This window comes from Pinus tabuliformis, chromosome 6 (genome assembly GCF_031772625.1).
Source record: "Pinus tabuliformis cultivar Carrire ecotype Pingquan chromosome 6, CPIR1, whole genome shotgun sequence".
NCBI lineage: Eukaryota > Viridiplantae > Streptophyta > Pinopsida > Pinales > Pinaceae > Pinus > Pinus tabuliformis.
The window spans coordinates 2,035,277,772-2,035,349,860 of record NC_142292.1 but is presented as its reverse complement, the minus strand read 5'-3'; positions in this window follow the sequence as shown (position 1 = coordinate 2,035,349,860).

Here is a 72,089-nt window from a genome sequence, read left to right as displayed (position 1 = left end):
GTTCATTAAATACCTGATGGCTACATGATTAGTATGCACAAAAGTAGGATACCCAGTAATGTAGTGCTGGAATTTGTTGATGGCATAAATGACAGCAAGGAACTCTTTCTCAGTCACCGTGTAGTTTAATTCAGCAGGAGCCAAATTCTTACTAACATAATAGATTGCGTAAGGTACTTTATCCTCTTTTTGTCCCAATATTGCACCAATTGTTGTTTGAGAGACATCCGAATGAATGTGGAAAGGTAATGCCCAATCTGGTCCTCTAAGGATCAGAGCACTACAGACCAATTATTTAATTTTTGTAAAGGTTGCATCACAGTCATCTGAACACACAAATTCTGAATCTTTTGTTATTAATTGAAACAGTGGGTGTGCTACTTTTGCAAAATTTTCTATGAAACACCTATAATAACCAGCACAACCAATGGAACTGTGTACCTGTGTGGGCATTTTAGGTGTTGGGAAGTGCAGAATTACCTTTATCTTTGCTAGGTCCATCCTGATTCCTTCAGCTGAGAGCAAATGTCCCATAACGATTCCCTCCTCCATCATCATATGGAATTTTACTATACTTAGAGAGACACGTGCTTATATACACCTTTCAAGAACCTTTTCTAGATTCTTCAACGCTTCTAAAAATGAGTCCCCATATGGAGTAAAGTCATCCACATAAATTTCAACACTATCATCTATCAAGTCAAAGAAGACTCCCAGAATTTCCCTTTGGAATGTTGCAGGAGCATTACACAGGCCAAAAGGAAGCACTCGGTATGCAAATGTTACCCAGGGGCATGTGAAAGTGGTCTTGTCCTAGTCCTCAGGAGCAATCTGGATCTGGTTATGTAGAAATTTCACCTGTAGATCAAACTCGTAATGCAATGTACTAAAACAAAACACATGAGCTACTTCTACAAAACATTAAGCGGAAGCAAAATCAATTTCATGAGAAACATCAACCATAAACACATATAACTGATCAAGAGAAATAATCACACATAACACAGATATATCACTGGGGAAAGCACCAACATAAAACCCCCAACATTGTATTATCAATCAAGTGGAAATCCTCGTTTGTTTACAAAAAATATCAGCTCAAGAGCTATCATGTACTTTCTGCAATCAAAAGAAGAAGATCATAGACTCACTATGCCTCAATATGTAGGCCTCAAGTCCTCCAATCCCCTATTTCCTTGCACAATTTTGATTGGGGTCCAATTCATAACATATGAGCATTGGCCCCAAATCATACTTACTATCAACCATAGGTCCAACTACACAATCCTTGAGGACACTAGTTCCTCTTGCATGCAAGGAATATTCCATGGGAAGATCCAAGCATCAGATAGTACACTGTCCCTCATCTGATCTCAACTAGGTCTCTGACAGAAATGACATGCAACAATTATCCATGAGTGAATCCTCTGTTATCTAAAATAATAGTTGTCACATGCATGCAAGCATTAACAAACTATATTTTATTATTTTAACAACTTGTTAAAATAATCTAACTCGACTTGACTAGTTAGAACTAAGTCAACTAATTCTCTCATTATAGAACTCATACTTAATCCCTCAATCAGTGGAGAGAATAAAGGATAAATTCCTCAATCAGTGGGACAACTAATTTGCATGTTCTCACACAGACTTCAAGTTTAATTTTTCCAACTACTTAACTCATGGAGATTAATCAGTTAATATTTTAAATAGCTGTTAAGACCAAATTCGATTTTACATCCTATAGATAGACCAGGGACTGTTATAAATAAGAAGGGACCCAGAAATGCTATTTCTATAACTTTCTATTTTTAGCAGTTTCACCTCTCCCACAAGGTGGCCAATGACCTCACTGGCCAAACTGCTATTTTTAGACATTATATTTTTAGCACATTCTAAATTTAGCATTTCTTGTTGCCCACTTTTCAACAGGTTATATCCACTAAACCCATCCAGAAAAGAGAAAAACCTCTTGCCGGCCAATATGTCTAAAACTTGATCAATAAATGGCAAGGGAAAATGATCTTTCTGCGTCGCCTTATTTAACTCTCGATAATCTACACAGATCCGCCATTTACCATTCTTCTTGGGGACCATTACTAATGGTGAGACCCATTGGCTATCTGAGATAGGGTAGATAAAACCTACATCTAGTAATTTCTGAAGCTCTTCTTTCACAACATTTTTCAATGTAGGGTTCATTCTTCTCTGAGGTTGTCTTATAAGACGACAATCTTCCTTGATATATATGTGATGGGTGCATAAGTTGGCAGGGATCCCCTTCATATCTGCATAATCCCAGGTGAAGGCTTCTTTATGTTTCCGCAGAACGTCTACAAGTTGCTTCTTCTGAGATTCTGATAGGTTTGGATTAATATTCAGGGTTTTCCCGGGTTCTAATTCCACTTGAACACTTTCATGGGGTGCATCAACAGGTGGCTCCTCTAATCCTTTTGTTGTTTCCATAGTTTCTTGAGTCTCACAGCTTAGGATAGATTCTAGGATCTACTGGTTTGGCTCTGAAACAGAGCAAGGATCATCCATGAAGGAAGTGATTACGTCATCTTTTGATTCCATTTTCAACTGAAGGGCCTGTCCAATAGTGAGGACTGGTCTCACTTGTTCATTTTCTGCTTTGTCCTCTACTTTAGATACAAATTTCTTGCCACCTACTAGTTCATTGGGTGAATTTGGTTCTGCAGGTGGATATAACACTAAATTATTAGTGTTATGTCCATTAGAAATAACCATATTTCCCGAACGGCACCTCCTGTAAGCATCTGCAGTAGCCAGCCATGGTCTACCCAAAATCAAAGGATGACCACCAATTGAAGAATGTGTATGTAACACCAGGAAATATATGGGGTAGTGCCATGAATCCACTGAAATGGTTACATCTTCCAACTTCCCTACAGGTTTTACTGTAGATCGATCTGCCAATTCCAATATTGTAGGTGTATGCTTCAAATTGTGAAGGCCTAACGCATGCATGGTTTCAGTGGTGATGACATTAATGGAACCACCTAGGTATACCAGCACATTTGGAATCTCTACCCCATTAATCTGTACTGTCAAAATCGGGCTCCCTGGATCTCCATATTTCACTGGCATTGATTTTCCCATCATGAAATTTGATAGTTTTCCCATAACATGTATAGTGAGGGGATATTTAGTTTTCTTTGCGGGTTTCTTTGAAAGATATTACCTAAGAGTCTTTGCATATATTGGCACATCCTTCATAGCTTGTAACAAGGGAATTTTAACAAATAAGTTCTGCAATTCTCCTAATAAATCAAATTTAGCTTGAGGGCTTGGTTTACTCATAATTAGTCTCTCTGGGTAAGGTGGTTCAGATTGACAATGTTTAACAGGAGGTGCCTGGTTTCTATCAGTTTCTTTTGGCTCTTTACTAATCAGTTTTTCCTCCTTACCTTCACTATCAAATTGTTCAATGATAACTGGAGGAGGTTGGACATTAACCGTCCACCCTGATCGTAGATTAATTTCATACAACTCTGCAGTGGAGATACTATATGAAGGCAGGTTAAGAACGTCAGCTTGGTGAGCTCCCTTATTGTCAGGGTTAGGGTTAGGTTGCATTGGAAGCTGAGGATGGGCAGGCTGATTACCAGGAGGCACATTGGAGGGCAGTTGGAGTTGTTGTTGTGGCATCTGCTGTGGTATATGCGGGGGAAAATGACCAGGAGAGGATCCTCGCCAAGTTGGAGCCCATGGAGAGCTCATACTGGCTTGAGGGTTCCCCTACTGCCAAGGTGGGAACTGATATTGTGGCCACATGGGGGGAATAAGGCATGGTCTGAGGATTCATGTTACAATTATTAAAATATTGAGATGGATCTGGGTACATACCTTGATTTCCCATCGGTGGTCGAGGCTACCATGGCTTCCTAGATCCCATGAGGTATAGCTGCTCTGTGTTCTCCCTTGTTCCTTCAAATACTGCTTTCAGGCCTGGGAAGTAGGGGCATGAGCTTTTGGCATGGTTGAGCTCACAGATTGCACATTCTACTATGGAGTTTAGTGGACATTCCCTTTTCGGGTGCTTCTTTCTACACTTCAGGAAAAATATTTCCATGGTCCTATCCAGTTCCAACTGCTTCTATTTTACTTGTAGAGTTTCCATCTGTGTTGACAGGGTACTGAGGATATCTACCCTTAAGTTGTCTAGTAGGTTTCTGATTTCTACTTTTGTAACTCCCCCGCTAGACCCCTTCACTGAATGGATCCCTAGCCTGTTTCTTGCAAGCCCCCTTGAGCACTAAATACATAAATTTCCAATATCTTCAAATGTCTCCTTGGAGATGTCTCCCTTTCCCACAATGTTTAATAGTTCCATCGGGTCCTCTCGAAAAGATCGAAGGAGGATAATCTTTAAAATTTCCTTATCTAGGTCAGAATGACCTAACCTTTTTAAGGTGTACTTGAACCTTTCCACACAATCTTCCAAGCTTTCATCTTCTTTTTGTGTGAACTTGAAAAGCTCCTCCTTGATGTTCCATGATTTACAACAATCTTGGTATTTCTCCAGAAACATTGTCTACATATCATCCCATGTGGAAATGAACTTTCCTCCAAGGCCCATGAACCATCGTAGAGTCGTTCCATTTAATGTAGAAGTTAAAATCTTTAACTTCTAGGCATCTGTTGTGTAATCGTACCCCTGACACACTATGTCGAACTCGAATAGAAATGTGTCAGGGTCTTCTGAAACCATCCCATGAAAGTTTGGTAAGGTTGCCAATGGAATAGGCTTTGTAGGCATGCTAGCTCCCATATCCCCGATTGGAAAATCGATGGTAGAGGTTGTGGGAGCCATAAATATCTTCCAATAGTCACTGGGGATTTCCACAAGCTCTGTGGAGGATCGCTGAGGGTTCCTCACTACTGGAACTCTAGTTTCTTTAGCAGCACTTCCCCGGTCCCTCGGTGATGCAAGTACCTCCTCGTTCCCTTCTCCTATGTCCTGATAGCTTGACCCCTCGGATACAACCTACTTTCCCTTATTGGAGTAGTCTGACCCTGTCGATGTTCTGCTTGCGATTGCTTCCTCTGCTATCACCAACACAAGGTTCTCCTAGTCAGGTCTACTACTGGATGTTTCCTCCACTGCTAAAGGAACATGTTGTGTCAAATCACCAAAGAATCCGGTAGACAACACTGGTTGCTCTACTGACTATCCCTCATATTTCACTCTCCTTGCCCCCAGTCTCACAGTCGCATGAGAGGATGCTTCTGATTCAACCTTTGCTATGATCTACTGGATATAGGTTTTTCTTCCCAGATCTGGTCCTCCCCTCTTTGGGGCTCTCTCTCTGTCCCTCTTATTTGGTTCTTTGTTCATACAAAAGTTGGTATGATGGAGGGTCTTGGTATGAACCTACAATGTTTCAATCTTGGACTAAGGTGTCAAAGGACCATTCCTTCCCTAATATTAAAGAACTCACAAAAGGAAAGGCAGCTTAAAAAACAAAAATCTAGGGTTTTAGGCCTGGAGTAGGACGTCAAAGGACTCCTCCCTCCCTAGGAAAAGAACCAGAAATAACACAAACCACGGGAAGACCTAATACTTCAAGATTTGAAGTAAGGCATCAAAAGGCTCCTCCCTCCCTAGGGTAAATGCTAGGGTTTTCCCGAAAAGAAAACACACAAGGGTTAAAAAGAAACAAATCTAACTCAGTGCCTGGAGCAGGCGTCAAAAGACTCCTCCCTCCCTAGGACAAGAGAATGGCCCAAAATCAAACAGAAAAGCAAAAAATAAACAAGCAGAAAGAACACCTACGCTCAGGACCTGAAGCAGAGTGAAAAAACTCGTTCTCTCCCCAGGACGAGAGATTGACCCTCTAGTTGGTTTGGATCATTATTTGCACCTTATTAGCCTCCCCAAGAATGGCACCAAAATCTTGATGTCCAGGTATGAATGATTTATTCACCCTAATCTGACATTAATTTATCAATATGGGTGTGTATCCTTTCAAGGCAATGTGCAAGGTACATGCAGGGGCAAACATGTAATTCGTTCTGACCAAGGGTTCATGGTTAAGATTCAAAACATGGTTGTAAAATTAAATTAACCACAGAACTACAAAAATAATCATAACCAGTAAAGAACTATAAAAGCAAGCACAAACTAATAATTAACACACACAAAGATGCAACACCTGATTAGAAGAGCGGGCCCAGCTCTCTGATCAGGGCTGCATTAGTCACGAAGAATATTAGAACAGAAAAACATGTGATACTTTATTTATATGTAACAGGTGATTACAATGGCTATGGGAGAACCCCCATTTACAGGAACAATCCTTCTTTTATACACAACACAAGAGAATAACATATCTCCCTGAAACATGGTAACCACATATGCAAAATATACATCAGTTGGAACAACACCAACACCAGATAACCGAGATAGCAAAAATGCCCAAGAATAGTTCCAGGGAATTGTGACTCTAGCTCTGCGACCTCCTGAAGGCTGGCCGTTACCAGATCTGTTGCGAAATGCTAAAGCGAGGGTTCCTGTTCTCCAAGCTACGGTCAAACATTCAATTCAGTGCTACGAATAGATAAGACTCCGTGAATTTACTTCATTAATTAAAATATTCCAATTGGAGAAGTTATGGGTATTTACCTTATAGGTTTAGAATGACAACATGGGTAAATAAGTACAAAAAGGGTAAAAAAGGATGATAAGAATGAGAAGAAAGATAGCAAGATTCGGTGCTCAACGCACTGGTGTATTCTAGTTGCGTAAGTGTCACTTAATGAGGTTGAAACTTTTCACGTATTACAAAAATATGTCAATATATGGTAAGAACTTATGTGTGCCAGGTGGTAGAGGGAGTAAAAATCCATTAGGATCAGAAGACACACAGTACAGTAGATAATGAAGATGACTAGTTTTTCTATCTTATTGATGCAGAGACCCAGTTGTTGCCATAGAAGTTTAACAACTAAATTTAGATTCATGATTATAATAACGCTTTCATCATGATATCTATAAGTTGGTACCTAATCATCCTTTCCATCTATAAGTGAGGAAGAAAGAGAGCACAAGTCTTAAAGTACCTTGAGAAATGTAGCACTAGAAATTTGACTTGAAAGAAGCATGGCTTCTACCTCAGCAAAAATAATGGAGTTCATTCACTGCAACCTTGCTCAACCTTTTTTTATAGCATTTGGCATTTTGGTTATGAAAATATGTCAACAGGGAGGTGCCAATTTCACTAACTTAATCAATACATATACATCATGCCAACAAGGATTATATCAATATAAACTCTATTCAAGGAACACTGAGCAAAATTGTTCATAAAATTCCATTTCTCACCTCAGCACAAGCACAAAACTGAATCATCTCTATGGTGTATGCTTGTGCTGAAGAAGCCACAAATGCACATAAAGATGCACCCTAAATAGATGTGCTAATACCTTTTGTTCATCCAATGAAGGTGGGTTGGCCCTCAAAGTTGTTTTGAGATTGCATGAAGAGAAGGCTGGTACTTTGCCTCTGAATTTAGGATCATTCAGCCTATTTGGAAAGGAGAAAAATTAAAGAGGTATAGGAATGAGTTTGGCTATTGGGTTTTGTTGTTTAGAACGATCAGGTGATATGTGTTCTCCAAAACATAAGTAGAAGAAGGCCTGTCTGGGAGACTGATTTTAATAAATTCACAAGGTATTATTTCTATCTATTAGGAATCACATCCTCAGGTGCTTGAGAATAAATAATAGGATAGTCAGATGGATAAGAAGGTCTAATTTATAGAACCTCACCTAGAATCTCACTCAAATCTCACACAAGGTATAGTAGACAATGAAGATGACCAATTTTTCTATCTTACTGATGTAGAGACCCAGTTGTTGCCATAGAAGTTCAACAGCTAAATTTAGACTCATGATTATAATAAAACTTTCATCATTATATATATAAGTTCGTATCTTATGGTTTGTGATGCTGCACTCATGGCCTAGGGCAACCTCTCCTTCCAAACCTGGTCCTAAAATTTAAAAAACAGTGTTTTATCCCTTATACACGAGATTGCCCTGAGTTAAACGCGTGTATACGTGGGTCTGTGTATACCCAACCCGCGTATATGTATTAAGACACTTAAAAAAATATAAAACTCCTTATTTTTGGGCAGAGATCGCGGGTTTTACCTGTTGATCATCGGTTAGTGCCCGTGGCCCAACTGTTCCCAACCAACTCCCAACTAAAAAACTACTTTGGGAGAGGTATAAAAAGACCTCAAAGGGAAGGCCTAAGGGAGGAGAGAAGAGAGAGAAAGGTTGTTATGCTGAGATTTTTCCCCTGACCAGGTCTGAAGTCCCTTGTGCCTTCTGCACTTCCCCCATTTGTATAGGAAATCCTTGTTTCCTTGTGTGTTGATGTTCATCCACCATTTATGACATCATGGAGTGAGTCATGGAAGGAGTTTGTTAGAGGCTTGAGGCTGGAACGGATCCGGAAGGAAGCTTTGCTTGGAGCCTGCTGAAGGTGACTCAGGCAAAATTATTCCTTTTTATGTACTTTATTTGTCTATAATAAAATAAACACATGTCTTGGTTCCTGATATAAATCTTCTTTATGTTCATGATATTCATGTTTAGAATTCATATGTAAATGGTTGTTTGGATTTTATAACTAACTACCTTTATTTATAACATGCAGATGGTTTCTTTATAAGGTTTTGTCCATATACTGCTATGTTCTTTGAATTGGTTGTTTTGCAGGAAAAAAGAGAAGAAGGAAACTCCAAGAAGGGTTTGGACCCTAAGGGCCTTCTCAAACGTAGGACCTAAGGGACGTACCCTTTACAATAGAATTTGCTTATAATAGCATAATGGCTGTGTGAATGGGTGTTTCTTTGAATAGATAACTTTCAGTCTGCTAGGGTTTCAACCCAAAAAGCCCTATGGGAGCAATTCCCTCCAACACTTTCCCTCGCTAAGTGAGGAAGAAGGAGAGCACAAGACCTGAAGTACCTTGAGAAATGTAGCACTAAAAATTTGACTTGAAAGAAGCATGGATTCTGCCTTAGAAAAAACATTGGAGTTCACTCACTGAAACCTGCTCAACCTTTTTTTTGTAGCACTTGGAAACTTGGTAATGAAAATATGTCAACAGGGAGGTGCCAGTTTCACTAACTTAATCAATACATCTACATCATGAGAATATACAAGGTCTGACAAACCTTCACATGCCAACAAGGATTATAACAATCTAAACTCTGTTCAAGGAACACTGAGTAACATTGTTCATAAAATTCCATTTCTCACCTCAGCACAAGCACAAAATCGGATCATCACTATGGTGTATGCTTGTGCTAAAGAAGCCACAAATGCACATAAAGATGCACGCTAAATAGATGTGCTAATACCTTCCATTCATCCAATGAAGGTGGGTTGGCCCTTAGAGTTGTTTTGAGATTGCATGAAGAGAAGGCTGGTACTTTGCCTCTGAATTTAGGATCACTCAGTCTATTAGGAAAGGAGAAACATTAAAGAGGTATAGGAATGAGTTTGGCTATTGGGTTTTTATTTTTAGAACGATCAGGTGTTATGTGTTCTCCAAAACATAAGTAGAAGAAGGCCTGTATGGGAGACTAATTTTAATAAATTCACAAGGTATTATTTCCATCCATTAGGAATCACATCCTCAGGTGCTTGAGAATAAATAATAGCACAGTTAGCTAGATAAGCAGGTCTAATTTACATAAGCTCACCCAGAATCTCACCCAAATCTACTAGTATCATTTCCATGATTTAAATAATGAATGGAGGAGTCTTAATACTCCAATTCACTTAACATAAAAGCGACTAAGATGGTCAGAGGATAATACCACATGACTCTCAAGCCATATGTGTCCTATTGATAAAATTTGTATACCCCTATCAAGGTCTTGCAATGCAAGGGAATCGATTGAGAAGAGTCTATATACTCCACACAAAATATTCCATGTTCTCAGAGTTGCAGTTGAGCCTCAACAACTGTACATTTGTGAGGCATTTAAACTTGTATTCTTGTAACTCTGTTTTTTCTTCATATGATTAGATAATAAGCAACTATACAAAGTCAAACAACCTTTGCATTCCAATAATAAGACTCTATTTCCCCCTCTCCAAGTCTTTCAAGGAAAGGACATACATTTATAATAGTTTATATACTCTCAAAAACTTCCAAGATCACATAATCACAATTGAGACTCAACAGCTATACAGTTATGAGGAAGACTAACCCATATTCTTGTACTCTATTTTCCTACATGACAAAGTGATAAACAGAGGAAATGAAGATTTTTTGAATATTTCCACCATTGATACAACCTATATGCAGTTCTAGGTAGGTAGAAACCATGTTTCTACCCCAAAAGATAAACCATATGAAAAATATGATGAATATCATGCTTTTCTTGCTGATAATTTAAATCCTTAAGGAATTTAGACTTCTGTGATCCATAACATTGTTTAGAAAATCTTCGGCAAAATCACATAATCAATTTAAATCCTGAATACACTTTTGAGGTCACAGAAATACAGTTCAATAAACTAATCCTATTTTCATAGGCACTAAAAGTAAGGGAGCTGTAGACTTTCATGGTAATACACTTGGCACCTCAACATTTCATTGTGAGTTTGAGTACGAGTAATGTAACCCCCATGTTTCACTTTGATGTTGATCATGATTGTGTAAGAAATAAATGGAAGTAATCATGGTTTCCTAGAGTTTGAGGTCAATAGACATTTTCAAAGCCAACATAGCAATAATGTGACCATTATGATTATATGAGTGAAGAAACAATTAATTTTATAGTTCAATCCTAAAAGATCCCATATCATGGAATCCGACAGTCCTACTATTTTTATGCCTACGATCTGAATTTATTCCTCAAGCCAGATGGGATAGGGATGTCTCTTCCTTTTACTGTCAATACTCATCTGGAAGAAAAAATTATTGACATATGTGATGGATATTCCTTGGTATAAAAACAAAGGGTATGTTATAAACACACAATTATTGAAGCTTTCGGTCATACAAATCCATTTCTACATATAGATAGCTCTATTGTTGGCAATAACAATGTTGGACAACCCCAAAAGATTGGTTTAACCTGTAATGAAACCCTCGATGACATATGCAACTACAGTGCTGGGAATGAAAATGATGTCCATAAAATCATTGATGAAGAATACAGGCTTGGCCAAATAAAAAATTTCTCTCTGGAACACATCAAATGCAAATATGTTCTCTTCTCCATGAACATGTGGACAATCATTCATGCACTATATTTTTGAAAGGAAATGTAGACAACAAATTTCTAACAAATCCACATGAAATCAATGTGGAGAGACAATTTTGGGGCCTGGAAAAGGTGGAACTTGGAATGATCAATGATATAGGTCAAAATGATCTTGAAACCAGTAACAAGACATTTTCTCAATGTAGTCATAGTCAAGATCTGGCTGCTCTGACCACTTAGCTTATGGGGTTTAGGGTTTGATGGTGAAAAAAACACCATTATGAAGTGTTGTGTTGTTTCTGTGTATCAATTTCTAGGAATTATATTTAATAAACATACTCTAAGATGTTACTTATAGTGGACAACTATAAAACAATCACATTCCATCTTTCTAATTCCCTTCACTGTGTGTTCAATTTTTGAATGAGAAACGACTTTTTGTGGGTATTATTAGTCTTCTAGATCAACAGAAATCACATTGGATATTCTATCAAGTTCGAAGAGATTTTTTGGAATCATTCTCATTGCAGATGATAGAATAAAGCTTTATGGACCAGACTACCATCTAGTACTTATTTTGCTTACCCCTAGGATCTATAATTGCAATGTATATCTACCATGCATTTTGGGTATTCTCTACTTTATAATAGTGATTTCGATACTATGATTTGTCATCCCTGCATGTGACATTATTTTATGTATGGATTCTCCATATCCACTGTCTGGTTTCTTCTGAATATTTTTGTCACCGTATATGTTGGTGTTGCTTTCTATTCAGGATAGTGGCATCATTGTAATCCCAAACTAAAGTATTCATATCCATACTTCAACACATTGGCATCTCAGTGAATCAGTTATCACGATGGTATGGAAACTCAGAGACCTTGTTGAAGGTGTCATCACTGTTAGGTTTAGTCTCTGATTAGTTACCATTGCGTATAGTCTCACCACACTTGTATTTATGTATAGATAAGTTTGGATACTTGTCAAATATATATAGTTAAAATCCTGAACCAGTGATGATAGCTATGTTACAGCTCATTTGACCAAGACAGTGTTATTGTGTAGTCTTTTTCATAAACGACGTTGTGAACAAGCCTGATTCACATCTAGGAAGCTTGATTCATGAGATTTTGTACTTTTTATCTTTTTGATAAACTTTTGATAACAACTAATCGAAGAAGAGCAAGGATCGAGTGCAAGAAGGACCATTTGAAGCTAATCTCTATTCTTTGTGGGTTCTTCTCTCAATATAATTCTGCTTAGCATATATATCTTCAGTAGACCAACCAATATTGGCATTAACAGTCAACACCAAAATAATAATTCATTTTTCTCTCTGAAATCAGGTATGGCCTTAAGGAACTTTGAAAGATTTGGCAAGAAGACAAACTTTGAAAGGGCTTATGGGCTTATAGCTTATTTTATTCTTTTAATGGTTGAGCTCATTTGCAGGTGTTCCTCCATATGTCATAAATGCTGGACTCTAAAGTAGTCAAGGGTTATACTCCATCTATAAAATTTAAACCCCCTAAGAGAGTCCAAAATTCTTGGTAATGCATCAAGATTAAAAGAGAAGGCCCAACCCTCCACTCACTGTGATTTAACTATGTTTTCGACATTACTTGCTAATGTGGCACATTGCTCAACTGACTTATATTTAAGGTAGAAGGGAAAATAGATCTATTTTCAACCTCTGGTGAAATCCAAGCTTAAAATACAGTGGATTCAACACTTGTTGAATTTTGGGTTTAAAAAGGGAGTCTCTGACTCTGATTTGTGATCACAAACTCAATATTTGGCACCATTTTAGTTTATGCCCACCCATTCAATATTTGATGCCACTTATGGGTTTGGAGTTTGCAATGGAAGATCCTCAATACGACTAGTGATAGCAGTTTGCAATTGAAGATCCTTCACACTAAGGGCTTGTAAAATTATACATTTTTGTCGACCTTACAGTTACTTCAAATTTTGGAAAGACACGTAAAGCCATTGTCTCTCTAGGTGTGATAAAGAGGTGTGTCATTTCTGATTCCTAAGGTATATTTTTAGACATACATTATTGGTTCTTGGTCCAAAAAATTGTAAGCCAAGATAAATGGAGAAATCAACAACTTAACTAAAACCTTTAAAGCTGAAAATGAGATTCCATCTTGTTATTGTCTCAATCACGTTGGTATTCAAGACCATAACCTTGATTTTCTTGTGATCCAACTAGGAGTATGCTTAGTGAATGTGAAATCACAACAAGAAATCACAGAGTTTAATTAATTGTGGACACTTGTAATATTATGGCAAGACATATAAGATCAACAAATCAAAAAATCCACACACAATGCAGGTCATCAAGGAAATGGCTGACTCTTCAAAGAAAGCAAGGAACCCTAGGTATGAAGAATCAAATGTTGTTTTTGATAAGATAAAGAAGTGTTATTTTGTATTGGCCCGCTCCTTCAGATTCTTTGGGAATCTGGCTTATTCGTTGTAGTGATTCAAGGCACTCCATCGGATAAAAAGGTGCACTCTCTAATTTGGTAGAGATGGAAACAATCATGGGATTATAATTGGAGTCGATGCCACCTATCCTAGAAAGGGTGTAGGGAATCTTACCCCTTAATTGAATGACGGTAACTCGATTCATTTACAGAATCTCTTTTATGTACCTAATCACAAGAAGAACCTGGTGTCCATTTCGACAATGGAAGTCATAGGTTATAGGGTAGCACTCATATATGGAAAGGTGCGTGTTTGAAAATAGAATTTTCAAAGATGTTTTTGAGTTCAAGGTTGTATAGTGTTGTAGGAAGTCCACTGGGGACCATGTCCATTGACACATAACATCGGAGGTCTGTGAGTTAGATGGTGACAGGGATGCCTAAATTCAAAAAGAGCATGAAAGTACATGTTTGAGATGTACCAAAGGAAAATCTTACAAGAGGACCATTCCCCTCATGTAGGAGGTCTACAGGTTTGGAACAACCCAAGGGGTTTGAGATTCATGATTAAGAATCTCACGTATGCAGGTGGAAGAAAGCCCTATATGGCTTGAAGCAAAACTCCCCCGGTGTAGTATGAGAGGACAGATAACTGTCAGATGAAGTTGAGATTCACTAAGAGTGAAGTCGTTCCAAACCATTGTTTGAAGGTTGTGGATGATAGACCTCTCATACCAGCACCTTCTGAGGATGACCTATTTCAAATAGGTGCAGACCCTCCCACTTGCAAAAGTAAGAGGGAGTTGGATTGTATATTTGGAATCATAAACTGCAAGTCTGTGACTACCTCGAGGATCTTAACTTTCATAAGTTATATGGTGATGATGCCAGACCAGATTTGGGAAATGCCTCTTAGTTTCATAAACTCATTTGCATTGATGTTCTTGGTGAAATTTGTCTCGACATATGTTTTGCAATTAGCATGGTGAGCTCATATTTGGTTGAGTCTCACTGGATTGGTTCCAAGAATCTTATAAGATATCCTTGAGGCACAATCTCTCATGGATTGAGATACACTACCAGAAATATGAAGCTGCATGATTATTTGAATCCTGATTGGGCAGGCGGTGTGGAAGATCACTAGAGCACTTCTCAGTGTTGGTTCTCTTTGGGTTCTGCTTCGATATCATGGATGAGCAGGAAGCAGAATTCGGTTGCTCTAAGCATCACCGAGACCGAATACATAGCTACGAGTATGATCTCGTATGAATTTACCTAGTTGTGGAAGCTCTTCAGTGAGCTATTTGTACATATGATGAATACCACCATGATCCTTTGTGACAACCAGGGGGGATTCGATTATTGAGGAATCCCATATTCGATGATTTCTCTAGCAGATAGACATTAGATACTACCTTACAGTAAGTTGATGAGCGAGGATTCTCCATCGCATTGAGACTAATGTATAGGTCGCAGACATTTTTTCAAAGCCCTAGGGAAAGGTCAAATTCTTTAATTTCTGAGAATGAGTTGGTGTCATTCAAAGACCCTCTTATGAGGGTCATTTATGATGCACAAATTGAGCTCTGGGAGCTCCAGGGGGGCGTAGGGTACTTCTTGGAGCAACATAAGACCACAGTGCGATTCACACTCCCCTGGTGGTGCATTATGTACTGGGTGAAAAGTTCAACCTTCCCCTGTGATACCTCGTGGCGACTGTGGAATAGGATGATTAGTTCTCCTGTGGGCTGGGATGATTAGTTCTCCCATGGAAACTGTGGAATAGGATGATTAGTTCTCCTGTGGGGTGGGATGATTAGTTCTCCCGTTGCAACTGTGGGACAGGATGATTCGTTCTCCTGTGGACAGGATGATTAGTTCTCCTATCAAGGAATCCTATGTTAGGCCCCTATACTACTAGTGTAACCCCTTATTGTTATTAGTACAACCCCCTTATTATATTGGTGTACCCATTTAGTCCCCATATTGTTATTATTGTGCCCCATAGAAGCCCACTATTGTTATTATTATTCCCTTACATTATTATTGTTATGTCAGCTTTGATTATATTATCACACCTTAGACTCTTATATATAGAAAGGAGGCCTTGCCATTTGTATCATCCAAGAATTGTTCATTTGTGTAATGTAAAGGAGGTTTCCCCCTCGAAGAGGCTGAATTTTAAGGCATTGATCTATCCTTTCTATCTTTTTATGAGCTGGTTTCATAACATTTGGTATCAGAGCTTTGGATTCTAGGGTTTCGCTGCTCCAAACAAGACATATCAAGAAGAAAAAGGTTTAAGAAGTGAAAGATCACATCAAGAAAGAAGAAATGAATCTAACCATATCTTGTAAAGAATTGGCAAGAATTACCACTCCTCAAACTCTCAAGATAGAAGGACATATCAAGAAAGGATGAGGATTTAAAAGCATTGTTTTGTGCTAATTCGTTTATCCAACCAGATTGGATAAACGAAGAAAGGTATGAATTGAAGAAGGACAAAAAAGTGTGGCCACTCATTCAAAAGTTACAAAATATCCCAATTTAAACAATATTGTTAGAACTTGAAGAGGAAGGAAAAATTATATTGGAACCTGGAGCAGTCACAAAAACAAGAACCCGATAGCTAGGAAATCAATCAATTTAAAGTAACTCATCAAGTGGAAGAACTTACCTACTAAATATTCCACATGGGAGGACAAGAATTTTATATAGAAGCATCAATAACTACTCAAGCGTTAAGGAAACACTTTTTGAAGGAGAGGGCCATGTTAATCCCCTATACTACTAGTGTAACCCCTTATTGTTATTAGTAAAACCCCCTTATTATATTGTCGTACCCATGTAGTCCCCATATTGTTATGATTATGCCTCATAGAAGCCCACTATTTTTATTATTGTGCCCTTACATTATTATTTTTATGTCAGCTCTGATTATATTATCACCCCTTAGACTCCTATATAGAGAAAGGAGGTCTTGTCATTTGTATCATCCAAGAATTGTTCATTTGTGTAATGTAAAGGAGGTTGCCCCCTCGAAGAGGCTAAATTCTAAGTCATTGATCTATATTTTCTATCTTTTTGTGAGCTGGTTTCATAACATCCTACCCATGCAGTTTGGGACTCATGGGAAGTACCTCTCATGTGATCAATGAGCAGGGAAATGGAGTTAGGGACCATAGTAGTACTATCAATGGACACTTCATTATATCTACCGTACTCCCTATGCTAGGATGACCTCCATTGATCTGAGATCAATGAAATTGATCTGGGATAAGTATGAGTGGTTTGAGACACTCTCTTGTGATATTGATCTGGGATCAACAACATTGACTTCAGGTCAGTAAGAGTGATATGACACACTCTCTTAAGATGAAACTAACTTTGGGTCAGGAGAGAATGTTATGAGACATTCTCGATCATTTCTCCTTCTTCATGGTTCAGTAGAGCAAAGCTAAGCAAAGCAAAGCAAATAAAATCTCAACAGAGCAGAGGAGAGCCCAACAAAGCAGATTAGAGTAGTACAGGGCACTAATGGCAAAGATAGTACAGTCGGACATATGGATCAGCAAATGGAGTTCTCAATAGTTGAGAGGGAGTGTTAAAATTGGAAACTAGGGCCTAACTCCATGTGGGTCATATTATTAATGGAAGCTAATATTTTATTGGATCCCTCCCATCTAGAGCTATAGGATTAATCTAAAGATCATCCAATTCTGATAAGTATTCATGGAGATATGAATTTATTTGTGTTATGGGACAATTCTTCATGGTTGGTGGTGAGTGCCAGTATTGCAGCAAGAATGCTGCAACTCCTGGGCTACCAACTTTACTTTTATCAACCTGGTAGTTCGTAACAAACCTAGAAGTATCAGTGCTATATGCACAAGTACTAGTTCTCACTGCAGGTTGTCACTTGGTCAGTCGGCACGAGATCACTAGGTGCTCAAACCAGCTTCTATAGATTTCAGAAGAAGCTCTAGTAGTGATGAAAGGAAAGAAAGATTACTCTACAGATGTTATTTTGACCGTAGAAAGGAGAAAGACTCGAATGTAAAGAAAAACCTAGTAAACCCTAATCAACAAGCTAAGTCTACTTTTGCCAAAAACAGTATGAAAACCATGAAATAAATGTCATTACCTACTCAAGGAAGTAAACAACATCTAACCATGCTATTTCTGGAAGTAAATAAGCAAAAAAATTATTTTTGGATTTTTATGTGTTTTTATGTGAATTCAACATGATCTAATTTATTGTGTGTGAGTGTGGCAGTGAACAACTGGCGTTAGAGGGAGGTTTTGGAGCTTTAGAGGATGTAGGATGGTGTGGATGGGTCCTAGGAGGTCTTAGGTGGCCTTTTTTGGGCCTTAGTTCTGGTCTTATTTTTGCTCTAAGAAAATTACTAATCCATCTATTTGCCATCCATTTTCCCTTCATTCATCCCATTTTGATGCATATTTGATATCCATTCAGGTATTTAATTTTAATTTTTCAATTTCTAAAGTTTTTATGAAAGTTTGGTTTTAAGTGCAAAATTGGCAGATTCAGAAATTCCCGTAATAGCTCTATGGTTGATGTGGATGGACAGCTTGGGAACTAGGACTAAGCCAGCTATGCTTAGCTCGAACAGAACAAGCTTTATTAGGCCCATTTGGTGCTAGTCAATCATGACTAGTCATTCAGAAATCCCATAAAAATAGGGCAGTTTTGAGATTCTATGGGATTGGTCATATTTCTTGGTATAGGAGTAATGAATTCGACTTAGATAGATGGATAAGAGTAGATGGGTTTTTTTGAGCGAATATAGATCAGTTTGTTTCATGAGACTTCTTATTTAAGAGCTGGAAGACTTTGATGGCTTATGTATTGACTTATTATACTTTTATGCTGAGACACTTTTGGATTAGAGAGTTAATTTGAAGACTTGTGCTCTTATTATTTTGTTGTTCAATGCTATGGATGTGTGACTGAATTTGAGCTTCTGATATCACTTCTCAAGTGTGCAAGGCAAGGGTGGAGGGCCCCCATTCCAAGCTAAGTACACTTCCTTGTTAACTAGTTTTGTTTCTTGTAATCTGGTTATTGTAGAATTGGTTTTTCAAAGCTTTATTTCAGATTTCTTTATGGTTAATGTATGGTGATTGATTTCATTAGTTCTTAGCTTATTCATCACTTTATTAAGTTAGAAAAACAAGTGTTCAAGTTGAGCACCCCTTCTACTAAAATGATGAATTGAAACTAGTTTCCTTTGATTGCATGCAAGTAGTTTCTTTATTTGATTTTGGTATTGAGATGAATGAATTATGATGAAATACCTTATGTGTCTCTTAAGTTATGAGCTTCTTTCATTAATAATTTATCCATCTTAAGTTCTTGATTTTAATCTCTGATTCATTAAGTGGTAATTGAGGCAAAAGTGGACTTCTTGAGTCAAGAACCATTTCAATATTTTTCCTCTTTTTAAACTAATTGAATTAGAGTTGTAGGATGTATTGCTTTAAGCTTTTGAATAACTTATCTTTCAAGGTTTGATTACATCTGATCTTCACATATAGTGAACTTGCCTCAAAGCATAAACAACACGGATTGATAAGAAATATTTGTGTTAATTTCGATAAACAAATTAGCTCAACATTTTTGCGCCGTTGCTGGGGAGGAAAATGTCGGCATAGTCAATAGAAAGATAAATTAAAAAAAAAAAAAACAAAAACAAAACATTAGTTACATTCCCTTTTAGTTATGTTTCTCTATGCCTAGATATAGAGATCCTCAAGGTAGATTTATTAAAAACCCCCCACAAATAGAGATAGGATCATCAAACACCCCAGTTACTGGTAATCCAATAATTGAGGAATTGGCAGAAAAACAAAGAACTGGACAAAGATTAACTCTGATTGAGAGGCAAACTTTGTTAGCTTGGGAAGCAAAACAAAAACAACATTCAATTTCAGGAAAACAAAAAGAAATTATCAAAGAAAAACAACCTGTCTTTCCATCCATAAATCCACCTGTCCTTCAACAACCTGAATCCCACTCAAAATTGAAACAAATAAACCAATGGTAGGAGAGGGACATGGATCTGCTATTTTCACTCCTGAACAACGAATTGAGTATGAAAGACAACAAAGAGAATGGAGAAGAAAGAGAGAGGAGGAGGCAAAACAAGAAAATGATAGGAAGATAGAAAATGATCGGAAAAGACAAGAAGATGGTAATGATCAAGAGGCTACCTTTGGCTTTCCAATAGTAGACACAAGTGCAATATTAGGAGAAGAAGTGAAAATGAAAAATATTCCACCTTCTGTATTGCCAAATTTGTATGGAATGTCAACAGAAGATCCTGATGCTGCTATGTTTGAATTTGATATTCTATGTAGAACATATGGATACACTGATGACATTCATAAACTTCGTCTTTCCCCTGCTACATTAAAAGCAGCAGCTTTAAATGGTTCATGGGTTTAGGAGAACAAACAATAGCTTCTTGGGATGATATGAGATCGGCCTTCCTTAAAAAATATCAAGCTTATTGTAGATCTAGAGATTCAAAGGAAGATGTTTTTAGAATGACACAACAAGAAGATGAAAGTTTAGAAGAATATTTGGAAAGATTTGCATATAATCTACAAAAATCTAAACAACACTCTCTAAATCAAGAAACCATTCGAACAATCTTTCTCAAGGGTGTAAGGGATGAATACCTTGACATTTTGAATGTGATGGGTAAAGGAGACATTTCAAACCTACCATTCGAAGAAATTGTTGAGTTATGTCAAAAATATTCTAGAGGAAGATCAAAAACCGGAAAGAGAGAAGCAAGTTCAAAAGCAGCAAAGTCAGCTGCAGGAGGGATAACAAGAGCTTAAATAGGAATCTTATTGGAAAACTTCAAAACAAACCTCTTAAGTACATTAGGAACACAAGTAGATGTTCTAAAGGCAAACAAGAAGAAAGAAGAACAAGAACAAGCTCTAGCAATCTTTTGTTCCAAATGTAGAAAAAAACATCCATTGAGAGAATGTCCTTTGGATAGTATTCAGGTGTGTGGTCTTTGTACAGAAAATCATTCCATAGAAAACTGTCATAGATTGAAAGAATTACAAATGAACTTAATGGAAGAAGTGCCAGGAATAAAAGGTTTTTATTATCTAGCACCACGAAGACCATGGCAACCTAGGATGCCTCAACAAAATCAACAAAAATTCCCTCCACAAAATTACCTCTATCCACCTCAAAATCCTTGGACCCCTCCAATGCCATGGCAAGCTTGGCCTCCACAACAATATCCACAACAACCTACAAAAGGTTGGAGAGGATATGGTTATGGAAACCAGCCACCTCAACAGTATCAACAACAATACCAACAACAATACCAACAGCCATTTGCATATCCACAATATTCATAGTCCATACCATTTCAACAACAACATTTTGCATATCCACAATCCATGTCATTTCCACAGTAGAATCCACCACCGTCGTTGACCCAACCACAACAGTTACAGCTACCCACAAATCAACCTAGACCAACTCAATTACCAGCACAACCAATGGGAAATCCGAATAATAAGGTGGAAAAATCTGCATACACTGTAGAGTAAGTAGCATGTTTTCCCACATATTCGATTCTTCCTCTTAATGATGTCCATCTAAGGTCTGGAAAAGTGCTTAAAAAGGATTCTCCTCCAATCATAGAAGAACCAACTGAACAAGGAGAATCACCTGAAACATCACAAACTGAGATACAAATTCAGAAGGGAAAAACCATTACAACTCAAACACCACCTTATCCTGAAAGGTTAGTGGAACAACAAAAAGAAATGACCCTTCTTGAATTTGATATTTTAGATGAGTTAAAAAATGCTTATGTAAAAATTCCTTTGTTGAAGGCAATTAAAGAAATACCAATATATGCTAAAACAATAAAGGAATTGTGCATTAAGAAAACAGGAAAAAAGAAGAAGGATCCTACTACAATCCAAGTCATTGGCAAATTAGCAAGCCTCATGTCTACACAAACCATTGTACATAAATATATTGATCCTGGTATCCCTATGGTTACTATATCAATAAATAATTTCTCGGTACCAAACACATTAATAGACTTGGGAGAAACTATAAATGTAATGACAATGGAGACAATGAAAACTATGCATTTAAACAACATTAGATCAACTTCTACAATTTTAGAACTAGCAGACAGTTCTAAAGTTGTTCCGGAAGGAATATTAGAAGATATCATAGTCTCTTTGGATTCATGGGAGTATCCTGTTGACTTCCTTATCTTGCAACCAAAAACAAATTTGGGAGGACATCCTCTAATCTTAGGCAGACCATGGTTAGCTACCGCTGATGCCTTTATAGGATGCAGATCAGGAAGCATGATTATTTCACATGGAGATGAAAGGAAACACATTGCTCTTTATTCACCTGCACAATCAACTTCTTTAGAATCAGTACTTGAAACTCAAGAAAAACAGCAAACTAAATCAATTTTAAGTATAAATCAATTCTTTGACTTTAGAGAAGAAGAAGAGAATGAAGACTTAATGGATCTTTTCATTTCTGAACCAAGTATTTTAGAGTAGCTTAGAGAAGTCTAATATGAAGCTGCAAGTAATCTTTTGAATCAATGCTTTCAGGAAACTTGTACTGTTCAAACTTTGCGGAATTCTTTTATAGACATCTTTCCTGTAAACACAATATCAAATCCAATAATAAAAACAATTGAGGTATATCCTGGAAAACATTTAAACATTGGAAACCAGTTGCAATCAGCATTACTTTTTGACTAAGGCATTTCACAAGGGAGACTGGACATTACTTTTTGACTCCAAATTCAAAGACTTCAAAGCAAAGTTCACAACACACTGGGTAGGCGCATATGAAATTGAAGAAATATTTGACAATGGAGTAGTAAAGATCAGGAAAATCGACCAGGACTCCACCTCATTTGTAGTAAATGGACATAGGCTCAAAGTTTATAATAGTCCTATCAGCAAGGAAGCATTTATGAAACAACTGGTAGAGGATACAGAACTGGAAATCATGGCACACTAGGCTCAGCCATCTTCTAGTCTCTTAGCTGAATAATAATAAAAATAATAATAAATAAATAAATAAAAAACAAAATAAAAAAAACAAAATAAAAGACATAAAAAATATATAAATAAATAAATAAATTGTTTGCTAGTGAAAATCAGGAAACTGGCACCAAGAAAACACGAATTCATAGGGGAAAACCAGGGCAACTTGGACTCTATGAATTCCTTATTCTTGTTCTACTGTTCTCACATAATTTCAATGCAGGAAATTCTCCACAGATAACTGACTTGAGGACAAGTCAAATCTTAAGCAAGGGGGAGAATTGCACAAGAACTTTAGCTGGAAAGCTGAAGTATAGATGGAACTTGTATTGTCAACAGAGGGACCTGAAAGACCTGCAAATGTCAAAACAACATGTACATATTCCATAAGCATTGCAGAGGGACCTGAATCAAGAAATCATTACAGAGGGACCTGAACAACAATTCAAGAACCAGAGCATGAAGAACAAGGAGCAGCAATAAAGTTTACTTTTCAATCCATCTACAACATTTGATCAACTGATTTCATCCCACTTGTACAGACATCATCCAGGGGAGTATATGTATAGTCATTTCGTGCTTGAAAATTTAAATTTTTCTTAGAAACTTTTAGTCTTTTTTAAGTTGGAATTAGTACCTAAGGATATTCATTATCATTCCATACCCTATATTCCCTATACATACCCTATACCCTTATACATCATATTCCATTTCATATCCATTTCATATCCTATATCTATTTCATGATCATTAACCCCTAAGTATTTTTCTTTAGAAGCATAAAAAGACCAAACTGGGACAACTTTTCACCCTGCACATACAACTCAAGGATTAGTAATGGTGATAATTTTAAATATGACCCAAGATGGTCATTTTAAAATTATAAAGATGTGCATATAACCAAATAAGTCATGTGCTATATGAAAATCTATATATGCCATATGCAAAACAAACAAATGCAATATATGCGCTATAGTCCAAATGGTTATAATATGCATATATCAATATATGCGCTATAGTCAAAATGGTGGAGTAAGATAATATGCATATATCATAAACTTTGATATAAGGTAAGGTGCATATAGCGCATAAAATAAAGAGAAGACCGCGTGCAATACATGTGGCAAGACCGCGTACAAAGTCAAAACTATGATTGAATATGTGGCAGCGGGGTATTGCATATGGACTAAAGGTTAGTTGCGCATCGCCCAAACTCATTGCATAAGAGCGCATCGTTTAAAATCATTGCATATGAGAATGAGTGCCAAGCAAGGTTATAAGCACACGACAGTTTATATGATGTGCGGAAATCATATTGCATGCAGCCAAGGTAGAGCATCCAAATCAAACAACATTACACAATGAGTGAAATGACAATCCAAATCAATGCATTACATAACGCAGGCCAGCACACAGGTACGGGGTAAACACCGTGGCATGGCGACCATTTCCCATTGGACTGTGCGCTGTGGAGGGAGTTATGCGCATACGTTCAAATTGAAAATATAATTCGGCCATCCTCATGACACAGTCGGGCGACTGGTCAACAGGACAACCATATCAACCATACGTTGAAGCACCAATAAACATAGTGCACAGTACACCCATGAAACGGTCATGAACTGACCGATGGTTCTTGCACTGTTCAAAACAAATTCTTCATCACCGAATAGCTCAGAACGATTGTGTTTGGAGCTGCAAGCTAGTAAAAAGGAAACTGAAGCGGGTTTGAGAGGATATAAGAAGGAAATTGTCCCGAACATAACGCCGAGTGATCGCTGAACTTTCAGGATCTATTCAGGTAACAGTATGGTTTGTTTAGTTCGGAAACTATGGGATGTGATTGTATACTGCCTGTGATTAATGATTAATGATCCTGCTCTTGCCACCAGTCAGCTGAACGAAGCAACAGGGATTCAGAGCGCCATTTAACACTCCTCAGCGCTCGTTGACAGCCAGGTAAAATGCCGAAACCACGCATTAACTTCAGCAGTAACAACCTTAAGGTCGGTTGACAACAGTTAATAAACATGAAGCTTGGCGATAAGATTCACTGCGTATATCATGGCATAAAACACTAGCAAATAGCGCAGCAATTTAAGTTCAAACTTGTTGCATGTATAACACGTTAGTGGTATGGGGCTCGCATGTGAAGTTTTGTAAACCAAAACGGAGTGCAGTATTGCAAACCAAAACAAAGTCTATAAAACAGAGGAGGCAGAGTCTAGCTCATAGCGCCGAAGATGTGATTTTTATGATGATATGCTTGTTTTGTTGCGCGCTGTTGGTTGATGTCATTATTTATATGATTGATATATCGCATGCCTGTGAATGGAAACGGCCTGTATGGCAAACAAACATGAAGGATGTGTCTCTGTTCTGGAACCTTTTGCCAATATGTGTCTTTGTTTTGGTTAAAACAATGGGTTGAAGTCTGTGTAGGCCGAGAGCCATTTAAAGAGCTGTGTAATGTTTAAGTTTTTAGGAGGCCGAGCGCTGTTGATTGCCAAAGAGAGTAAAGGCCGAGCCATTTAAAATCCATTTTAAATGTGCTATTTGGTTTTTCAAATTTTTTGAGGCCGAGCGCTGTTGATTTTCAAATTTTTATGTTGGAGGCCAAGAGCCATTTGAATGCACTGCTAGTTTTAAGAGCTTGTATGTACACAGTAAAAACACTGTTTGTTTTTAATGACTGTATATACACAGTAAATATACTGCTTGATTTTGGTGACATTATACATAGTGTAGGGTGATAGGCATATATGGAACAGTATGAGAATAATTCCTAAACAAATACATTAGAAAACTAAGGACCCTTTATGGAAAAGTTGTTTTCATGTGTATTTTGTTTACCAGAACAGAGTTTAGCATATTGACAAGGATATACAGGTGATTGATTGCTTGAACAGGGATTTAAAACAGTGCTGCTGCAGAGAAAGGGTAAACAGAGGCTGAGGAAATCAAAGTTAAATTGTTGTGAAGAAACAGGTAAGCTTTTCTGCTTTCAGAATTTCATTTTGAAAAGAGCAATAGTCATAAATTTTTATTGTCAAGATGAAATTAGTAATAGCAGAAGCATACATTCACTAGTTTTCAGAAACAATGTCAGCCAGAGTAGAGCCAAAATTTCAGATAGAGAGCTGGAGGAAGGAAACTATAGAAAAACTTTACCAAGCAGGACTGATAGGCTTTTTACAAAAATTTGATGGCCACTCTGAAGAGATAACCAGGGACTTTATAAACAATTTCAGTCAGGACCAGACATGGGTAGGAGATGTTATTATTCCTGTGACTCAGGAATACCTTTCCCAAGCTTTAGATCTACCAATGATAGGTGAGAAATATTACAAAGGCCTGCACTTCAAGGAGAAAGCATGGACTTTCTTTCTTGAGAAGAACCAGAAAAGGGACTTTTGATAGAACAAAGGGGATACCAAGGGAATGGTTCAATGAACCATGGGATGAGTTGGTTCTAGTCATCCACAAGTTTTTGACTTGTGATAGAGGATATAGTGTTGCCCACCTATATCATGTCAGGCTTCTACAACATATTAAGGGAGAGGATAGGATTAACTTGCCATATTTCCTATATAGTAGCCTCTTGAGAATGATTGAAACAGTGAGACATGAACACAGGCCTAAAGCAGGACAGATTTACCACCAAGGAGATCAAAATCCTAGTTGAGTATCAAGTGAGGTCACAAGGCATAGTATGGAGAGAGTTCATGTCTAAAAATCAGTTTATTGAACAGATTAATGAAGTATAGGATAAAATAGAGCAGGAAAACATAGGATTGATGAGTTCACCCTTGTATCCCAGAACAAGAGCTAAACAACAAAATAACATGGCCGTGCAAGAAAATGAAACATCTATTATGTCTATTCCTAGAAGATTTAGGAATAAAAGTCCCATTGACTTAGACAAGGAAGTAGATACATATTCTCCAAGAAAACAAGAAGAAAATGACATTGCACAAGAAGTATTTGAGAGGGATTCTTCATATGATGATGCAGCAGCAGCATCACTAATGAAAACAACACAAGATTTTGAAAAATAAATCAATTTGGGAAGAATCATGGACTTAACTGACCAATTAGAAATTAGTAAAATCCTGGAAAAACAATTAAAAGAGGAAAACAAGGCAAGTAAGAAGGATAATACTAAGTTGGTCAAGGCAAATGAAAAGCTAAATGAAGAGCTAGGGAGACTGAAATGGAAAAATGTTCTACTTTCTAAGCAAGCATTTAAATGGTTAAAGGAAAAGAATATGTGGCAGGAAAAGTATGAAAAACAAAAGGTAAAAGCAGCTTTGTTCAGGGAAAGACATGAATCAGGTTTGGATTGTTTGGTCAGGGAAGCACAACAGGAAGCATCTACAGGTACAACATCTACTATAGAGAGAAGAAGATCAAAGAGGAGTAAGCAAGCATGGGGACATGCTTGATGATAAGCAAGGGAGAGATGTTGGGCCTTAGTTTTGGTCTTATTTTTGCTCTAAGAAACTTACTAATCCATCTATTTGCCATCCATTTTCCCTTCCTTCATCCCATTTTGATGCATATTTGATATCCATTCAGGTATTTAATTTTAATTTTTCAATCTCTAAAGTTTTTATGAAAGTTTGGTTTTAAGTGCAAAATTGGCAGATTTAGAAATTCCCGTAATAGCTCTATGGTTGATGTGGTTGCAGGACACTTGGGCACGAATTGAATGCATGGATGGAAAAATTGGAAACTAGGACTAAGCCAACTATGCTTAGCTTGAAGAGAACAAGCTTTATTATCCCCATTTGGTGCTAGTCAATCATGACTAGTCATTCAGAAATCCCATAAAAATAGGGCAGTTTTGAGATTCTATGGGATTGGTCATATTTCTTGGGATGGGAGTAATGAATTCGACTTAGATAGATGGATAAGAGTAGATGGGTTTTTTTGAGTGAATATAGATCAGTTTGTTTTATGAGACTTCTTATTTAGAGCCAAGACTTTGATGGCTTATGTATTGACTTATTATACTTTTATGCTGAGACACTTTTGGATTGGAGAGTTAATTTGAAGACTTGTGCTATTATTATTTTGCTATTCAATGCTATGGATGTGTGACTAAATTTGAGCTTTTGATATCACTTTTCAAGTGTGCAAGGTAAGGGTGGAGGGCCCCCATTCCAAGCTAAGTACACTTCCTTGTTAACTAGTTTTGTTTCTTGTAATCTAGTTATTGTAGAACTAGTTTTCAAAGCTTTATTTCAGATTGCTTTATTGTTAATGTATGGTGATTTATTTCATTATTTCTTAGCTTATTCATCACTTTATTAAGTTGGAAAAACAAGTGTTCAAGTTGAGCATCCCTTCTACTAAAATGATGAATTGAAACTAGTTTCCTTTGATTGCATGCAAGTAGTTTCTTTATGTGATTTTGGTATTGAGTTGAATGAATTATGATGAAATACCTTATGTGTCTCTTAAGTTAGGAGCTTCTTTCATTAATAATTTATCCATTTTAAGTTCTTGATTTTAATCTCTGATTCATTAAGTGGTAATTGAGGCAAAAGTGGACTTCTTGAGTCAAGAACCATTTCAATATTTTTCCTCTTTCTAAACTAATTGAATTAGAGTTGTAGGATGTATTGCTTTAAGCTTTTGAATAACTTATCTTTCAAGGTTTGATTACATCTGATCTTCACATATAGTGAACTTGCCTCAAAGCATAAACAACTCGGATTGATAAGAAATATTTGTGTTAATTTCGGTAAACAAATTAGCTCAACAAATTTCTGGAGGCTTTTCCCACACTCAACCTTCAAAAGAAATCCTACAAGAAAAACTACAGGAGGACACATGAAAACTATAGGAGGAAAATAGGGAAACTACAGGAGGCCTACAGGAGGAGATTGAGAGAAATTTTCGTTGTTTTGAGGGTGTGCGAGTGGGTGGAAAAGGTGGATGAAGGTTGGAATGAGGTGTTATGGCACCTAAGGTCTATCATGAATCACCAGGAGAGAGAAAGATGATTGGGTTTGCTCAAGGAGAGAGGAAGGAGTTCTATGAAAAATGAAGGAAACTAGGGTAGACTTGAGGTGAGGTTTGCGAGACCTATAGGGCATGGATTAGATGGAGGGTGTGATTGCTGGTAAGCTAGCCTACTGCTGGAAGAGATATGATGCATATAGACTAACATTCAACCAAGAAAATCAAACAAGCAATGAAATGATTGTATCCTAGGAAAAACAGAGTTTTGCATTAAAATGGCCTAACCTCTTATGTATAGAAGGAAATGTTGGGAAATGTTGTAAGAAAGGAAAGAATGCAAAAGGAGTATTATAAATAAGGAAGTGAACATGATCAAGAATATCTAAAGCAAAGCAAAACTGGACTATCAACCTACTAGAGAGCTGCAAACACTAGAAGTCCTAGGAATGAGGAAAATCTGTGTTTTTGGGGTAGCAAGAGTGTCTTTGCCTCAAATCATGGTCCTAGAGGGAGGAAGAGAGGCCAAGGCACTATTGCTATCCTTTTGAATCTTCTCTGATTAGTGCTTAACCTACTACAAAAAGCACAAATGGAAGCAAGCTAATAAATCATCAAAAGCAACCTATTCTTAACCATAAGAGAAATACATCTAACAACAAACTAATCTACAAACTGAAGTAAAGAATACAAATACAAGTAAAGAGAAGCTTGGCTGCTCCAATTAGGCCCTAAATCAAGAGCTTCAGCCCTCTGAGGCAACTTAGTGCTATCTTAAAAAGGATTCCATCTTCATTATCAAAAAGTAGCAAGATTACATAAAACTGTCAGAAAATAGTAAGCTCGAAATTTGAGCAGAGTTTACACAAGCGAAAAATTTGACCCTAGTGAGGCCCTAGGCCTCTCTACTTATATACATCTGAAGCTACCTATAGCTTCCCTAAAATCATGGAGGCTTGGCCCCAAAAACTCGAGATAACTATCAATCATTGTGCACTTTATCGGCTACCTTCTAGTGCATGATTCAACTACTTGTACTCTGAGCTGAATGAAGGGGAATTCGAAGTGAGGAGCAATAAATGAGGGGGATTCCATCCTATAAGTCCTCTCCTCTATCTACTTCAAGTTATTGCTACAGCTTGACCACTATATCCTTGACTTTGACCTCGAAATCGATCAATAATCTGTATTAAATACATGTTAGAACACATGGCATAATAATTAACTCAACTCACCATATAAGCATAAATATAATTAGAAAATCATACAATAAGATAAGAGAATGTTTGGTTTGAATAGTTTAGGAGGTAAAATGAGCCCATATAATTACCCATTTATGAGGCTCATCATCACCCCCTCCTGATGGTGTTGCTCATCCTCTGAGCAACCTATTCAATCTCTTGGTCTTTCATGGCCCTGGTGTCCTCCCTAGCATTCTAGGCTTCTAATGTGGTCTACTCATATTCTCCATAAAATCCTGCCTTTCTATCTATGTCCTTCCACTGCTCCTTCTCTTCTTCTTCTCTTCTACCTTCCAACATGCCTAATATGAGTGGAGGACTCAGTTTGAGGCCAATCTAGTTGACCTTCAGCCTTTGCATGGAGTGATTATACATTGGCACTCTTTTCAATGCCTCCTTCAGCCTCATGGGGGAATGATATTCTTTGATCCGCAAGCTGTGGGGTAGGGTCTTCCATCTTCTCATGCATGCATGCACACAGTCATCCCCAAGTAGCCTAAGCATATCTTCAAATTGTGCAATGGCTTGTTCCTGATTGGCTAGATATTTAGGGGTAGTTTGAGGGTCATTGGCAAGCAGGTTGTGTGTGCTAATGAGTGCCATAGGATCTGATGGCTCAGTGCTTATCATCAATGGTTCATTCTGATATTTATTAACAATCTTTTCATTTTTTTTTCCCTCAATTCTTCATGGTTCATCCAGGATGCCATGGAAATTAATTGTAGATCCCCTAGCTTGGCATTGGGGTCCCACACATTTAGGTCCGTGAGGGACATGTTGTGTAGATAGAACCTTGCCATCTTTTCTTTTCCCTTGGAGGTGCTTTGGTCACAAAAATCCCTAAACTTCCTGTAGTCTTGGAAATGCATTATGCCTCTTTGTGCCAAATTTTTTATTTGGAATTGAAGCCATTGATCCTTCAGAGAGAGGCCATAAGATTTGGCATGTGTTGTACATTCTAATGCTTATATGGATAAGCTGGCCATGTATGCCAAATTAGTCTCTTTCTCCTGCAGATGCCTCCTTAGTAATTCATTCTCATTCTCAAGGTGGCTTCTTGTAATGGATTCTTTGTCTTTGAGAGCACTCAATTCCCTGCCCATTTCCCTGAGTTTGTCTTCCATGTGGCCAATATGCTCAACTCCTTTGGACTTGGATATCTTCATCACTTATGCATTCTCTCTCTCTCTTTTTCCAATTCGAAAAACAGTGGAATTGCAAATTTCTGTGGGATAATCTTGCCTCCCTCGAGTAGTCTGTAATAGGAGTCAAGATTAGGCTGGAGGTCAGGTTCTTATAGCTCTTGTGCTTCCTCTTTCACCTCTGAATGTCCTCCTATCATTTCCTCAAGTTTTTGTGTCTCCTATAGTTTAGATAGGGTCTCCTGTAGGACTGTTTTAGCCTCCCCTAGGTCTGGTTTGGGGTCCTGTAGAATTTCCTTTCCCTTCCATGTAGAAGATCTTGTAGTCCTCCTTTCATAGGTTATGGGTGTCTTGGAAGGAGATTCTTTCACCTTGGCAGATGGTGAATCTTCAATGTTAATGGGAGTCTTTGAGGAGGGCTGAGGTTTTCCTGTTTTAATTATGGTACTCTTCCTTGCCTTGAAATACATGGAGGTTTTTCTTTTCCTCTTCTGCTTTTGCTTGACTGGTGTACTGAGGGTAGTGAGGGTAGCTGCTGCTTCTCTTTCCAAAGTTTCATGGGACTCTTCTCTTTGCTCAGCCCTCTATACCTCCTTTTCTCCCTCTTCTGTTTTTTTTTTCCTCCTCTTGCTCTGTCTCTTTTTCTACCTCCTATTCTATCTCTTCAACTCTCCCCTCCTCTATTTCTTTTCTTTCCTCCTTCCTCTGTTAATCTACTATGTCACCACTGGCTTCATCCTCTCCTCCTTGCTATTATCCCTCCTCACTGACAGCAAGACTGACATCATAGGTTAATGCCTTGATGTCATCCACAACTATCATATTTCTGAAAAAATCCATGCTATAGGGATTGTAAGGGTATGGAGGGCTTCTTCTAATAGGATATTTATTAAGCCATGGTGAGCTAGCTGCTGTGAATTTCCTTGTTGTACCTTGGTGCTGGAGTCAATGAGGGATTGAAGGAGAAGATAAGGGATACTGAGCTTTTGATGTGCTGGGGTATCCATGCCATATCTCAATTCTTGGAGGATTCTAAAATGATATCCATAAACAATGTTGTGCCTTCCCTCAAAAGAAATGTATTTGATCACTTGGTATCTAACCTCATCCCAGGGATATGGTACACTAACCCTCCTAATTCCATTTTTGTCTTCAACAGGGGTTTCATTATCTTGGAAAAATTTCCTCTTAGCAACTTGGCCAATTATTTTCTCATCTTTACTCCAGGGCAGCCCAAGAGGAAGGATAATGACTCTACTGATGAATTCAAGGGTTATTTCAATGGAGAGGTCTCTAATGGTTACAATAGCATGAGTTCTTATGTGAGGGACTAGAGAGAGATAAAATTCATGGGCAATTTTATCATCAAACCCTTTAAACTTCTCAAAGAAATTCATCCAGTTTGCCCTTGTAAATATTTCCACCACTTGAGGATGTGCATGGAGTCTAGTGGAGTTAGTGGGATCTTTTCGCATAAATCACCTTGTCATACTTCCTATACTTCTTTTGAAAAACTAGATATGGAGGTGGAGACAAAGAATTTTGAGTGAAATAGAAAAACAGAGGGGACTGCGTTTTTTTTTAAACATAATTTTTTAATGTATTTCTACCCTTTTAAAGACTCATTTTATCTTCAATTTGAAACCAAATATTTGACATTTTGATATTAAACAGAGGGAATTCATGAACCCTACCTCTTCAAACTGAAATTCATGCCAAAAATCACATTTCCTCCCTTCAAAATGACTCACTACCCCTCCTGTAGAAGCCCGCTGTCCCTCCTGTAGATTTCCTATAGGTGCTCCTGTAGAAAACATGTAGGGCTCCTGTAGAAGATTCCGAGAGCAAAAATATGGAGCCAATCGATGGAGGATTATGGATACAAGGCTGTGGGGGCACAAGAAGACTGCTGTGTGGATAAGTTATGAGGAGAAACTGAAGAAAAGGTGGTGAGAATGCATGAGGAGGAGTGATCATTACCTTTTATGGTTGTTTTCGGTTACGAGCGTTGAGATGGCAAAGGTGTACATTGCCCATATTATGACTATTGGTCCCCACCTACTTGATCATCATGATCCTCCTCGTAATCATCCCCTCATTACTGCATCGGAGTTAACTCTTCCTCCCACTACCTGTCCTTCGCATCTTTTTCTTGAGTTGACTATGCGCACGTGTGGGCGATATCTCGGTTAAGTGGAGTCAAATAAATGAAGGTGGCCAAGTTAACTGGCCACCTTTCCCTCTTTCGATTTCAACCATATCGTTGCCTTCATATGATTCCTAATTACACAAATGCAGATAGAGAAGTGACTTAGCTACTTACCTGTAATTCGAGTGTATTTGCTACCATCGACTATGAGGTGTTGTGGCTTTCTCTACTGCATGCCTTCATTTTCCTTCGTGCATGTTGTCTCTGCTTGCTGATGTGTTATTGTGTGCTTTTGCAGGTTCTTGTTTTTTCGGAGCTGAGCTACATGTGCCTTATCAACCTTCAGATGTGTCATCCCTTGTTGTTGGTGCTGGACTTCAATGGGATCGACTGCTACAAGAATTCCTATAGGAGCTCTTGTAGCTGCTTCTCCCCTTGAAACTTCAACTATTTCCTTGTGCTTGGAGCTCAAGAATGATGCCAGAGGTGGAGATGAATGATGGAGGGATAGTAGGTAAGATTTAGGTAAAGTTAATGGTGCCTTTTCCTCCTTTTATTTTTGTTTTTTTTTCAAAACTGAAAAACGGTTTTTCTGTGTTTTTTCTTGGAAAGGAAAAAAAATAATAATGATGCTTGGAGTGTGATGCAAGATTGGAAATGATGGCAAGGAGGTTTGAAGATGGTAAGAGAGATTATAGGTTCCTCATGCAACTTTTCTTGTCCCTCAAACTGCCTCTTGTAGACACTTTTGGCTCTCTGTAATTCCTACAGGAGCCTCCTGTAGAAAAAACAAAGCCTCTTGTAGAAAACATAGTTTTGGAAGAAGAGGTACAATGGGGTGAAAGAGATGCCAAAAATGATGGATGAAGGTGTGGAGAAGATGAGATGGATACTGGTATGAATGTCAAGGTCCCCTTGGAACCTTCTTCTGCTCCCTGTAGTCCTCCAGCAAACCTACAATGCAATAAAAATTCATTTTTTCTTTATCTTTTTTTTTTGAAAACAACTAGGGCACTTTAGAGAGGTTTTCACCTTAATTTCTTTCCCTAGGTGACTCCAAGGGGGGTTTCACCCAAGGATCTTATTCTTTTCCATTTATTTTTAACATCACTGGGCCTCCTCAGAAGAGGTTTTCAACCCAATGATGGGACTCAAGCGCCTCATGGAGGTTTTCACTTGAGTCGTTATTTTTTCTTTTTTCTTCAGTGAGTGGGTGAAGTGGAAGCTATGACATGCTACACTACCATCAATGTTTTATTCAAATCTTCAATAAACTCTCGCTTGGAGAGGGGTTTCTTGTAGACTTTCAATCGATGTCCATTGACAAGCATGGGGATGGCTTCATCATCAATGGTTCTGATCAGAACTAAACCATTGTCATTGCATTTCTCCACAATGTAGTGTCCCATCCATCTTGTCCTCAGCTTTCCTTTGAAATCCTTGTATCTTGAATCACAGAGTAGTGCCTAATTTCCCTCTTGGAATTGATTCTCCCTGATATTTCTGTCATGCCATATCTTTCTCTGAAGCTGAACAACCTCTATATGGAGAAGGGCCTGCAATCTGTATTCATCCAATCCATTGAGCTAAAGTAATTTCTCCTTTTATGCATGGTTGAGGTCTAGGTCCAGCTGAGTTGCCATCCTTAAGGTATTGAATTCAAACTCTATTTACAACAAAGCCTTATTACCATAGACCAGTTCATAGGGTGTGAACCCAGTCGTGGTCTTCCATGTTGTCTTGTAGGCCCAAGTGGCCTCAACTAATCTGTCCGCCCAGTATTTTCTGTTGCTACTCACTAAGTTAGTTAGGATCCCTTCCAATGCTCTATTAGTGACCTCCACTTGCCCATTGGCCTGTGGATGGTAATGGGTGGAAGTCCTATGCTTGACCTTATGATGTGTGAGCAAGTCTTCAATCAGGATGGAAGTGAACTGACTTCCTTGGTCTGTGACCAACTCTCTTGGATACCCGAACTTGTAGAATATCTTTTCCCTAAAAAACTCAGATACTTTTTCCTCTATTATTGCTTTGATTTCTTTTGTCTCTGCCCACTTTGTCAGGTAGTTGGTGCACACAATGATGTATTGCTTCTTCTTTGAAGGGGGGTTGATAGACCCCATAAAGTCCATGCCTGACTTCTCAAATGGCTCAAAGGTCACTTGAGGTTTCTTGGGCATTTCATCCTTTGGAGTGGGTTTCCCCATCCTCTGACACCGATCACACTATCTCGTGTATCTCCACACATCCTGATGAAGAGTGGGCCAATAATAGCCTGCCTAAAATATCTTGAAGGCAGTCCTTTCTGCTGCAAAATGACCTTCACAAGGCCCGTCATGACAGGTCAGGAGGATGTCAAAGACTTCCTTCTCCCTGACACATCTTCTCAAGATTTGATCTGGGCCAAGTTTGAAGAGATTGCCTCCAATCCAGGTGAAAGGGGAGATTTTCTTTACTATCTTTCTCTTCTCTTTTGAGGATAGGTATGGTGGGAACTGTGTTGAAACCAAGTAGTTTGCTATATCAGCAAACCATGGAGAGAGTACTGATATATCAAATATGTGTTCATCTGGCATTTGGTCATCCACCATTCCTTCTTAACCTGCAGGCAAATTTACTCTAGACAAAAAGTCAACAATGACATTCTCTTTACCAGGCTTATCAATAATGGTCACGTCAAACTACTGCAATGAATGCAACCATCTAATAATGTCAGAATTTACATATGTTTTGTTCATTAAATATCTAATTGCAGTATGATTAGTGTGCACAAAGGTTTGATAGCCTATGATATAATGTCTGAATTTGTTTAAGGAATGCACGATGGCTAGGAGTTCCTTCTCGGTCAGTGTATAGTCAGAAGTTCGACAGATGACAGAAAACTCGAACAAGAAGGTGTCAAGATCTTCTGTATTCAGACCATGGAAGTGAGGTAGGGATGAAGGACTTATATTCTTCATTTTGGTGTCCCCATTGGTCTCCCGAAGGGGGAAGGTACCCTCTATTCTCCCTCCATTTCCCCTAGAATTTCTATTTTCAGCCATTTGGCTCCAGAGGAATGTTTTCTTATTCTTCTTCACCTATAGGTTCCTCAAATACGTCTGGATCTTCACCTAAGGTTCTTCTTGATGGTAGCCATCGAAGAAGAGAGAAGGTTGGCTATGTCAAGCAATGGGGTTGTTGGGAAGTTTTTTTCCTAAGTTATCTCTACTCCTACGAGGCATGAAAGGAAATATTGTTGGTTGGTTTTTTATTCTTTTTCCCCACACTGAAAGTACCTACAAAAACTGAAATTGTGATTGAACAAAAAAAATTGCAACTAGCTAAAATGAACTTGATGAATGAAAAGCTGCAGAATTGAAAAGGAAAGCAAGGAAATGCAGAACTGAAAGAAATAAATGACTAGTCTACTTTTGCCGAAATAAACTATTAGTAGAATGTTGTAATAGGAAATAGAAGAAAGCAGTAATCATATAATTCTCTGAAGCTTCCCTGAAAATCGTGCCAAAAAGTGGTGAGTGATAGTATTGCAACAAGAATGCTGCAACTCCTTGGCTAAATTTTTCTTGGAGGTTTTTTTGTAAAGGGTCCCCATTTATTAATAGAATATTAACCATTAAACTAAAAAATGGGCGGGTCGTTGAATAGCACAACAACACCCAACTTATGATTCAACAATGTCAACAACATTAATAGCATGTTCTTATGAATACAATCTCTACTAGCATCATCTGCCCTTCAGTGATGCAGTGGAAGGCATGGCTACCCAATATCTGCACCATTGCTACAATTATAGCATGTGTCTCAAGTCTCTCCAAAACATGTATTTGGATACTTGTGACCTTTAGCCGAGTACCTAGTACACTTTAATGATCCACAAAGTCCCCAATAGGCATCCCACAATGCAACACTAGATGTATCTCTCCCACCAACCCCAATTGTTGCAACCCTATCAAGAAGTATATGTCCTGGATAGTGATCTCTATATTATGCCCCTGTATTGAAAACACCTCCTGATTTGGGTCCCAATAGCTCACAATCCAAGACAAAAGTGGCTCACTATCCCTCATAAATGGGTTTTCAAATAAATTAAACAACCCGTACCACACTAGAGCCCCTCTAACATCCTGTTTCCCTTGAATCTCAGTGCGAAGATCATCATAGTCTCATTCTCACCATACCAACTTTAACTCTACCCTACCTACCAAATACCATCATATTTTGTCAGTTTAGAGTCATAACATACATTTCGAGACCTCAACTTTAGCTTCCAAAAAACCCCCAACATTGTTCTTCCCTTAGGTCCTAGGTGCATTTTTTCCTTCAAACATTGTGTTGGGTGCACTTTTTAGCCTCCTTCTTGCACCCCATAGTGTAGAAAATGGTCCAAAAGTTGTGTTGTGATTGTGGGGAAGAGTAAGGGTTTCTCTCAGCCAATAGAAGCCCTAATCTAGAAATCCAGTCCACTAAAATGTATGAGTAGGGCTACACCACCTATGTGAAAGTCACAGATTTGGATTATGATGGTCAGTTTGTCCACTATGACCTTGCCAAGATTTAGGACCTCCACCTCATCTTCAAAATATCTAATATCTCAATGTGCAAATGAATTGGATTTGGGGGCAAGAAGCCCTTTCATAGGAAAACCCTAGTTTTTCCATTAACCATTACAAGAAAATTGTAGCTCAGTTTGATGAACAATCAGCAATGTTGTAAAGCTGTCATTGAGAACTATAATGGGTCTCTCCTTGTCTTTGGTAATTTGAAATATCGTTAGGAAGCCATTTTTTCCATGAGGTCTCATTTTTCCACCTATTAAAATTGAATCCCTTCATATGAGTCACCTGTACTCTGGCACCACTTCGCTTTTGCACTTGTTGACTTAGGTGTCAAGTTTCATCATGAGTAAGCATTATTTACTCATGTTTTTATGGTCCCCTTTGGGCCTTTCCCATGTGGCAACATTATAGAGTTACCCTTGTTCAAAGCATCTAAGATAAGTCACCCTTGCATCGATGGAGTCCGTTCAAAGTCCTATTAAGTCTTGTTGTAGTATGTTATCCCTATTTGTTGTTGGGTTGTGTTATATTCTTTCCACGTAGTTAATAGGGGGTTTGAAGGGCACCCATAACCCCACTTTATGGGGTCCGGGGCAGCGCCTCGGAAAATTTTCGTTTTGGACCATATGTTAGGTTGGGCAGACCCACCTATGGTTTTGTGCATGATTTTCGCACATGTTTTTTGGACGCGATGGTTTTCGGTCCATGGTATTGGACGTGATGGTTTTCGGTTCATGGTATTGGATGCTTCGACATGTATAAATATGTATTGTAACATTGAAAGGAACATAATGAAAAATCAAGCTGGTAGTCTGTTATAGACATTTTTGTGCCTTACAGCTATAAGCATGAAATGTCCATAAACCAAGGGATCCTAAGTCCCTAAAAGTGTTGTTCCAGCTCCTAAAGAAACAAGGTCAACAAATTACAGCTTCTCCCAGAAGTTTTCCACCAGAAACTACTCAGAACTAGTCAAATCAGGATCATTTCAGATGCTCCACTAGCTAGCTGTGTTGCAAAGCACCAAAATACACTGGCTAGGTGCATTGCAACGCACTTGAATGCACTACCAGGGTGCGTTGAGCGGGAAATGACAAGTGGCAGAGCCATTCCACGAGGTGGAGAGACAATGGAAGCTTCCAGAATCTTCTCCAATGACACTTGCCTCACTGAATTCGACCAGTGATGAGTAAGAGGCTCTCAGTCTCCAAGTGGAAGCAAGAACTGACAGAGAGAAGCCACTAATCAATTCATGAGCTGACTCATCCTCTTTGCATACATCTATATATGGATCCCTCACCAAGAGATCCAGAGGCTGGAATTTTGTACATTGCAGAGAATTGCTATTGGTTTTGTGATAGATATCAGAGTATTGGGTGATTTATGCTTTGTTAGAGGTGAAGAAGGGATTCTATGCTGGGAGGTTGATGCTGGATCAGGAATCATCGGTTGTAACTCCTCCTGGATCTTCTTGTTTTATCAATAAAACTATTTGAGTTTCTCCTACATGCTTGTATATCACTGATGTGTGTTATATTTGTATGTTTAGCTTAAATCTGATCCTAAGCTTTTTATGAACATAAATCCATGTCTTTGTGTAGTTTCTTTCTTCTGTGAACTTGCAGGAACTTGGTGACGCTGGGCAAGTGAGGGAGCGGATAGCTGGGAGCTGTCAAAGAGAAGAGAGATTGGATCAAAGGACTAGCGCAAGACACAGGTTGGTTCATCCTATTCATCTTCGTTTATAGTTCATAAAGGAGAATACAAGAATAGTTTTCCCTGTTTGTTTCTGAGGTCTCTGTCACAACCCAGTGGGATAGGGTCGTTCTGAATAGACACTTTTCCCGAAAACAAAATGGCGACTCCGCTGGGGATCGTGTCTAGTTAGTTTGTTTGTGTTTCTATTGTTGTTCATCTCATAAACTTAGGAGTAGCGAATCGAACTGCATTTGCCATTTACAAATGCAAAGTAGACATCTGCTACTCTAGTCCATTCACTGGATCTGTTTATGATCTGAACAACTAATTCACAAATGATCTGATCACCCTTTTTGATAGCTCTTAAACCTCTTTTAAATCAACCCTCTGATTGTGCATTACTGATTGCTTTTACCCGGCCAAAAACCATAGATTAAACTGCAAACTGTGACCCAGAACCCGGAGAGAATTCTCGTTTCTGCTCCAGCGCAGGCTTTGTGAAGAGACTCTGCATTTCAGCACAGTTCCCGAGAGGGCTACCTGCGTTTCAATTCAGTTTCTCTGTGTAGCAGGTGCGTTGATCAGCTTAGCCCTGTCTAGCTGAGGTTCTTTGCTCACTTTTTCCAGTTTTGCCTCTGATTTTTGCAGCCTGTGATTAGTGTGTGTGTCTGTTTAAAAGCCCCTTTTCTTTGCCTTAATTCCGCCTCAGTTGTATAAAAGAAACTGTATTTGTTTTTGTGTGTTTGTTACGTCATTTATAGTTTCCCATTGCAAAAGTAAACTAGCATACTGTCGTCCTTGGATTTAGATCTGTCGTAAGCACCGATTTTGATCTTAGGAGAAAGTTTATTTGCTGTTGAGAGTTGATTACGCTTTTACTTTTGCCTTTGGCTTGAATTTGTGAATTTCTAGTGTCGAAACAAGTGTTTACTTCAAAATCATAAAGTGTCGTAATCGTCTCTACCTTTTGATTTCGAAAAGAAGCTTGTTTATGTTTTTCACTTGAAAGCGAATTCAAATTTGTACAACAACTTTCTTTTTAGGCATCAATATTAAGAAAGTGAAAAACAAATACATGCACATGTGCATTTGCATATTGATAGTCTGTTTGGCTTGATTTAGGAAAAGTGAATTTACAGTGTGCTCTTTGCTCTTTGAGAAAAGATTGTGTCTTTCTTTTCCCCTTGTAGCTAGGATTTTCATTGCTGAAAAGAGATAAAAGCTTGCTTATCATCTTTAGATTGCATTTTAGGAATTACATCTACATCTCGTGGTGAACCCAAAAGGAAAACTTCATAAGAAAGATCAACCTAAAATAAATTCAATGAACTTAACAACGCTTTGTAACTTAACGCACAACATCTAGAGGTCTAGGCTAGAGACATATTCCGGCGTCGTAAAGCCTGGTAACTGTTGTCCTCACTGATGGTTGGGTGATTCCTCCACTTTGAGACGATAAGTGCCAGTACGGACTTGTGCTCCCACGTACCGTCGAGTATATATTGGGAGACCCCTATAGGCATAAAACCTTTATCCATAGGAAGCCGTGTCGGCCGCCCTACTGATCGTAATGCACCGAACACAGCATTCGGGAAGATTGACTGCCGTACCCTAAAAAGTATTCTGCAGTTTTGCGATTGGTTTGGTACTCCCTCTACCTAGACCTCCAGAGTAGTCCCTTTCGTTCCTTTTCAGACTCCTTAACGGAAAAGGTCCATCTGAGCACTTGTCACTTCAGGCTCATTAAAAATTGAAGGAGACTAGAGTCATCTTTTGTTTTTTCTCGACTCTCTAAAACTGAAAAAACCAGTTGTGTCAAAGCGTGTTAAAATTTATTTTAAACGGAATATTCATACCCTTTTCCTGCGTTGATCTTTAGGTTGAGAAAACGGAGCCTACCAACCAAGGAATCCCCCTTGGTGGAAATCCTAGTCCCTTCTCCTCTTGGGGAGATGTTGGTGCGCCCCATATGGCCACATTGTCACTTCCAGGACTGACAATTGGTTTGCCAGTGTGGCTCTTCTCAACCAATGTCGTTCAGAACACCACCATTCCTGAACAATCGAATCAGCATTTAGACGAGTCCAAAGTTACCCACCAGCCTTCTACTTCCTCTAATTCTTCCTCTCCTCCTTCCTCTTCGCTTGATGGAACTGGTAAAGCCAAAAGCCAAGTTCCTAAGGAGAAGAAGGAAAAGAAGAAGAAAGAGAAAAAGAAGAAGGAGTCAAAGGCGAATGGGGGAAAACAAGTGTCGTCCAACGAAAATCCACACACAACACCGACCAGGCCTAAATCGCCATGTGTCATTTGCAGAAGAGACCACTTTCACAGAGATTGTCCTTGCATCCCCCGGATACTAAGGGACTGGTCTCCTCGTTTGCACAATCCGGTGTCATCAACCTCTGGAGATCATGTTGAAAGCACACCGTCAACTAGTGAAAGTGAAGCCCCAGGACAAAAAGGGAAAGCTAGATTTCCTTGTAAACTGTGCGAAGGCGACCATGCCCTCCACCATTGTCCCTTCTTAGACGAGGCTAAAAGAGTTTTGGATGATCGTCCGGTTTCACCGTTACGACTTCCTCCTGGATACAAAAAACTCTTGCCGAGTCCGTCACTAGTTGAGAACCCAGCTGGCCCGCTCAAGTGGTTGGCTGAAGCGTCTATCATTGAAGATAAACCAACTTTATTCATACCAGACAAAAGTCAAAGGGTCGAGGCAGCAGTTGACCCAATCTTGCCTTCAGAGGTTTTATCTTCGGATGATACAGTCACTGAAGAGAACAAGGATGACACCGTCCAAATTCTCTTCATCAACACAGACTCCGACGAACATGGGGGAAATCCACCCATTCCTTTACCGCAGGAAGGAAGTTCGTCAGAGCCATACCCGGCCGTCTACTCGGTCCCACCTCCAAGCAACCTAGTTGTATCCTTCGACTGGAATCAACTAGGCAGACCCCGTTTGCCAGCAAGCATACCATTCCGAATTATCGTTCAAATATATAGAATGGTCATGGCTGGCACCATCATAGATGAGGGGGCTTCTGTGAGTATCCTTTCCTCTATTGCTTGGAAAGCGCTTGGTTCGCCATCGCTGTTGCCTGAAATGAGAAATCTGACAGGCTTTGATAAAGGAACCAGTCGACCTTTAGGGATCCTTCCCGATGTGCCCATAACATTGAGAGGGAAGACAGTTCGCATGAACGTCATGGTCGTTCAAGGACCCTTGGATTATAACCTACTCCTTGGACAAGACTATATTTATTGCATGGGAGCCATCGTCTCCTCACTCTTTAGAGTAATGTGTTTTCCGCACGAAGGAAGAGTGGTCAAGCTCGTGGACCAGCTTTCATTTCCCGGACCACGCATAGCAAATAGTCATATACCGTCCCTAAATGGTCTCTTCACGTAAGAAATGTCTCAATTCCCAGTCCGTCCTCCCGATGAGCGTGAGTAATTCGGAGGGATATGACTGAAACCCAGGGGGCATGCGTCGTGTTCTGCTTCAGCAGGAAAACTTCGGGTATAGGGTAGGTTTCCACGGGAGAATATGACTAGTCTGTACCCCGTCCGTCGGTGGAAGAGGGGTTATTCTAGAATAAGATTCTCTTGTCAAAGTTATGTGAGTTGACAGACGGAGTCACTCACCTTTGTTTATCTCGATAGACATCGCCAAAGAAGTGTTTTGTTTGCACCGCAAATAGAGCAATCTTTGGGTAGCCTGTAAGAGGTAGGCCTCGCCTGATAGAACAAATGTTTTGTCTGCAAATTGAGGGGTAACTTTGAAACTCTGTTTTATACCTAGGGGCATGCAAACCTTTTGGCATGCAAGCAAGGGGCGGCAATTTATTTTTTAAATTTTTAGGACCTCTAACCCTTTAAACTCGTAGGATTAGTCGTCACCAAACTTGCATAAAGGTAGGATGTGGGGAAAAAATCTAAAAGTTGCCATTTTTATATGAGACATTCTTATCATATGACTGGATTAATCGAGCAGTTTTAGCGCATAGTTCAAGCTCGTTAAAAAATAAACATAAGATCGAGCAAATGTTTCCACCCGTGTTTAAGCTCGTTAAAAAATGAACTATCCTCCGGTAAATAACCACCGTGAATGAAGCATTTTCAGCCATTAAAGCCTTGGTCGTGTTTGCACCATCACCTCCACTTTTCCATTGGCTGATCATTCACCTCCATTTGATTGTTTACCCATTTTGAGGAACAGCTACGAAGAGTGATTTCACTAGCCATCCTTGTGACACTGCCGTGATTGGAAAATTCCAAACCTTACCTGGAATCAGATGCTACCCATTTTATCACTCGTTCCTCAAAAGACGAGCCTCCTTTAAGCTCTTTTCATCTGACTCGTAAAATATGAAAAGATTGCCGAGTTTTGGCCTTCCAGCTCGTTAAAGCGACAGGAAGTGCTATCCCTCCTCTAGATTTTAATCTTTTTGGACCTGAGGGATTATTGCACAAAAAGATCGAGCGCTTGTTTTGTTCGGCTCGTTAAAACTATCGAAAACTCATCCCTTCTGTATTGTTTTATACTTTTTCGGACTTAAGGGATTAGATGACGAAAAAGGAATTCCGGAGTTACCTTTACGTACCTTTTCAGACTCTGTAAAAATGAAAAGGACTGAGTTATCTTTGTCGTTAGACTCGTTAAAAAGAATTAATAGCGACAAACTTGTCTTTAGACGAGAAAGAGTTTCACTATCGCTAGGCTCGCTAAAACATAGAGATGGGTTTGCCCGAAGGGAAAATTATAGAACAAGCATATGTTATCCTCCTCAAGCTTGACAAAAATAAAGAGGTACTGGTCAGCAATGACTGGGGAAAAATTGGGAAGAAAACTCAAAGAAACTTTATTGGTAGCAAGTAACTCTTGAACATGACACTTCCACTCCGTGCCTGAGTCGGGTTGGGTTGTTTCATTCACCGGTCACATCACCATGGTCACGCCATACCATCCACATTTGGGGTAAATGCTACCGATCCATCACATAAGTGTTGCCGACATGTTCAAGAGAAGTCATCCAGAGAAGTCACCCGTGTTCCATCCACTACCATACATTATACTTCGTTCTTTCATGACCGCCACCCTGAACCGTATATCACCAGATCGTTTTCACATCCATCAAAATCATTTTCTCCGTTCTGTGTCATTGATGTGGGATTCATTAGGGCCCTCCTTTGACGGATCGCTTCTTGTCGACATCAGCTCATTATCCAAGAAGTTGATCTAGGAACACCCCTTCAGTACTTTGAAGCTTGCATGCCTCAATGGCAAGTTTCTCACTTCCGGCGACAGGTATACATCAATGACCTTCGACCGAAAGATTTTGCATGGTGTTCAATGCCAAGTCCTTTATTCACACCACGTGAATTGTACTGCAGTACCTTGAGGTTCATTATCATTATCGGTGATTCCTCTCGCGCTTGTTAACATTTTACATCATTGACTGGTAATCAAGTGATGTCTTTCCATGTTCGACTTCAAAACATTTCTCACATGGATTGACTTGTACTTAGAGTGAAGATCGGATGAGATTGAAGACCCCAGATCTAGTTTCATCCATCCGGGCTGCGATATATATTCAGGAAAAATAAAGACATTGAAATGTACAACATTGCAGCACAGATAATCATCCTACCAAAAGGATGATGACTTCATCAGAATCATCAGTCTACCATCAGACGATTGTCTGTCCTATGTACATGAAAATGAATTTATAAAGCTGAGCATGGGAATGCCCGCCTCAGCTAGATCATGAAAACAGTATGAAGATAATGTATTGTATTGTATCTTATTACAGGTCTCCTCCCCAGCATTAGAAGAACTTCAGATCCTCCTAATAAAGCATTTCACCCGATAAACGACCTCATACTTTAGGGGGCAACTGTTATAGACATTTTTGTGCCTTACAGCTATAAGCATGAAATGTCCATAAACCAAGGGATCCTAAGTCCCTAAAAGTGTTGTTCCAGCTCCTAAAGAAACAAGGTCAACAAATTACAGCTTCTCCCAAAAGTTCTCCACCAGAAACTGCTCAGAACTAGTCAAATCAGGATCATTTCAGATGCTCCACTAGCTAGCTGCGTTGAAAAGCACCCAAATACACTGGCTAGGTGCGTTGCAACGCACTTGAATGCACTACCAGGGTGTGTTGAGCGGGAAATGACAAGTGGCAGAGCCATTCCACGAGGTGGAGAGACAATGGAAGCTTCCAGAATCTTCTCCAATGACACTTGTCTCACTGAATTCGACCAATGATGAGTAAGAGGCTCTCAGTCTCCAAGTGGAAGCAAGAACTGACAGAGAGAAGCCACTAATCAATTCATGAGCTGACTCATCCTCTTTGCATACATCTATATATGGATCCCTCACCAAGAGATCCAGAGGCTGGAATTTTGTACATTGTAGAGAATTATTGTTGGTTTTGTGATAGATATCAGAGTATTGGGTGATTTATGCTTTGTTAGAGGTGAAGAAGGGATTCTATGCTGGGAGGTTGATGTTGGATTAGGAATCATCGGTTGTAACTCCTCCTGGATCTTCTTGTTTTATCAATAAAACTATTTGAGTTTCTCCTACATGCTTGTATATCATTGATGTGTGTTATATTTGTATGTTTAGCTTAAATCTGATCCTAAGCTTTTTATGAACATAAATCCATGTCTTTGTGTAGTTTCTTTCTTCTGTGAACTTGCAGGAACTTGGTGACGCTGGGCAAGTGAGGGAGCGGATAGCTGGGAGCTGTCAAAGAGAAGAGAGATTGGATCAAAGGACTAGCGCAAGACACAGGTTGGTTCATCCTATTCATCTTCGTTTATAGTTCATAAAGGAGAATACAAGAATAGTTTTCCCTATTTGTTTCTGAGGTCTCTGTCACAACCCAGTGGGATAGGGTCGTTCTGAATAGACACTTTTCCCAAAAACATAGTCCCGGTTTTGGGATCTAGGGAAAAATCTCTGTGCATATGTGTTTTATGGGTTATGCTCTCGCATTGTTTATTTTCTTTGTTTAAGAATTCGTATGCAGGTAATTTCTGTACAGGGTTAAAACCTACATTTGGTATCAGAGCTGTTTTGGCTTCAACGGGATGCCTTTGCTGCTGAGGGGTTTCGCTCGGGCCTGTGGTAGACCCTGTTCAATGGGAGATCTGCGAGATCGATTCTGGTGGTGAAAGAAGATGGCGAGCAGTGGAAAGATAGAGATTGAGAAGTTCAATGGTCAGAATTTTGAGTTGTGGAAACTCAAAATGGAGGATCTGTTGGTGGATAAAGATTAGTGGATCGCGGTAGATCCGGGTACTAAACCATCAGGAGTGACCGATGAAGAATGGAAGAAGTTGGATCGGAAGGCAAAGAGCACAATACGATTGTGTGTCTCGGATTCAGTATTGCTGAATGTATCAGGGGAAGCTACGACAAAGGCTTTGTGGGTCAAGTTAGGGACTTTGTACCAATCTAAGTCTCTGGTGAATAAACTGTTCCTGCGGAAAAAGCTGTATAACCTGAGGATGAAAGATGGAGACTCGGTGACAGAGCATCTGAATGCGTTTAATACTGTGGTAAGTCAGTTATTATCTGTTGATATTAAAATTTCAGATAAGATTGCGAAAGTCCTAAGAAGGAAAAACATAAGCACGCAATTCTCAGCCCCTGGAACAATTAGGCAAAGTATGAGATCGGTTAAGGATAATATTGATAAACATCAACTTAAAGGGGTCTATAAAATCGATTGCTCATGTGGGAAAAGCTACATTGGTGAAACAGGTCGCTCCCTGCAGACCAGACTCAAGGAACATGGAGCTGATATTAAAAATGAAAGGTCTCATTCTTCCGCCCTCGCAGAACACTCGTCAAAAACTAAGCACCATGTCTTCTTGGAAAACGCCTCCATTATCGCTAAGGAAGAGCAACACCATAAGCGAAAGATCAGAGAAGCTATTGAAATTATCAAACACCCGCATAATCTCAACAGAGACAATGGTATGGAGATTAGTGGAAGCTGGTTTCCCCTAATCAGAAAAATTAACCCGATATCAGTATAATAATAATAATAATAATAACAACTCTCAATTAAACATTTACAATATTAATTAATTAAGTATTTAAGTTAATCACCCTTATTAATTTCCTATTATTAAAAATATCTATTTTAATATAATAATAATAATCATTAAATATTTATTCTTTCAAATAATTATAAAATTTAACCATTTTTAATTTTATAATTATTCTAATTAAGAATATAATTATCATTGTACTCACAGATTAAAAAAATTAAAAAATAAATAATAAATAATTAAAAAATAAAAAATAAATAAAAAATAAATAAATATTAAATATTAAATTCTAATTTCTATATGATAGGATTAATAATTTCAACATTACCCTTAATACTAAATTCTAGGATTTATTTAATCATTATTTAATATTATTAATTCTAATTATTATTATTATTAGATGAATTAATAATAATTATTAATAACAATAATATTTTATATTAGTAATTATTTCTTTATTAATTTCCTTTCTATAGCTATAACTTAAAAAAAAATAAAAAAATAAAAAAATAAATAATAATCATTAATAAATAATCATTAATTTTGATCATTATAATTAATATTTCTAATTACTAATTATTATATTAATAATAATAATTAAAATAATTATAATCATTTCCATTAATTTTACTAATAATATATATTATTGATTTTTATATTAATAATAATAATTAAAGTAATAATAATCATTAATTTTGATCATTACAATTAATATTTCTAATTACTAATTATTATATTAATAATAATAATTAAAAATAATTATAATCATTTCAATTAATTTCAATAATAATATATTAATTACTAATTATTATATTAATAATAATAATTAAAGTAATAATAATCATTTCAATTATTTAAAAAAAATAAAATTAATTAATTAAATTAATCAATTAAGTCAGAGGCAACCGACTTCTCAAAAATTGAGAACCGACCTTCCCCTCTTTTCTCTCCTCATTTCTATTTAAACCCTAAAATCTGCTCTTCTTCTATCAAGCATTCAAGTTGTCCTGATGATGGATCCCGGTTGGGATTTGAAACGTTGGCAGAAAATGGTTCTTACTGTGGATTCTCCGGTGACTAATTCGAAAATAAGTGCATCAGTCTGTTGTGTTCTCTACCAGATTCGTGGGATAGTCTGGTTATTGCAATAGGTAGCAATGCAACTGCTTTGCAGTTTGATGAAATAGTCTCAGCCTTGCTGACGGAGGAGATGAGGCGGAAAAATATGGACAACCAGAATGGTGATGCCTTGTCTGTACGAGGACGGTCCCAGAACATAAACAAAAATAAGTCATCGAGTGGGAGATCTAAATCTAGAGGGAGATCTAAATCTCCAGGAAAACCTACAAAGGTGGTGTGCTGGAAATGCGGAAAGGAAGGGCACTTCAGAAGGGATTGTAAATCTAAATCTCCTGATAAAGGAAAGGGGTCTGATGATGCTCCTTCTACAGAGGTGAAAACCACCTCAGATGAAGGTGGGGATGTGTACTTGGATTCTTCAAGTACACATGTAGATCATGAGGCATGGTTGATTGACTCAGGTGCATCCTTTCACTTCACTCCCCATAGAGAGTGGTTCTGCGAGTATGAAAAATACGATGGTGGTGATGTCTTCTTAGGAGATGATAGGAAGGCTAGAATCATTGGTCGGGGAAAAGTAAAGTTGAAGTTGCAAGATGGAAGGGTTAGAACACTTCTGGGTGTTCTACATATTCCTGCATTGACCAGAAATCTGATTTCTGTAAGCAAGTTGGATGATGCAGGTGTAAAGACGGTGTTCGAGAAAGATACCTGCAAGATGGTTTGAGGAGCACTGATATTAATGCGGGGAGTTCGGATTGGAACTCTGTACAAGCTGCAAGGTAGCACTGTTGTTGATGGGTGCAATAGTTCTATGGTTCCTGAAAATGGAGTATAGAATCTAGTGGTCTCTGGAGAGAAGACCATGTTGTGGCATCAAAGGCTTGGACATATTGGAGAGAAGGGCCTTCGAATACTTCATGGTAAAGGTATGGTAGAAGGTATGAATAATAGCTCTCTGGATTTTGATTTCTGTGAAAATTGTGTATATGGGAAGCAGAATCGAGTGAGTTTCCCCTCTGGTGGTAAGTGTTGGAGAGATACACAGCTAAATTAAATAAACACACAGCAGAATAAATTAAGCACATAAACACAATAATTTAACGTGGTTCACCCAACCAATCTGGGCTACGTCCACCAAACTAAGGCATAGGCAATTCTCATTAATCAAACAGGAGATTACATCAATTAAACTCTCACACTACCCAGCTATCCGTATGACCACCTATTTTATAGCAAGGAGAATCTAACTGCTTCTCACATCAAATTTAGGATGCATTAATTTGCTCCCAACAACCTGGAGATAATCCAGCAACAGATTTTCCATTGTTGTCACACACTGGGATTTTGCCTATTTTGACTAAAACAGAAAAATCTCAAGAATCTCCACCTTGACAACAATTAGCCTGATGCCTAGTTTGTTTATTATTTCTATCTTTTCTGCAAGCCAAGAGAAGCCAAATACCAACGTAGCTTCACTAACAAAACTGGTTTCGTGAACATGTCTGCACAGTTTTCCTTTGTATGCACCTTTTCAAGAGAAACTCCCCTTTCAGTGATAACCTGTCTTACAAAATGATACTTGATTGGAATATGCTTTGATTTACTATGATAGGCCGGATTCTTAGCCAAATGTATTGCACTTTGACTATCACAAAGTAACCTGATGTTGTCCTGTAACCTACCAAACTCACCAAGCAAACCTTTCAACCAAACCGCCTCTTTGTAATCATGAGAAGCAGCAATGTATTCTGCTTCATTAGTGGACAAAGCAACAATATTCTGTAGCTTTGACATCCAGCTGATAGCTCCACCTGCAAGAGTGAAGACGTACCCTGAAGTTGACCTTCTCTTATCCAAATCACCTGCAAAATCGGAATCAACATACCCGCAAACAAATTCACTACTCTTATTGTAAGAAATACAATAACTACTTGTGCCTCTCAAATACCGAAGCACCCATTTTACCGCTGACCAGTGCTCTTTACCCGGATTTGCCATGTCCCTACTGACAACCCCAACTGCATGTGAAATATCTGGTCGCGTACACACCATCGCATACATCAAACATCCTACTACATTGGAATACGGAATTCGAGACATATAATCCTTTTCTTCATCTGTATTAGGACATAAACTTGAAGAAAGCTTAAAATGGGAAGCTAAAGGGACTGAAACAGGCTTCACATTATTCATACCAAACCTCAAAAGTATTTTCTCAACATACTTCTGTTGTGATAGCCACAACTTACCATTGCCCCTGTCTCTGAAAATCTCCATGCCCAAAATCTGTCTTGCCGCTCCTAGATCTTTCATATCAAACGTCCTTGCCATCTGAGTCTTCAACCTGTTGATTTCTTCAGTGCTTTTGCTTGCTAAAAGCATATCATCAACATACAACACTAAGATAATGAACATGCCATTATTTAACTGCTTAAAGTAAACACAATGATCATATTCACTTCTTACATATCTCTGACTCAACATGAAAGAATCAAAATTCTTATACCACTGCCGAGGCGACTGCTTCAGGCCATATAATGACTTCTTGAGCCTGCAGACAAATTTCTCATTGCGATGCTGAACAAACCCTTCCGGTTGTTCCATATATATTTCCTCATCTAAATCACCATGTAGAAATGCAGTCTTAACATCTAATTGCTGCAATTATAAATCAAACAAAGCCACTAATGCTAACACAATTCTAATTGAAACAATTTTAACCATTGGTGAAAATATCTCATGAAAGTCTATGCCTGCTTTTTGAGAAAACCCTTTTGCAACCAGTCTCGCTTTGTACCTGTCTTCCGTATCATTCACACCTCGTTTCACCTTGAACACCCACTTGCATCCCACAGTTTTCCTGCCTTTGGGAAGTTCAACCAAATCCCACGTGCCATTCTTACCTAAGGCCATCATTTCTTCCTTCATGGCTGCTTTCCATTTGTCACTATTTGAACCTTCTACAGCTTCCTGATAACATAAAGGTTCATCATCATTAGCGATCAAAGCAACTGAAGTAACATGATCATCATACCTTCTCGGAGGGCGTTTGATCCTTGTAGACCTCCTTAAGAATGTTTCTGGTGCTTCCACAATTGGCTGTCTATCATCTGTAGGAATTTCTTCATGATCGCCATCTGAGACCTGTTCATGTCCTCCATCTGAACCCTGTTCATAATCTGATTCTGAAACCTGTTCATGACTAGAATATGAACTATGGTCGTTATGACTATCATTAGAAATGCTTTCAAACTGAATATGCTGGAAATCAGATACATCATCCTGTTTCAATCTTCTATCTACATCTAACTGTACAAGAGAGGATTCATTAAACTTTACATCTCTGTTGATGATGATTTTGCGGGTAGTAGGATCCCACAATCTATATCCCTTTGTTCCATCACCATACCCAACAAAGACATACCTTTTCGATTTCGGATCTAATTTAGTTCGCTGATGTTTAGGTACTAGAGCATATGCATCACAACCAAACACTCTGAGTTTAGAATAGTCACAAGGGTGTCCTTTCCATACCTCTTGCGGAATCTTGCAGCCTATCGCCGTTGATGGAGATCAGTTTATCACATAACAAGCTGTTGCCACTGCTTCCGTCCACAACTCCTTTTGCAACCCGGCGTCACTCAGCATACACCTTGCTCTCTCTAGAAGAGTCCTGTTCATGCGTTTAGCAACTCCATTTTGCTGAGGAGTATAAACCGTGGTCTTATGTCTCTCGATCCCTGCATCCTTGCAATAGCTGTCAAACTCCTTGGAGGAAAACTCACCACCATTGTCAGTTCTTAAACATTTTATAGTTCTACCAGTGCTGTTTTCTACCAATGCTCTAAACTGCTTGAAAACTGTAAAAACATCAGACTTCTTTTTCAACATGTAGACCCATACTTTCCGAGAAAAGTCATCAATGAATGATACAAAATATGACGAGCCACCATATGACGCTGTAGGGGCTGGACCCCAAACATCTGAAAGGATATAATCAAGTATTCTTTTACTAGTATGTTTGCCTGTTTTAAACTTTTGTTTACTTTGTTTACCAAACAGACAATGTTTACAGAAATCCAATTTTCCAGATCTTAGATTAGGAAGTAACTTTCGGTCAGCCAAAATTTTCAATCCTCTTTCACTCATATGCCCCAATATTTGATGCCATAAGTGAATGGAACTACTGTCATGTTCAGATACAGACACATGATCTGACCCAGTTCTACCTTCTAATTGAAAAAGATTTCCTACCTTCTTAGCTTTCATCACTAGTAAGATACCTTTATAAATTTTCATAACTCCACCTTGAATTACAGTTTTATATCCATTTGAATCAAGTGCTCCTAATGAAATCAAATTTTTCCTTAAATCTGGTACATGCATCACATCAGTTAATATTTTGGTTGTCCCATCAAACATTTGTAGTTGTACACTTCCTATTCCAACAATACTGCAAGTGACATCATTACCCATGTACACGACTCCATCATCAACTGATCTATATGTTTTAAACCAATCTTTATGAATACACATGTGGTTAGATGCCCCGGAATCTAACAACCAATGTTGATCATGTTTTGAAATATTAACTGACAATACCTCATCACTCATACCTGAACCGGATACTTAACCTGTATCTGTGGTGTTGGCTTCCTTCTTTTCTGTCGAAGAACCTTCTTTAGTAGCCTGCTTTCGCTTCCAGCAATCCTTTTTCAGATGTCCAGCCTTGCCACAATGCCAGCACTTCACCTTTGGCTTCTTTCCTTTGGATTTCGAACGAGAGTCGCTATGCTTTCCCCCGGAGTGTCTCTCTCGTGAGCGACCTCTGGCCATCATTACCTCTAATGTAGAGGTGTCTGCATTCGACCTCTTCCTCGTCTCCTCAGCCAACAAGGCTCCAACAACATCGTCAAACTCAAGGATGTCTGATGTACTAAAGCTTATGGAAGTAACAAAGTGATCCCAGGATTCAGGCAATGAACATAATAGAGTTATTGCCTTATCCTCTGAATCAAATTTCACATCTAGACTGTCTAATTGCACCAGTAAGGTATTAAAAACATTCAGGTGATCAACAATCGAGGTACCTTCTTTCATCCGCAAACCGTAAAGCTGCCGTTTCAGGAGAATCCGATTTGTCAAAGATTTCGTCATATAGAGCTTCTCCAACTTCGACCACAGGCCTGCGGCGGTTTTCTCTGACACAATGTTGAACAGAACATCGTCTGCCAGACATAACCGAATTGCGCTCAGAGCTCTATCGTCCATCTCATCCCATTCATCCTCTGTCATTGAAGGAGGCCTTTTGTTTTTCCCCAACAGTGCTTTCGCCACACCTTGTTGAACCAGCAGATCGTGCATCTTTACCTTCCAGATCTCGAAATTATTTTTGCCATTAAATTTCTCGATTTCGAATCGGGCACTCTGAGTTTTCGCCATCTCGTCTAACACAAACAATCTCCAATTCCAATTTTAAAACAAAAAATTAAACTCAATAAATGCCTGTGCCTCAGTTTACATTTAATCTCATTTAAAAAAAAAATGAAAATAAAATTGGCGCTTGCTGATGAATTGGCGCCTGCTGATCAACAGAAGAACCGCGCCCCTTAAAAAACGCTGTAAGGAACGTCAAATTGGCGCGACAATCCCACTCATATGCGCGCCAATTGGCTCATTAGCGTGTTGGTGCACTTAATTAAATAATAATCGCGCTATTTCAATTGGCTGGCGCGACTGTAATTGAATTACCCGCGCCAAGCAGAAAATGTATAAAAACAAAACGCACTCACCAATTTTTGGCGTGTTCTGACATTACCCGTATCTGCGGTAGCACCAAATCAAATGGCTCTATTATCCGTGGCGACCAGCACTCCACGCAGTAGTATTCAGCTTACTGACCGCCGATTATCTCCCCGCACCAGCATGTAACAATGCTCCAAACTTACGGATCAGCAAACGACTTTAAACAAAACGTATCAACGCCGTGTGTAAAAATATACCCACGCTGTGTATATAATTTAACCACGTAGGTTTAACATACCGCCATCTACACGCAGGTGTCACCGCATGCAACACCAAAATATGCACTCCACGCCATTTTTAAATGTAACTACACGTATGCAGTCAGTCAAGTGTGGTATTGGAGATACGCAGTTGTTGTTTTAAAATACACGAATCCACGCCGTTGTGCAGCACCAGCCAATTACTATGGCGTTTGTGAGCACATAGGGTTCAACACTAAAACCGCACCAGCACAGCACTATTTGAAGACCAACGCCCCACGCAAGTTAAATCGAAGGCTCACCTCTTTACGCAGTTAATACGCACCTCCTCCACTTGCCTAGTTCTTAATAATTGCAACAACACGTCCAGCGTGTAGATGCTGCCTACAATTGCAGCGTATACGTCCACGAGCTTCGATTTGTGCAACCATAAATCTATATAGCGCCACAACAATCCCTACGCTCCACGCGGCTGCTTCAAACCTCCACGCAGTGCACTATACGCACCACCAGCACACAGGTACACAGGCAGGTTTGAAATACCTCTACGCAGATTTCAAATACCTCCACGTAGGTGCACACGCTATGTCAACACCTCCAACACGCTCTGATACCAATTGTTGGATCGATACACAGCTAAATTAAATAAACACACAGCAAAATAAATCAAGCACATAAACACAAAAATTTAACATGGTTCACCCAACCAATCTGGGCTACGTCCACCAAACTAAGGCATAGGCAATTCTCATTAATCAAACAGGAGATTACATCAATTAAACTCTCACACTACCCAGCTATCCGTATGACCACCTATTTTATAGCAAGGAGAATATAACTGCTTCTCACATCAAATTTAGGATGCATTAATTTGCTCCCAACAACCTGGAGATAATCCAGCAACAGATTTTCCATTGTTGTCACACACTGGGATTTTGCCTATTTTGACTAAAACAGAAAAATCTCAACAGTAAGAGGACGAAACAGATATTAGAGCTTGTGCACAGTGATGTGTTTGGACCTGTGAAGGTTCCATCACTGGGTAAGTCTATGTACTATGTATCATTCATAGATGACTTATCAAGGAATACATGGATATATTTTCTTAAGAAGAAATTTGAAGTCTTTGATAGGTTTAAAGAATTTAAGGCTCTGGTGGAAAATCAGACAGAGAAGAAGATAAAGGTGCTGAGGACAGATAATGGTGGAGAATTTTGCAGCAAGGAATTTGAAGAATTTTGTTAGAAGTGTGGTATAACACGATAGGAGACTACTCCATATACACCTCAGAAAAATGGAGTCGCAGAAAGAATGAACAAGACATTGATGGAAAGGGCAAGAAGCATGCTCAGTGGTGCTGGGTTAGGACAGAAATTCTGGGCAGAGGCGGTGGATACTGCATGTTACCTGATCAACAGATCACCTTCATCAGCGTTGGAGGATAAGACTCCACAAGAAGTATGGACTGGTAAGAAACCCTCTCTTTCACATCTAAGGGTATTTGGATGTGATGCATATGTACATGTTCCAAAGGAGAAACGAACCAAGTTGGATAGTAAATCTGAAAAGTGCATCTTTATTGGGTATAAGGATGGTTTAAAGGGTTATAAGCTTTGGAACCCAGTCACACGGAAGGTTGTGTACAACCGAGATGTGTTGTTTAGAGAGGTAAAAGATGTTATTCAACATGAAGTCCAACCAAAGGAACCTGAGAAGATAGAGTTTGAGCCAAAGGAGGAAGAATCAGACTCTGCAGCAGAGGAGGAATCAGAAGATGAAGAGCCACAAACTCCGGCTGTGAGAAGATCAGTTCGAGAAAGAAGGCAGCCAAAAAGGTATAGTCCATCTTCTTTCGGTTCAAATTTTGCTTTGTCTGTTACTGATAATGATCCCAGAACTGTGAAGGAAGCAGTGGATTCAGAGGATGGAAAACTCTGGAAAGAGGCCATGGTCGATGAAATGGCATCTTTGCACAAAAATGAGGCTTGGGATCTGGTGGAGTTGTCGGCTGGAAGGAAACCCATTGGCAGCAAATGGGTGTTCAAGAAGAAGACAAATGCAGAAGGAAAGGTGGAGAAATACAAAGCTCGGTTGGTAGCAAAAGGTTATTCCCAGGTGCCGGGAATTGATTTTGGTGATATTTTTTCTCCTGTTGCCAAGGTAACTTCTATTAGATTACTTTTATCTATTGCTTCTTTTGATTTTGAGGTAGAACAGATGGATGTGAAGACAACATTGCTTCACGGGGATTTGGAAGAGGAAATCTACATGAAGTAACCTGAAGGCTTTGCGGTGAAGAGTAAGAAAGAACTGGTATGCAAGTTAAAGAAGTCTCTGTATGGGTTAAAACAGTCACCAAGGATGTGGTATCAGAAATTTGATACATATATACGGGGACTTGGCTTCACCAGAAGCAAAGCAGATCATTGTGTGTATTTTAAATTAATTAGTGACCGTATTATTTATCTGGTCTTGTATGTGGATGATATGTTGCTAGTTGGAAATGACAAAGAAATTATCCAGGATTTGAAGACCCAATTATCCTCCAAATTTGACATGAAAGATCTTGGTGCTGCAAACTATATTTTGGGCATGGAAATTAAAAGAGATCGGTCAAAGAGGAAGCTCTGGTTAAACCAGAGGAAGTATGTCGAGACAATACTCCAGAGGTGTAATATGCAGGATAGTAAACCGGTGAAGGTTCCTATTCCTGTAGGTGTGAGGTTATCTGCTGAACAGTGTCCCAAGACACAAGAAGAGGAAGAAGACATGTCCCGTGTTCCATATGCAAGTGTAGTGGGTAGCCTAATGTATGCAATGGTCTGTACTAGACCAGACATTGCACATGCAGTGGGAGTATTGAGCAGGTTTATGTCAAAACCTGGGAAGGAGCACTGGACAGCAGTGAAGCGGGTTTTCAGGTATTTGCATGGCACTAGTGATTATGGTTTGTACTACCAAGGAAGACCAGGATTGGACAGAGTGTTGGATATTCATGGCTTTGTTGATGCAGACTGGGCTGGAGATCTGGATCAGAGAAGATCTACAAGTGGGTATGTGTTTAACTTATTTGGAGGTGCAGTCAGTTGGATGAGTAAGAAACAATCTGTAGTGGCACTATCAACTACAGAGGCAGAATACATGGCAGCCACTCATGCAAGCAAGGAAGCAGTTTGGTTTCAGATATTGTGTTCAAGTATGGGGTTAGTACAGGGAGCTATAAGAATAGACTGTGACAGCCGAAGTGCAATTTTCTTGGCAAAGAACCCTGCTTATCATTCAAAGACAAAGCACATTGATGTTCAATATCACATTGTGAGGGATATGATAGAAGACAGAAAGGTGTTGCTGGTAAAGGTGGACACTTTGAAGAATACTCCAGATGCATTGACAAAATTTGTGAGCTCTGAGAAGTTCTCTTGGTGTAGAGAAGCAATGGGAATCTCAGGGCTGAAAAATGACTAAGCTCTCCTGTGGCCCCCTGTGGAAAGAAAACAACAAGTGGGAGATTGTTGGGTTGTGTTATATTCTTTCCACGTAGTTAATAAGGGGTTTGAAGGGCACCCGTAACCCCACTTTATGGGGTCCGGGGCAGCGCCCCGGAAAATTTTGGTTTTGGACCATATGTTAGGTTGGGCGGACCCACCTATGGTTTTGTGCATGATTTTCGCACATGTTTTTTGGACGTGATGGTTTTCGGTCCATGGTATTGGACGCGATGGTTTTCGGTCCATGGTATTGGATGCTTCGGCATGTATAAATATGTATTGTAACATTGAAAGGAACATAATGAAAAATCAAGCTGGTAGTCCCGGTTTTGGGATCCAGGGAAAAATCTCTGTGCATATGTGTTTTATGGTTTATACTCTCGCATTGTTTATTTTCTTTGTTTAAGAATTCGTATGCAGGTAATTTCTGTACAGGGTTAAAACCTACATTTGTGTCACATTGATCCCATTTTTCTCCTCTAGCTATTTTGATTTGTGTTTGAAAATACTTTGTCTGAGTAATTTACCATCCCCTCTAGAATCAAGTCAGTTGTTGTTAGGTCAACCATGCATACCATGTTCTCACAAGGGAAGTCATTACTCCATAATTCCTATCATTCCTCCCTCATCCCCAATTTTATTTTATCAGTAACATATATATCCCTTATGCCTTCGTTGAGGAATCATTATATATATATATATATATATATCCCTTATGCCTTCGTTGAGGAATCATCATTGCTTCAACTCCGGCAAACTCTCTTCTGTTGACTTCGGCACATCTTTTCCAAGTGAGTGGTCTAAAAGGTGATGTACCTTGGTTCCAACTATTGTAGCTCCTAGAGACAACCCATGGGTTGAGGAGAGGTCAGTGCCTAAGACATTTTAGTCTTTCTTGAAGATAAATCAATGCAACTCAAGATATGGATGTAAAATGATTTATATTTTGGTTCAATTACCTTTCTCAGTTGTAACTTCAATATACACATGACCAATGTAGGTAACTTCAATATACAAAGAGAATGTAGCTTCATTTTTTGTTTCAGTAAAGATGGAAAGGATAAATAGAAGAGAGGAACCTGGTGCAGAGGGCTGGATAAACAAAAAGTACTAGGTAATAAATCCCAACAAAACCATGAAAAGATAAAAGGAGTGAGGTGTAGAAATTATGGAGCGCATTTTAAGGCTTTCAAATCTATCTCTCTCATAGGTACTATCAGCTACTTCATAACAAAGGTAGTTATAAAATTTCATAGGTATCATATGCTAATACATAACATAGATCAATCTATAATTTCACAGGTTCAATCCGCTATCACTTAACCTAAGTAAATCTATGAATTTAGAGTGAATCCAACATCTACAATTACACAATTTATGAAGAAGAGAACACACATGAAGTGGAATACAGAGGAAGAACACATACTACATATCCCTAATGCTTGCAATCACCAAAACCTCTTCATTAATATTTCCAAATGAAATACATGTCACAGGCCAGACTTGTGGGATTTTCAAGGCAAAACAGCCTGGGGAACCATGAAAATCAAACCCTTCTTATTAATTTCCTCTTCCTTTTTATAGGAAGAGGTTTCAAACGAATAGTTACAAAACATATTGAATGCTCTAACTATATGAACTGCCTAGTTATTTGAGCATGCAAGTGGCCTAACTATCGTAACAGATTTTGATTCCTCTTTGAAATTAAATATTTACAAAACATAAACAAAGCATGATGTGTCATGATTGACACAACAAAACTATATTCCTTGTCGAGTCCTCTGATTTCTTGAAGTGGAATTAGGCTCCATTATCTGGGTTTGTGGTGGGATAATGAGATGGATTTGGAGGGAGTTGATGAACTGCTCACATTTATGCATCGTTGATTCATTAATCATTGAGAATGGGTATTTTAGTGATATCCATGTTGAGAAGTAATTCTCAGTCACACTGTACTAAGATCAAAATCTATTGTAGCATGGCTTCTTTGAATTGATGGAATTGTTCTTCATTTAATCCCCTATAACGTGCATGCGATATTAGGGATGTCTTACTTCCCAACATGAGACATGACTAATATGTTTCTTACAAATCGTAGTCCTTCTTTCCTTGACCCAGATATCTCTGCAGTTTCCATTGCTCCTCTGACACAAACCTTTTTCATGCATTTAATTAGCTTCCAACCCATTCATCCTTCATGTTATCTGTAGCACAATATCAGAGCTTTCTCATATCATAACTCTTATGAAGAAAAGGTTACGAATTCATAACACTCTCATGCCTTCAACCCCTTTTCTCTTAACCCCTCTTCTTATTTCTCCTCCAGGGGAATAGGTGTTTTGACCATCGACTTGGCACTTAGGTGTTGAAGCTTTCGACATTCTGTCGGGGGAATATTTCCTTTTGTAATTTGTCTTTTCCTTTGGTTCTTTGAGTTTTCATAACCAAACACCAACAATGCATCGGAGCTTCTTTCATTATAACTTGTCTCAAAATTATTTTATGGTGGAGTTCTGATCTCCCCTACCTTCGAAATACTTTATATCACCTGGGTGCTCCACCCTTTCTATGCCCTTGGTCCTCTGAGTCCTCATGACCAAATTCCACTTAACATTGGAGCCCCTTCTTCTGATCGACACTTTTGATAAAAAAAATTGACAGGAGTTATGCCAAACGCTATCCTCCAAAAAACAGACCTTCGAAATGACGTCATACTAACATCATCATTTCCACGTGGCACCCCCTCTCTGGTGACATGTGTCACCTAGATTTTCCCTCTTAGGTCCCAAAATTCCGAAATTGATTTCCACGTGTCCACTACATGATCACTTCTGCTCCCTGAGGTCAATCACCTAATGTCATGTGTCTCTCCCGCGGAGACACAAAGGGTCCTTGGGGTTCTTGGTTTTGCAATGATTTCTTTTGCATTTCCTCTTCTCTTCGCTATCTCGGTGCTTCTAAAGAAATTAAATTTTTAAGGAGTTACGAAACTATGATATTTCAATGACACTCTACTCTGAGGTATTCTCCTTCCAATATCAGGTTCTGAAATGTTGAGGCTTTGATTTTCTCTCTATCTCTCCTTCCGATTTCCTGCTCTTATATTCGATTTCGGGCATGCTTTTAAAATAAACCACTTAGGTCTCCACGTTCCTTCCTCCAATATCCTGAAATCCCGATACACTACCTTCTACTCCTTTCAGTATCAGCTCCTGATATTTCAACCTCCTTTCAATTTTAGCCTTCCTTGTCATTTCAGCCTTTGAAATTTCAGCTCTCTTTTATGGCTTTAGGAATTTTACTCTCCCTTTTTGTTTTCCCTTTGGACCACCAATATTGCACCCATCCATCTCTATACTAGGGATGAAGAACAAGATTATCTGATACAATTATAAAAGGGTATAACATGTGAAAACATCGTCTCCAAATAGGGACAATGTATTGCGAGAAAGACATTCAGAACCTGCAGATTAGTAGCCTTCACCATTGGGCGTGGAGTCATTTTTATTCAGGTGCGTAGAAAACAAAAATAGTATAAGTAAGAACTAGAAACATTATTGGTATGTACAATGGCTCACTGGTATACACAGTGAGTGAAAATTGACCTCTTTAATGTTGTAAATAGAGCTTGAGAAACTTCCCATTCGCATGAAATTCAAGCACTTCACCATACAAGTTTTTAGTAAGAAGTTATTATTTCCTTTTGTTTCAGATATTTTTAAGGGTCCAAACCACTAGGGATCAAACTTCCAATGTTTTCCTTTGTCCTCCCTCCTAACATCCCATCTAAGTATCTAATCTCCTAGCTATAAGGATCTGTCCCTTTCCTTTTTGTCAAAAGAGCCTTAAATATGTTCTCCTCATACTTAGTCATATTTTGAGTTACCTCCCCTCTGATTTCTTACAGCTCCACCCACTGATTTATTCTCCTGGTCAGAGATTTTGACTCCTCGACATCCTATAAGATTGTAGCCACTCAAATGGCTAGCTAGATAGGGAAAATTCAAGCGTTTCCATGTACCAATTCAAAGGGAGAATTCCCTTTTGACCTCTTGGTAGTGACTGTCTTCGCGCATAAAGCAAATTTCAATTGTGAGTCCTCCCAATTTTTCTGATTTTCTGATATGGTCTTTTTCTGAATCCTGACTAGTGTTTTATTTGAAGATTCAGCTAGTCCATTCCCCTGTAGGTAGTAGGTGGTGGAATTGCCCAGGATGATGTTGTATTTTTGGCAAAAGCTAAGAAACTTGGCTTACTTTAACACCTAAGCATTATCAGTGATAATATTCTTTGGACAACAAAACTAGGCAAGGATATTCTACTCCATAAACATGATTACCACTGCATCGGTGGCATTTCTGGCTGGGATGGCCTCCACCCATTTCGTGAAATAATGAGTGGTTGTAAGTATCCATTTTTGTTGATCGCTGGATGGTGGATGTATTTCTCCTATGAAGTCTAGCCCCCATTGCTTGAAGGGATCCTCCACAAAAACATGGGTCAAGGGTAGGGATGATAACTTCTGCTTCTCTACGAAAGTATGACATTTCTCATAGGTTCGAACAAACATATGCACCTCACCAAATAGTTTGGGTCAATACAATCCGTCTTTGAGGATTTTATGGGTTGTGGCTCTTCAACTGTAATGTCCCCCACAAACACAGTTGTCGAATTCATCAATTACCATGGAAATCTCCCCTTCTACTAGGAATAATAGAAAAATCCCCACTAGGTCCTTCCATTATAGCTGACCATTTGAGATAACAAACTTTTGAGCTTGCAACATCAAGGCCTTGTATTTAAATTGCTCAAAATTTACTAGAAAATTTAGAAAAAGGAAATAATGGACAATATATTTGTGCCAATGTGAGGTGAGGTACTTCATCTAAATTTTTGTGTTGAGGATACAATTCTTTTTTACTCCTCTTCTCTTTCACTTCCCCCTCCCTTATTTGTTAGCAAATTTATACCCAGGGTCTGCCAATTAGCTTCAGATAATATTTTAGGAAATCCCTACCCCTTGATTAGCTTGGTGGGTTTGTTCTCCATGTCATATTCTTTAATTTTGGAATCCACTTGCCCGTCTTACCTTCACTGTATCCTTGCACAAGAATGTCTTTCACTGTGACAGTTGGAACATAAACTATTATATTGGACTGAAGGACATAAATTCATAAGCCCGTCAGGGATTTTACCAAGGCATAAGCTTATTTTTGTAATATATTATACGTCAATTCTGCATGTTGCAACAACTGGCTGAAAAATGCAATCGGTTGTTCGTGTCCTTCATTATTTTTCTGCAATAGAACAATTGTCATCGTGTTAGGAGAGACAAAAGAGAAAATGAAGAATGGCATCTAATAATATGGGCTAGCTAAGACTGGGGCTCCTGCAAAATATTTTTTTATTCTAGAGAATGACTCCTAGGCTTCTATGGTCCACTTGACTTTCCTGTCCTTATTCAACATTTTTGCCATGTATTTAATAATTTCAACATAGTTTGGTATAAATCTCCCTAGAAAATTTATTCTGCCCAAGAAAACTTGAATCTCCTTCCTATTCTTAGGTAAAGGAATATCATTAATAGCCGCCACCCTTTTGGGATCGATTTTTACTCCTTCCTTTGCTACAATGTGGCCCAATAGATTCCCTTCACTTAAAGCAAACCTAGATTTCTTCAGGTTTAAGGACAAACCATACCTTCTAAAATTTTCAAAGTTGAGATAGGGTTGAGTGATTTCTTCCATTTAACTACTAGCTTTGGCAAACTCAAATGAAGAGTTTTTTCAGTATGATATTTCCCCCTGGACCTTTTTGTAGATGATTTAAGATCGTATTTCCTGTGCAACTGGGCTTGCATGAAATCCCAAAACTATTTGCAGTAAATGTCGATCTCTTTTATGCTCTTAACCTGCAAAATGATACCCAAATACATAATATGCGAAGAAAATATACCCAGAACACAGAATAACAATGATTTTATTATTCGGAAAGTAATGTTCACTTGCCTCTTCGAGGGGGCAACCTCCAATAGAGCAGAGCTCGACTACAAAATAAGACATGATGCTCCTCGCAGGGAGTCTCTATCCTTTATATATGACTCATACATGCAATACCACGGGCCAATACCGTGGGTTTTATTAATACCATCTATCTAATACTACGGCCCATTTGCAACTAACTGTGGTTCCGTCATTAATTGCGGATTAACCACTTACAATTATTAATATGGGCTTTATTGACTCTTGACTATGACATGATCCCATTACATAAATAAGGGGGTTAGGGTGGGACCCTAACATGCCCTCCCCCTTAAGACGAGCCTTGTCCTCAAGGCTGAAGTTGCGGAAACTGCTGAAGAATAGTGGCTGGTTCCCAAGTTGCATCTTCCGGAGAGGTGTATTTCCATTTGACGAGGACTTCCTTAATCATGCGGCCGCGCAGTTTCTTGTCTCGTGTGTCTAGGACCTGTTTGGGTTGAAGCTAGATGGACCCTTCTTCGTCCAATTCAGGTAAACTGGTCTGAATTCTACAATTTTTCCCAATCACTTTCTTGAGGCATGAGAAATGCAAAACTGGATGGATTTTTGTAGTAGGTGGCAAGGCCAACTTGTAGGCCACTTTTCCAATGCACTGAAGTACTTGATATGGTCCGTAGAATTTGGGAGAGAGTTTCTGACACCCCTTGTCCTTGAGTGATGTTTTCTTATATGGTTGTAGTCGTAAAAAGACCTGATCCCCTTCTTGAAATTGGCGCTCTGAGCGATGTTGGTCTACCTGTTGCTTCATGCGGTTCTGAGCTTGATGAAGATTCTCTCGAAGATGGGTGAGCATGGTTGCGCGGTGTTGTAGGAGTTGATCCACTGCTTGTACTTTTGAGCATCCCTTGAGATACGAAGTAGGTGAAGGCGGGAGTTGACAATATACTGCTTCATAGGGAGTCATTTTGGTGGTGGCATGATAGTTGGTGTTATACCACCATTCAACCAGAGGTAACCACTGTACCCAAAGGTGTTGCTTTTCTGAAGTGAAACACCTAAGGTAGGTTTCTAGACATTTGTTGACGGCTTTGTTTTGACCATCTGTTTGCGGATGATAGGAAGTACTGAGTTTGAGTTGAGTGCCTTGTATTCTAAAGAGTTCTTGCCAAAAATTACTGGTGAAGATCGGGTCGCGGTCGGACATAATAGAAGTGGTCATGCCATGCAATTTGAAGATTTGATCCATGAAAGATTGAGCAACCAAAGTTGGTGTAAACGGGTGGGGTAGGGTGCAGAAATGAGCATACTTCGATAGTCGGTCCACAACCACCATGATGATTGACTTGTTCCCTAACTTTGGAAGACCTGTAATGAAATCCATAGAAACCTCCGTCCAAATTGATGCCGGAATGGGCAATGGTTGTAATGTGCCTAGTGTGTTGACGGTTTCCCCTTTGTGGCGTTGACAGACATCACATTCTGCTACGAGAGTAAGGATGTCCTTTTTCATGCCTATCCAAAAAAATGATCTTCTGGTGCGAGCATACGTCTTCTGAAAGCCCGAATGTCCTGCAATGGGTGATGAGGGCAATTCTACCAAAATGCGACTTTTTAGGGTGGATGTTGGTGATATTACGACTCTGTCCTTGTAGCGAAGAATATCATCCTGACACGAGTAGACCTTGGTGGAATTTGGATCTACCTGCAATTGAGAAATGAGTTGGGAGAGCCCGGGGTGTGAAAACCATTCCGTGCAAGCCTCTTCAATCCATTCTGGAATGGGGAGGGAAATTTCTAGCAAAGTACTTTCCTCCTCAAATTGGCGAGATAATGCATCTGCTACACTATTGTCTTTCCCTTTCTTGTAAATGATCTCATAATCATATCCCAGCATTTTGGCTAGCCATTTATTTTGTTGTGGGGAGGATAGGCATTGCTCCAAAAAATATTTAATATTGTGATGATCTGTGCGGATTTGGAAATGTTGCCCCAATAAGTAAGGTCGCCAGGTCTCGACTGCATGTAAGATGGCCAACATTTCCTTCTCGTAGGTAGATTGGCCCAGATTCCTCCCACTGAGTTGTTGGCTTGTGAAGGCCAACGGTCACCCTTCCTGCATTAAGACCACCCCAATACCTGTACCGGAAGCATCACATTCAATGACAAAAGATTTGGTGAAGTCAGGGAGTGCTAAGACTGGAGTGGAACACATGGCATTTTTTAGAGCTGTAAAGGCTTGTTGTGCTTCCTCATTCCAGAAGAATGAATTTTTCTTTAGGAGTTGGGTGAGGGGCTTCGCTATGCGACCATAGTTGCGAACAAATTTATGATAATAGCCTGTGAGACCCAAAAATCCTCTCAAGTTCTTCAAGGTCTTAGGTTGAGGCCATTCCCGCATTGCCTGGATCTTTTTCGGGTCCACCTTGACACCTTCATGCCCCACAATGTGGCCCAAATACTCTACTTCTGCCATGCCAAACGAACACTTGGACATCTTGACAAATAATTTATGCTTGCAGAGCAGTTGCAAGAGTAGATCTACATGCTGAAGATGTGCGGCCCAAGTGCAACTATAGATGAGGATGTCATCGAAGAAGACAAGGACAAATTTCTTGAGATATGGTTTGAGAATGTGGTTCATAAGGCTTTGAAAAGTAGAGGGGGCATTACAAAGACCAAATGGCATGACCAGGAATTCATAATGGCCTTCATGAGTTCTGAAAGCAGTCTTGGGGATGTCGACTTCCTTCATGCGAATTTGGTGGTAGCCTGAGCGAAGATCCAACTTAGTGAAGAATTGAGCCCCATTGAGTTCATCCAGTAAATCATCAACCACCGAGATGGGAAATTTATCTTTGACTGTCAACTTATTGAGGGCCTGAAGTCAGGACACATCTGCCACTCCCCATCTTTCTTGAGCACCAGACCACTGGGGATGAATAAGGACTAATGCTGGGACGAATGACACCTGCTTCCAAAAGTTCCTTGATGATTTTTTCTATTTCATTCTTTTGGGTGAACGGATATCAGTATGGGCACACATTTGGGGGTTGGGCCCCTGGAACCAAGGTGATGCTATGATCATGTTCCCCTCGCGAGGGTGGAATCTCATGAGGCTTGTCAAAGACCGGAAGATGGTTATTTAAAATCTGTTGCATCTCAGGATGAATTGGCAGAGGCTTTGTTTCGACTGCCTGGATGGCATTAAATTGAGCTACAACTCCATGATTGCCCTTTTTTAACAATTTTTCCATCCTATGCGAGTAGATGATAGAGGGGGCTCCCGCCTGGAGTCCACGGAGGGTATGTGTGTAGTTGTTCTACTTAAAACTCATATATAACTCCTGGAAATCCATTGTGATTGGTCCAAGAGTGCGGAACCATTCAGCGCCGAGGACAATGTCGCAACCCCCCATGTGTATGACAAACATGTGGGTTTTCAACTGATAATCCCCCATTTGAAGTTTGAAATTTTCACAGCGGCCTTCACATTTCATTGTGCTTCCATCCGCAATTTGAACTTGGAAGTTAGAAACTGCACGTACAAAACAATGCACTGCTTCTACGACTTTTTGATGGATGAAATTATGTGTACTTCCACTATCAATCAAGACTACTACTGGGCGATGTTTAATAAAACCTCTGATTTTGAGAGTTTGAGGGGAAGAAATCCCTGCCAACGCATGCAGCGAAATAACTGGTTCGTTAGGGACATTGTCCTTTTGGTTGTCTTCTTCTAGCGCCTCATGGTCCTCAAGTGGTGTATCTTCCTCTGTTGAGCTGTAGTCAGTGGCATCTATTTGAAAAAATTTGGGCTCCTTGCATTTATGACCTGGGGAGTATTTTTCATCACAGTGGTAACATAGTCCTTGCTTTCTTCTTTCGGCCATTTCCGCAGGTGACACCTTTTGGACCTTAAGTGTTTGAGTCGTGTTGTGAGCCTGTGGGGGGCAACCTTTAGCGGAGAAATTTGGGCGACTGTATTGGGATGCTAATGCATGCTCCACGTTACGAGCTACCTTGCAAGCCTTCGTCCAAGTGGGAGGGTGGTGCAGTAGGACTTGAGCTTTGATGGCTTCTTTAAGACCGCTGATAAAACATTCCGTGTAGAACGCATCTGAGAGACCCCAAGTGCGGAAGGCTAAGGCTTCAAAAGCTGTAATATATTCATCCACTGTACCAGTCTGTCGGAGATTAGTAAGAAGACCCAAAAAAGAGTCCTTCTGTTCAAAGCGGTCTTGAAGAGCTTTTGTAAATTGGGTCCAAGTCCTAAAAGGTCCATTGCAACGTTGATGCCATTCCCACCATTGCCACCTTTCATTGTCCAAGTACATGCTCCCCAACATAAGCTGAGTCGCATCATCTAAGATACAATTCAGTTTGAAATACTGCTCCATTTGTGCTATCCATGCCGACGGGTGAGAACCGTCAAATTCATGCATATCCAACTTGGGAGGTCGCTGACTGGGTGGTTGGTGGGTGTGCCAGACGTGAGGAGAGTGGCTAGACTCACCCTCATTGTATCCATTGCCATTATACGCCTCCTTGTGGGCTTGCTCCTTGTCCTTCCGGATGAGTTGCGCGACCTGGCTACATAGTCCGGTAAGTTGAAGGCTGAGGGTGTGCATGGATTCTTCAAGTTTGTCCATCCTTTCATTGGCCATCACTTGAGCTCTAGTTTCTACCATACACCAACCTGATGAAAATTTGGGACCGCCTAAAAATTTTCGCTAATAATTGAATGGTACCACAGTGCTCAGCTCGTCGTCCTGATTTTGATGGGCTAGATCACCAATAAGCGCCCCGTAAGATCTCAGACTTTTTTTTTTTTTCCTGAAAACTCCTAACGGAGTTTTACTCCTAACGGAGTTTTACTCCTTCCTTATCAATACTGCAGTGGCCAAATCCTCAAAATGTCAATGCGGCCAAAAGTCCTGCGAAAATTATACCCCGGTATAGGAACCCTTCACAACGACTCCGATCTGGTGGATCTGAGAGATCTGAATGGTGGATCTCATGGCGGAACAGACTGCTTCTACAGATCTGATGGATCTAATAGATCAGAATGGCTGATCTACGAACTCGAGACTGCGGGACTGATGTCTGTTGCTGCTGCACCCCTTTGCAGAAGCGGGTCTGGAAGAGATGCTGTGTGATCCCCCGATAGAAAAAGGGAACTATGGTCTTGAGGAGTGTCAGGTGCTATAGATCGCAATATACATAAGGGTCTGGCAGTAGTACTCGGCCCAATGTTTCAGGGCTCTAACTAAGGAGGATCGACTGTACCCTTAGCCGTACAACCCGACTACCCTATTGTACGGGCGAGTAATCTCCCCGAGTGTTGTTATCGGTGTATTGTAGCCGCAAGACGACCGACGGTTTATCTATGGCGAGGTTTCAAGGGAGCCTAGGGGGCTTCCAATATACCCAAAGGGTACGTGGAAGACAATCTGTGCGCGGTTCTGTCTAATACACTACTACTCGAAGGGGTACCCAAGGGGTTAGAAGGGAGTCCAACAGATGTGACCACCTCTTGTATTTCCTACGTGCATGCCTCCCCAAATCCGCAGGTTTATGCGCTCAACGACAGATCCCGTGGTTTAAAGACGCCGGAACACGTCTCTAGCCAAAATTTTTTTTTTTGCTAAGAAATGGAGATCCCACCAGCCCTGGAAAGTGCTCTGATACCAATTGTTATGCTCTTAACCTGCAACATGATACCCAAATACAAGATATGTGAAGAAAATATACCCAGAACACAGAATAGCAATGATTTTATTATTCGGAAAGTAATGTTCACTTGCCTCTTCGAGGGGGAAACCTCCAATAGAGCAGAGATCGACTACAAAATAAGACACGATGCTCCTCGCAGGGAGTCTCTATCCTTTATATATGACTCATACATGCAATACCATGGGCCAATACCGTGGGTTTTATTAATACCATCTATCTAATACTACGGCCCATTTGCAACTAACTGTGGTTCCGTCATTAATTGCGGATTAACCACTTACAATTATTAATATGGGCTTTATTGACTCTTGACTATGACGTGATCCCATTACATAAATAAGGGGGTTAGGGTGGGACCCTAACAATCTCCTCATCATCCAGTGGGGCATCTAAATCAACCCCTTCTCCTACTTGTGCTTCTATTTCATTTTCTGCCTTTGAGAGAGAAGATAACTAGTTTTCTTGAACTTTTGCAGTTTCTTCAACAGTCTCCTCGTGATCATATTCCAAATACAAAGAAGGTTGAATATGGTTGGGTGATCCTTTCTTTCCCTTTGCAAGATCTTCAAAGGTATCCTCTTGTATTGGGAATTAAAATTTATGTTAGGAGTTGGTTGACTTGGTCGAGGGTGGTTCTTTTTTTCCAACTCCAATTTTATGATTTTGTTAGAAAAATTCCTTATTATCTTGTTCATCTCATCTAAATTTTGTTCTTGGGTTTCCTTTGCATACCTCGAATAACTGGCTTCTTCCTTTCCCTACCTCCTATCACCATATTCAATCTTCCCTTTCCACTTTCTAGTGGAGGTGAAATTTTCTTTAGCTTCTAGGGCATCTGTTTGGATTTGATCTAGAGTATGTGACCTTCTTTCTTTAAGAATAAAACCAAACTATGGTTCAAAGGCCCCGACAAAAACCACTTTGGAAGCAACCTGTGGGGGTTTAATTTTGGCAAGAAGACTATTATATAGTTTAGTAAACCTCCTTATAAACTTTGAGACATCTTCATTGTGTTTTTTCTACATTGCATTGAATTTTGTAAGGATATACCCATGGCCCCTTATTTCCCCCCATTTCTACCTGAAATAGTTCTCCATCTCCTCCTAGGTATTGATTGAAGCATTTGGTAGATTCTTGAACCATTTCCTGGCCTCTCTGTCTAAATGCTGAACAAAGAGTCTTAGTACTACATCTAGATGTTCTACATTCAGATTCTCAGCAAATGCATAGAAGGTTTTTATATGCTTCTCAGTTGAGATATCATCCTCTCCCATGAATATGGGTAGGATTTTAAGGTAATCTTATGGCATCCCATTCAGAGGTTGTGGCGGGTTGAGTGGAGCATATCTATTAAGTATAAAACCATGGACAACCATGTTTTCCGATGGAGGTGGTATAATATTTACCTCAGGGCCTAGTTGGGAAGTTGTATGGATTATGGCTATCTGGGGCTAAAATGTGCTCTGAGTTAGACTATTAGTGAGGATATCTTTAATTTCCTCAACTTCTGGGAGGGTATAGAGAATTAAAATAGGTGTACTGACAAAATCCTCTTCATATTTTGTTCTTAAGGAAAATGGGTTGAATAGTTGACAACGTTCTCCTGAAAGTTCCAAGGCTTTGGAAAATGGCTCAGAGTAGTTTATCTCAGCCTTATTAGAGTTGGAAGTTGTTACATCAGGGAATGAGATTACAAGATCTGGAGTAATAGGGGCCCACTCTTGCTAAGTCATCTTGGATATGATTTTTTTAGGGTCGAATATGAGATGAGTCTTTTGTTGAGAGGTATCAGAAGGAGTATGAAGCCTTTTGAAAACCAGGATGATAAAGTGAAGATTTTAAACAGTGGAGTCACCAAGGTGAGAGATCTTCAACCCACACTTCCTTTTCTCACCTAATAAAAAGAATGTACTAATGTCATACCCAGGGAAAACTATTCTGATTTGTCCCCGACATCAGTGCCAGAAGATGTTTTAGCTCCTAGAGACAACCCCTGGGTTAAGGAGAGTCAGTGCCTAAGAAATCTTAGTCTCTCTTGAAGATAAATCAATGCAGCTCAAGAGATGTATGTAAAATGATTTATATTTTGGTTCAATTACCTTTCTTAGAGGCAACTTCAATATACACATGAACAATGTATCATTCCCAAGAATAAATGCTCAAGTCTGGTGGCTGATACATATA